A 72,089-nucleotide genomic window follows, 5' to 3' on the forward strand; every position below is an offset into this window, starting at 1 on the left:
GTGTTCAATTTAACACCGTGGGTTTTACAATTCTGATCTAACGTGCTGTGTAGGAGCTACCTACCAACAAGGACTTACTAAATAATACCAAAAAGCTCCCAACCCTGATCAAAATAAAACAAAACTGTCGTCCAAAGGTGAACACCAGAGAGCTCCGTTCCAGTAGCGAAACAATAGCATACAAAGCAGACGCCTAAACTTGTTCAGCTGTCAATTAAACATACAATAGACTAATATAACTTCGAAATAAAACTTGTAAAAGTAACCAATACACCAACCAGTTATCACCAAGGCGACTTCGTCCATTTTGCGCAACTGATCCCATCCATTTTACCCACGCGCATTCTGTACATTCAGGAAATATAATCTCTACCTATGGATTACATTTATGTCTATAAAGAGATTAATCAATGATAGTTTAATGAAAGCCTAATTAAAAACAATTATTTGCGCGATATAAGCTATTATCTATGTTATAACCGCGCCCCGTTGCATTGTCAATGTCTCTCCACTTGGGAGCGCTGTAGCCCACCATTGTGAAAGCTAAGGAGATTTCTAACCAACTAACATCTGCCAGGATAATGGGACGTTAGAACACATAATTAAGCCCCCGCCCACCTTCTGCACTTGACAAGTCAAGCCCTCATCACATAGTTGCATCACAGCTCTGCTCACAGACGCACCTGCAAATAAGACCAGTACAACATTTCCCCTGTATAGAAATATAAAGAAGCAAAGGTGTACAATTTGTAAATGACAAAATGTTACAATTCAGGAGCTTCGATGCCGAAAAACATCAATTACAGGAGCTCAACAACAGACTGGGCCAGTATCTGTCAAGAACGAAGCAGTTGGAGCATGAAAATGCAATCCTGATAACTGAAATAAACAAGAGAAGACAAGATAAAACGGTGGAATGGGACAACAAATGTATGGCCGAAATGCGGGACCTGAGGAGAACGGTGGGGCAACTATCCTTCGAGAAGTCCCGAGCCGAGATGGAACGAGAGAAGTTATGGCAAGAGTTTCAGATGTTACAGTCTATGTGTGGTGAGGAGCAGGTGGTATGCAAAGACATTGATGGAGAGATGAAAGGTTGCGAAAAGCAGCTTCAAAAAGCTCAACAGACTAATGGTGCACTTGAGGAACGTCTGTTCCAGCTTGAGAACGAGTGCAGATTTATTGAGGATGCGCACAGACAAGAAATGACCAAGCTTCAGAACCAGGTCCATTCACGACCTAATGTTACCAAAATGTATCATGGCCCTCCGGGAGTCTCGATGGAAGATATGCAACAGTACGCCCTCAGCCTGGCCGATGGATGGATGGACACCTTCGAAATGTATCGAAGGAAGGTCGAAGAAATGGAGGACTCGATCAAAGCCGACCAGATGAGGCTGCATGATCTCCAAAGGGAAAAGATACATTATGCCGCAGAGTTTGACAAATTACGCAAAGAGGCTGACACGCACGGTCAGATTCAAATACACCTGGAGGAACAGCTCATAGACATGCAGGAGAACTTCCACGGGGACATCACCAAGTATCAGGTGAGAAAATTGGGTTTGCAACCCATGTTACTTTAGACATCACTCTCTGTCGTTCATGCTGTTTTTTTTAGAAGAGTTTAAAAAAAATGCAATACGTGTGTTATTTTTGGATCTGTTCATGGATCATAAAATGTATTTCTTCAACGTGATGGGTGCTGCGCACAGATTGCCCAGCCTTTCCATGAGAGCTGACCACCTCCTCCTCTAGGTGCCACACCCACGATCTGACGAGAAAGAGCAGCTACCCCAACATCCACAGTGTTTTTTTATAGCTCATTATCATATTTTATATCATGATGCATAATTATTATGATGACAGATGGGTCTTTATATAAATTATAGTGTTTGGTAATGTCAAAATTTAAATAAAAAAATCTAAATTAAAATGACTGAACTAATTGATCAGCTATGTCTTCACTTATAATGTTCACAGTATGCTGTATGCTTTCAAAGTTATGTTAAACTACACAAAATATGCATACTTGATTAATTTAGTGAAACAGCAGAGGCCACTCTTGCTCAGGTGCTCGTGCACCTCAATCACCAATCATATTGGCCCACAGGAATTAAAAAGAGGGGCAAAGGTTACTGCAGGAGCTGTGGAATTGATACATGAGCCACACCTCCTTGTGGTTCAGAAGTATCACTATCCAACTTGAAGGGTCATGGTACTACTTTGTGATTCTAAATGTGCACAATTACTGCATATAAACTATCATTCAGTGCATGTTCCCTGACAGGCCAGTTTGGACCACAGTGGGGAGTGCCATTCTGTTGTTTCACACCCACTGCCTTCATTCATCCACTGGGGATCACACTTTTATAGATGATATCAACACACAGTCGCTGGTTTTGAAGCAAATAAATCTAGAGAATAATCTCAGGAGCTTTGATTTATAGCCCATGCCATTAAAAGGACTGCCCAAAACTCCATTCATAACCACAGAGAAAAATGCATTCTGCACCAGTGCAGTGTTCAGGACCGACTAAAAGGATTGCATCAGCCACTTAAACCAATTAGCTGATGCAGAGACTAATCCTTAGTGGCCTACTAATGATAGAGCTATACCAAGCAGGTCAATCATTTTTCTCCCATGCACATTTGCAAGTCAACTGCATTGAATTTAAAGGTACGTTATGTATGATATTGTCGTAAAACTCTCAAGTCAAGTCTAATTGTTAAAAATTATGTTGCAATCCCAAGAAATTAATTGGAAATTGACCCTGACACTCATCCAATGGGATGCCATATTTCACTCTAGGACAGTGAGTGTCAGACTAGACTTAAAGGGACAGTTGTTGAGCTGACTAATTCGTCTGATCTGTTAGAGGGATCACCCATGATTCATCCAGTCCATCCCCCTTCGCCTTTAAATGAGAGGTAACAGTGAACTAGAGCTCACCAGCTTGTAGTCCTAAAAAACTGAAATTAGTTATATCTGGTTCATTCAGCCATTCCTATGGGGGAAATTAATGGGAAAAGAATGGAGTTTTGGGATAAAAGCCAAAAATAAGGTTTGAGGTTAACACAGGCTTACATGTTGACCACACCACTCGCGCTCGTTCATGTTGATTTTGTCCACACCAGACGCGATCAGGACACGCAGGTTGAAATATCAAAACAAACTCTAAACCAACTATATTAATTTTGGGACAGGTTGAAAAGTCAACATTTATGGCAATTTAGCTAGTTAGCTTGCTGTTGCTAGCTAATTCGTCCTGGAATATAAACATTGGGTTGTTATTTTACCTGAAATGCACAAGGTCCTCTACTCCAACAATTAATAAACAGATAAAAGGGTAAGTTTCTAGTAATCTCTCCTCCTTCAGGCTTCTTCTTCTTCTTTGGACTTTATGTGGCGGTCGGCAACCAATTTTAAGGTGCATTACCACCACCAACTGGACTGGAGTGTGGACCTCAGTTCGTCTTTCAATCACCCACGTGGGTAAATGCTCCTAAAAACCAATGAGGAGGTGGGAGAGGAAGGACTTGTAGCATGTTAAGCATCACAAATAGAACCAAGTTCTATTTTAGCACCTGGCTACACAGATGCTCGTTGGCACGTGTGAGCAGTGTGGGTGCAATGATTGAGTAACATGAATGTGTACATTTATTTTGCAAACCTCGCTCGCGCGCGTCAGTTAACATGACCTTTAGGAATTATGAATCCTTTATGTGCTAGTTGTGATTACATAAATGCTTCAAAATTCACAAAAAGTGACATTAGCTGTTGAAGATGATCTACTAGAACAAAACATATAAGGCTCAGACACACCAACAGCGTTTGCTGGCCGAGAGTACTTAGCATCCCTGAACGTAATTTGCAAACCGAGTGCACACCAATTTTACATGTAGAATTGTGTGAAAAAATGGTGTCAGTCAGATGTCTACAGCGGGTGGTCCCTAAAACACAGCACGCTGAACAAACGCTAGATCCACATTCGGTGCAATGTGTTTTAGATCTCTTAAGCCTGTGTTTACCACAGACCTTATTTTTCAGCATTTATTTTTAAAAAAACTACAAAAAATCCATTAATTTCCCCATGGGCTTCGGCCGACAAGCCATGGCGAAGTTAGCCCCCCGTTAGTGCATACAGAAAGACGGCATTACTATTGCTCTCTCTAGGGAAGGTGTCTCAAGGGCCTTGAAACAGGTGCACAACACAACAGCACTGCTAAAGTTCACCCTAACACGCTCAATACAATTGAATCGGTTACCTACTTAGGAATAAACAAGGAGGGTCAGATGGTGAACCAAGTACTATTGAAACTGACAAGTAGTTCAATGTATGACCATATAGGTACTGTAGAGGGACAAACCTGGACAGTAATTTGTGACCTGAAATATGTCTTTATATTCATACTCAGGGCACCATCTCTTATCTTAATTCCCTGTACCTGATATTGCAATGAACAAAATAAATGTAAATGTAGTCTCATAGAAGTATGTTAGAACAGGATAGAAGGGAATGTACAGGATCACAATTCTGTTCCATGGTCTCTTTGCAGGTGATTATTGATGAATTGGAGAGGGAGCGGGAAATGTTGGCCAACACCATGGCAGAAAAGGTCAGAGACCACCAGGAGCTCCTGCAGGTCAAGATGGATCTGGGCATGGAGGTGGCTTACTACAGGTAGGTCTTCTTATGTTCTGGTTAGGCCTTTCTGAGTTCCATAGAGACCACTATGGAGACTTGTAGTAGAAATGACTGTAATGCAACCCATAGGAGCCTTACTTCCCATGTGATCCAAGCATGGTCAAATATTTACTGTGACATTTATTCTGCCTCATGGGTTAGGACCTGTGGAGAGCCCCTTTTTACTATCTTGGGAAATCAGAGGAGCTGGCTGAAAATGCTGATTCTAAGGAATACAACATTGTGTTTTTTAATCAACTGTGAGATGACAGTGCTTGTGTAAAAACAATATGTTTAATATCGCAATTTAATAGTACCGTGGAATTACAAAGCAGCCTTATGTATAATAATACAACTGTTTTGCCTGTTGATGCTAGTTTTGTCATGTTAGGCCCAACACAGATCCTTCAATGCTGCAGTGTTGTTGGTCTTGGAATATATTTATAGTGATTTCACCCTTCACTGTAGCTGCAAAGCAAATGCTCTGCTGCCCTCCCATTTGGCAGGGGCACTTAGCATTCCTCCACACAGCCTTTACTTATATTAACTCCTGATGCTATCCACATTGGGGCGGCAGGGTAGCCTAGTGGTTAGAGCGTTGGACTAGTAACCATTGTAACCGAGCTGACAAGGTATAAATCTGTTGTTCTGTCCCTGAACAGGCAGTTCCTAGGCCGTCATTGAAAATAAGAATTAGTTCTTAACTGACTTGCCTAGTTAAAGAAAGGTAAAAAAAAACATTGTGATATCTGTAGGGATATTTTGGCTTATTTGTTATAGTTTGGTTTTCGGTGAACAGGAAATATATGCTTATCATATCTCTGTTAGAAAAAAGTGTTCAAAAGTGGTTATTACTTGATAGATGTCAACCTGTTGAGCCCTGTAATGACAATGCCAGACTATTACTATGTCACTACAATTCCCATTGGTCACAGTGGATCACTTCAAGAACACTTCAACATTATCATAACAGAGACTACTTTAGTCCCACAGAATAACTATGATCGATGCACGTGGTTATTTATATAAAGCAATGACATTTAATGATATTGTTTTTACCCATTGTCCAGAGTTCTTTCAGAAATGTAATACGAACACTGGTCTCTTTTCGGGTCTGTTCCAGAGTCTCTTTTCATTTCTCCTGGTCTGGGGCTTATTTCAAGGCTCTTTTTGCAGACAATTCCCTGGTCTCCCGAGACTCTGAATTGAGCTCTCTTGTAGTAGGCCTACTTAGGGTGACACATCTGCACTTTGTTTACAATATTTGCAAGAAATGAAATGTCTTCCTTGGAGAGGTAGTGGGAAAGCTGGTATGTATGTTAGCGTACGTGCAGGTTAACACATTAGGATCTATAGTAGAGAGTAGACAGCGGTATTTTGAACCGTTTATTTTTACGTTAGCCTTTTGTGAGGCACACCATGGACTTTCAGAGGGGTTATAGCTTCAGAAAAGTATCCTATGGTAGATTTTGCTATGCTTTGCCGAGGCGTGTGAGCTGGTCAACGTTACTGGTATAGTGTCTTGTCTTGTCTTGTTGTTAATGTCTTTTGGTCTGTTGTAGTAAAGTGTTGTTGTTGACCTGCTCTTTTCTGTATATGGCCAGGTCCATGGGCTGTGTTCATCGTCTGGTAGCTTACCTCTGTGTTTCATTTGAGGTTTGAGATGGCAGAGCAGGATGATCAACATTCTCCTGTGAGGCGATTGTAATTGTATGAAAACAAACCAGTGCTTAATTTTGAAGAAGCAATATTGCTCTAAGAATGCAAATCCAATCATATCATTACCATGTATTTATCCTTGGTTTTCATGCCCTTTTGTTTTTTGTTTTTCTATAGGGCGCTTATTGAAGGAGAGCATCAGCAACAACTGCAGTCAAGAGAAAGAGTCCTAGGTATTGTACATTACTTTCAAATAAGTCACGCTTTTGGCTGGGAAATCTGTGTTACTATACACTTGAGAGTAAATGTACATGTTTCAAATGTTTCAGTAGGTGACATCCTATTGGTAGCAATATTTTTATTTTACTCAATTACCCTAACTATATATACAGTGCATTTGGAAAGTATTCAGACCCCTTGACTTTTTCCACATTTTGTTTTGTTACAGCGTTATTCTAAAATGGATCAAATAAAACATTTTCCTCATAATTTCCCCATAATGACAAAGCGAAAAATAGGTTTTTAGAAAGGTTTGCAAATGTAATAAAAAATATAAAAAACAGACATATGTAATTGACATTAGTATTCAGAACCTTTGATATGAGACTCGAAATTGAGCTCAGGTGCATCCTGTTTCCATTGATCATGTTTCTACAACTTAATTGGTGTCCACCTGTGGTAAATTCAATTGATTGGACATGATTTGGAAAGGCACACACCTGTCTATATAAAGTCCCACATTTGACAGTACATGTCCGAGCAAAAACAAAGCCAGGTTGAAGGAATTGTCCTTCGTGCTCAGAGACAGGATTGTGTCCAAGATCAGATCTGGGAAAGGGTACCCAAACATTTCTGCAGCATTGAAGGTCCCCAAGAACACAGTGGCCTCCATCATTCTTAAATGGAAGAAGTTTGGAACCACCTAGACTCTTCCTAGAGCTTGGCCGCTCGGCCAAACTGAGTAATCGGGGGAGAAGGACCTTGGTCAGGGAGGTGACCAATAACCTGATGGTCACTCTGACAGAGCTCCAGAGTTCCTCTGTGGAAATGGGAGAACCTTCCAGAAGGACAACCCTCTCTGCAGCACTCCACTAAATCAGACCTTTATGGCAGAGTGGCCAGACGGAAGCCACTCCTCAGTAAAAAGCACATGACAGCCCGCTTGGAGTTTTCCAAAAGATACCTAAAGGACTCTCAGACCATGAGAAACAACATTCTCTTCAACATTCTCTTCTCTGAACTTTTTTTGGCGTGAATGCCAAGCATCATGTCTGGAGGAAACCTCAAACCTGGCACAATCCCTACAGTAGAGCATGGTGGTGGCAGCATCATGCTATGGGGATGTTTTTCAGCGGCAGGGACTGGGAGACTAGTCAGAATCGAGGGAAAGATGAACGGAGTAAAGTACAGAGAGATCCTGCTCCAAAGTGCTCAGGACCTCAGACAGGAGCGAAGGTTCACCTTCCAACAGGACAACGACCCTAAGCACACAGCCATTACAAAGCAGGAGTGGCAGAAGTCTCTGAATGTCCTTGAGTGGCCCAGCCAAAGTCCAGGGGCCTCATTTATAAAAATGTTCTTAGATTTATACTTGAACTTAGTCATAAGATAATTTCCGACGGTGTGCTTACGTTTGATTCATAAAAGATACTGAGCATAAAAAACCTTGCTTACACAGGTTCTATGAAGCCCATTTGTAACTTACTGTGATCTATGAATCTCAAATTAACTTAAAATTGACAGCACCTGAAAATGCCTTACAATCAGCGATTTCCCCTCATAGAATGCTAGCACAAATTAGGGTTTAGTCAGGAATAGCCATGGACCAAAAGAGAAAAGCAAACTTTTTGGAAGACAAGATCGCGGCGATGGTAGAGGAGATTGAAGACAGGCAACAAAGTATTATTCTGTGGACTAAATAGTGGGTTGACAAACAAAACCAAGCAGGTAGCTTGGGAGTGTGTCGCCACTGCAGTGAATGAGGTGGGGCAGCAAGACAGAACTGTGGCTGATGTGAAAAATAAATGGTCTGACCTTAAACTGCAAGGGGAAAAAATAATAGCTGTACATAAGTAGTAGGAAAATCACTTACGTCAAGTCTAGACTTTGCATAGAGATAACATAATTTCCAGGTCAAATTAAGGTTTTATAAATAACTACTATACTACTTATCGTTTTCTGCGTAAGTCATACTTAAGATCAAAATTGATCGTAAGTCTGTTTTATAAATGAGGCCCCAGACTTAAACCCGATGGAACATCCCTGGAGAGACCTAAAAATAGCTGTGCAAAATAACTACACTCCCCATCCAACCGGACAGAACTTGAGAGGATCTGCAGAGAAGAATGGGAGAATCTCCCCAAATACAGGTGTGCCAAGCTTGTAGCGTCATACCAAAGAAGACTCAAGGCTGTAATCACTGCCAAAGGTGCTTCAACAAAGTCTTGAGGAAAGGGTCTGAACACTGATGTTAATGTGATATTTCACTTTGTTATTTTTTATAAATGTGCTAAATAAATTTTAAAAAACTGTTTTTGATTTGTCATTATGGGGTATTGTGTGTAGATAGATGAGGGGGAAAAAAACTATTCAATCTATTTTAGAATAAGGCTGTTACGTAAAAAATTCAAGCGGTCTGAATACTTTCCAAATACCCTGTGGGTGGGCCTAAGCCCTCCCAGGCCCACCCATGGCTGTGCCCCTGCCCAGTCATGTGATATCCATAGATTAGGGCCTAATTTATTTATTTCAATTGACTGATTTCTTTATGTGAACTATAACTCAGTAAAGTCAGTAAAATTATTGCATGTTGCGTTTATATTTTTGTTCAGTATATATATATATATATATATATATATATATATATATATATATATATATATACACAGACACACACACACACACACACACACACACACACACATACAGTACCAGTTAAAAGTTTGGACACACCTACTCATTCAAGGGTTTTTCTTTATTTTTACTATCTTCTACATTGTAGAATAATAGTGAATATATCAAACTATGAAATAATACATATGGAATTATGTAGTAACAAAAAAAGTGTTAAATCAAATTATATTTGATTTTAGATTCTTCAAAGTCGCCACCCTTTGCCTTGATGATGCCTTGAACACTCTTGGCATTCTCTCAACCAGCTTTATGAGGTAGTCACCTGATATGCATTTCAATTAACAAGTGTGCCTAGTAAATTTGTGGTATTTCTTTCCTTCTTAATGCGTTTGATCCAATCAGTTGTGTTGTGACAAGTTAGGGGTGGTATACAGAAGATAGCCCTATTTGGTAAACGATCAAGTCCATATTATTATTAGGGCTATCTTCTGTATACCAACCCTGCCTTGTCACAACACAACTGATTGGCTCAAACGCATTTTAAGGAAAGAAATACCACAAATTAACTTTTAACAAGGCATACTTGTAAATTGAAATGCATTCCAGGTGACTACCTCATGAAGCTGGTTGAGAGAAAGCCAAGAGTGTATAAAGAAAGCTGTCATCAAGGCAAAGGGTGGCTACTTTGAAGAATCTCAAATATAAAATATATTTTGATTTGTTTAACACGTTTTTGGTTACTGCATGATCCCATATGAGCTATTTCATAGTTTTGATGTCTTCACTATTATTCTACAATATAGAAAATAGTAAAAATAAAGAAAACCCTTGAAATAGTAGGTGTGTCCAAACTTTTGACATGTACTGTATATATACTATATATACAATAGTATGTGGACATCCATTAAATTTAGTGGATTTGGCTATTTCAGCCACGCCTGTTGAGAAAGCATTCCACAGGGATGCTGGCCCATGTTGACTACAATGCAACCCACAGTTGTGCCATGTTGGCTGGAGGTCCTTTGGGTGGTGGACCATTCTTGATACACACAGGAAACTGTTGAGTGTGAAAAACCCAGCAGCGTTGCAGTTCTTACCATACCCCATTCAAAAGGAACTAAAATATTTTGTTTCGCCCATTAACTCTCTGAATGTTACACATACACAATCCATGTCTCAAATGTTCAAGGCTTAAAAATCCTTCTTTAACCTGTCTCCTCCCCTTCATCTACACTGATTGAAGTGGATTTAACAGGTGACATCAATAAGGGATCATAGATTTCACCTGGATTCACCTGATCATTATTTGTCATGGAAAGAGCAGGTGTTGTTAATGTTTTGTATACTCAGTGTATATATATGCAGTGATAAACATTTCCCAATGTATTTATATAAAGGATTTATAATCATATTAATTTGGTCCTTAACTCTCTACCTCAGATATTAAGATGAGGCCTCCACAACACTACAAACCAAGAGTTTCCACCTCAGCCAGACAGGATGTAAGGAAGCATCTGGATGTGAGATACATGGAACCAACCTCAAGCTTGAGAAAATCACCTGTTCCATCTCAGTATGGTCGCACCAGTCCTTCCAGGGTCATACCTATCTCAGTCACAGGCAGCAGCTACAATAGGAATCAGAGTCCTGCAGCCAGAAGGGACATGGTCTCGTTCACTAAATCCCAGTCTGCATCCTCCAGCTCTTCATCCTCTACTATTAAACCTGTGGCCCAGAGTACCGACAAGAAGAATGTAGATGCTCAGAAAAAAGTTGTGGAGGAGAGGAGTGTGAGAATCAAAGAGGTGTCACAACACTCGGCTAAGGATTCTCTCGGCCATTCTCCAGGCACAGCAAACAAGTCCAGTCCCATTGCCTCACCCACTGCTGACATCAAATCAGTGAGAATAGTGTCACCACCAATGATGAGTCTGAGCAGAAACACGGAGGAAAACAGCAAAAAGAAAGTAGAGAGGCAAGTTGAAAGAGAGGTGAGAGGCGATGTATTTCATCTTCAGAATGTCAAGATGCATGCCAAAGAGGGCAGCGTTGCAGGCACCACAACAAGTGATGAGATGGTCCTAGACTCTGTGTCTATGGAAGAACTTATTGATAAGGTCATGAAACCTGCTGGTTTTGATCGAATGGTCTGCAGCTCTTCTCCAGACTCCAAAATCACTTACCATGTGGAGAAAACGGAGCAGGAGGACGGGTCAACAAAGACACAGATTATCCTGGAGTCCAAGGTCCAGGAGGAGCTGGATATGTCAGAGGACTCTGCACTGGAACAACTGCTCAGCAAGGGAGTGAAACACGTGTCACTGGAGGATATCAAGGGCAGTGAAACAGGAAACATGATTCAGAACCTGCTCAGCCTTGGGCTGCATGGAGGAGAGGACATGGAAAACAAGTCTGTCAATGTGGAGATCATTGAGGAACCAGTGGAGGGTTACAGTGACGAGGAGTACGAGTTTGAGGAGAAGTCCACACCCAAGTTCTCCGAGCCCTCTTCAATGTTCTTCCAGATTGAAGAATTAGAGAATGACCCCCACGGCACCAAATACCATGAGAGTGTTGATGAAGTAATGAAAACCTCCATGACAGATGAAAACTATGGCAGGAATGGTGGATCTGTGAAGGTCCATGAAGACTCCAGAGATAGTGAATCTCCATACTACAGCCACGACCAAGAGTCTCAAGAGTATTTTGTCTCTACACCTGATGCCAATCTGTCAGAGCCTGAGGAGGGTGGTGGTATTGCATCATATGGACATTACGGAGTGGTGGACGACCTTTCAGATGAAAGGTACTACCAGGATGGGGGACTTTCAAGGAACAGAATGTTTGTTGAGGAAAGCGATAGTTGCAGACCTGCATCAGACAGCCTGTACATAAAGGGTGACCACTCCTTGGCGCGAGAGAGTTTCCCTGAGTGCATTATTGAAGAGGAGACCATCCATGTCTCCCCCACAGTACAGGAGTCGATGCTTGGATACCTGAGAGAGGAAACTCTGGACCCCAAAGAGCAGCTGAGGGGAGCCCTAGAGCAGCTCCAAGGAACAATGTCAGGGAGCCTGAAAGAAGAGTTGGCGCTCTTCACAAGAGGCGGCAGTGATAGTCCTCAGAACATATCTGTGGACATCAAGAAAGTACACCAGTCCTCCGATAACGGAACCACGACTATCGTGGCAGAGCTCAAGAGCTCAACAACCCTGGAGGACTCTGGGCTGCTGGAGGAGCAGGGGGATGATGTATCTGAGGAGCAGATCATGGCGGCTCTACGCTCCTCCAACTCCGGCCTTGGAGCAGAGGGAGGATACACCCTGGTCACAAAGGAGATGGGCTGGGCGACTAGCAGTGAGGGACAGGGAGGAGAGTCCACCACTGAAGTCACTGAGAAGCACATCAAGCTGGGGCCATCAGAGAAGTCCTTTTCCTTCCAGATGGATGTGAATAACGGCCAAGGACAGGATCCCCCACTGAAGGTCACTCATGAGAAAAGAGTTGCCACAGTCTATCTTGAATCTAATGAAGATGAGATCTGATTAAAATTAGATCATTGTATTACATTACTCCCCATATTAAGCCACACAATCAGTTGCAACGAACAGTGAGGTGACGTCATTAGTTGCGATTCATAAATTGCGATGCCTACAATCATGGTAAGAATACAAATTATAGCCACTGCCTGTATATCAAAAAGTTAAATAGCATTGGTTTCCCATTTTCACATTGCTCTCTGCTTCCCTTTGAGAATATGTTATATTAATTTCCTGCTAGATACACTCCTCTATTTATTTATTTATACAGTGAAGCTAAAACATTAATGTGGCTCTATACTCCAGCATTTTGGATTTGAGATGAAATGTTTTATATGAGGCGACAGTACAGAATATCACTGCTAATTGAAGCATTTCACTGCAAGGTCTACACCTGTTGTATTCGGCGCATGTGACTAATAACATTTTATTTGACATATCTGTTTTACCATTTAGAAATGAATGCACCTCATTTATCTAGTCCCCCCATTTGAAGGTGTCATAAGTAATTGGACAAATGAACTTATAGTGTATTAAATGAAGTCAAATCTTTAGTATTTGGTCCCATTTTCCTAGCACGCAATGACTACATCAAGCTTGTGACTCTACAAACTTATTGGATGCATTTACAGTTAGTTTTTCGGATTATATGTTGTGCCCAATAGAAATTGATGGTAAATAATGTTTTGTCATTTTTATTGTAAATAAGAATACAATATGTTTCTGAACACTTCTACATGAATGTGGATGCTACCAGGATGTTGGATAATCATGAATGAATCGTGAATTGTGAAACATGCTTTTTTGGGGGGGGGTACGATGTTTATGCCTCTAACTTTCTCACTCATCATTATTGAAGATGCATTCATGATTATCCATAATCATGGTAGCATCCAAATTAATGTAGAGCTGTTCAGAAACATTATATTATTTTTTACCGTAAAAGTGGCCCCAAAATGACTCAATACATTATGTACCAATAATCACAATTAGGCAGAACATAATCCAAAATACGACCAAAACAAACTTCAAAATGCATTAAACAAATTTGTAGTCACAAGCTTGATGGGACCAAATACTAAACTTGCCTGAATTTAATACACTATTAATTACATTTTCCAAATACTTATCACAACTTCAAATGGGGGGACTAATATGTAGGAAAATACCCACAAATAAAATATGACATTCTTTACTGTCACCTCATATAAAACATTTGATCTCAAATCCAAAATGCTGAAGTTTAGAGCCAAATTTTAAAAAAGTAGCTTCACCATTCAAATAAATATGTAGGGAGTGTATATAGTTGTGTACTAACTTATACTACACTGCTTAGGCCTCTCTTCTTTTTTGCCTGAGATACTTTAACCAAATATGGAATGATGCTTATATACATGTATATCCTTCATTGTTATGGTTAAGATTGCAGTCTTAAAACAGGTTCAACATGTATGTAGCTAGAAGAAAAAACGTATACCTATTGTTTCCTGTAATGCCATGTTATTTGGAACCACATGCTAGTGGTTTGTTGCTGAGGGACTTCCTGTGGTTAATAAGTGGAATCATCCAATACAGTGCTTATGATGGATATATTGGAATGTGTTTATGATAGGGCATAAAAGTAAGTGTATCATGTCTTGTCAAATGAAATCTACCCTCTATGAATCATTTGAATTGGAAATACAGACATTTTTTTAACTGCAATTTGTCAAATCAAATGGGGTGTTATCGAGTGATTCTGATCACCACTTTGCATGTTTGACATTACTAATACGTTTAAAATAATTGTCCCTCAAAATAATTTTTATCGTTTATCCTTCCGGTTCCCTCACCATGATCTTTTAATCTGTAAATGGCTTTAGATCGGCGAGAAGTAATCCGGCCATCTTGAATTCCAAAGAGAGGTGTTTTTCTCTGCTTGTAGAGACAGTGGTAGCAAGACAGACAGAGGCTTTAAACTAGGTGGAAAGAACTTGAGGAATGAGGAGAGACACAGAGAGCTAGAGAGAATGAGGAGGTAAGCAGATGGTTAGTGTCTGAGATGACACCTGTATATCTAATTTCAGTAAACCACAGTACATATGAATTGCCTCGGCATGAGCCATGTTGTGTTGGTGACCAGTGTCAGGATTCACCTTGGCTCAGAGGTGAGTTAGTGTGTGTACCACCGTGGCTATTTTAGGACCAGCGCACCAGCTTAGTAGCACTGCCTGTGTGTGTGTGGTGTGTGTCTGCGTGCGTGTGGAAAAACTAAAGCACCTCCAATATGACTTCACCCCACAACCCCGGTCTTCTTCCTCAATAAGCTGCTTTAGAGTTCTTCTCTGCACCAGTGCAGAAACACCGAACACAGATCTTTCACATTATGCTTACTTGGCACGGTCTTGTTATAACAGAGCATAAAGAGTGTGGAAATACAATATAATTGCTTTACAAATTGTTTTGTGACAAAGCTGAACGCAAATGACCTAAAGTAGAACACTTTAGAGTTGAAAGATGTTAGCTATAAACAATGGTTTGTTGTTGTACTTAAGTGCCCAGATACATTAGAAAAAGGGTTTTGCCTTTCACAGTACAAGTCCTTAAACATCTCTTTAGTGTGTGAATATAGCGTGAAAGACTTTTATAAAACACCCCGTTTGGCCAAAACACTTACATACTGTAGGTTCATTTTGTGTTTAAGAACATTATCAAAAAGGCAGTCCTTTTTGATACGCAACATTGTAGGTGAAATTAAATCTCCAAATGACCCAATGTGCCATGTTTAAACACAAAACTGGTGCAGTACACATTGCAGTGCAAAAGAGCGTTTCATGCCTCAATTTTGAATGTTTAAAAAGGGGATGTGCTACCCTCATGACTCATTGGTGTTATTCGCATATTGAAAGTAAGTGCTTCATGCATTAGCCTACTTTATTCTTCTTTTAACAAAGATGGGTGAATTTAGTGAGAATGAGTTTTCAACCATTGTTTGGACACCTCTTCATATTGCAAAAACAATTAAATTACTACTTGAGTGTGTTTCCTGAGTTTGAGTCTTTATTAATACAACATAAACATAACATTGAACGTCTTCGTTGTACACACAGAGAGACAGGGAAGGGACAGTCCTCCGCTGCAGCTCTTCTCCTGAGCTGTAGAACCTTCCCTTCATTCTGAGGAGTTCTGTCTGCGTAGTCCTGCCAACAGCCTGACACTAATTTCTCAGAGAATGCACAATGAAAACAGAAAGGATTGCCAGGGGTCTTCTTGGTTCATTTCCAATTCATAGAATTTCTCCTTGCGACAAAGGGAGAGGCTTTATTTTCTTAGAGGGCCAAGGCTCATTCATCCAGCTCAGCTCTGATGGCATGTTAGGAGTCCGACATGTTGGCGTTTCCTCCTGCCTTGCTATAAGAAGGTAGGACTGCACAGAAAGGAGGCCTTGTTTTCAGGCTACCCTCCCTCCTCTGTCTCCCAGCAACCTCGGGCGCCCTGGAAAAACATACACTACTGTAAATGACAATGTGGGTTTAATATATTTAACAGGGCAGACAGTGTAGGGAATGCCCTTTATCATTTTGCCAACACATTAAAGTCACTATTTTACTTTCTCTCACAACAATGTTCCTATTGATAAATGCATTGGATGTATAATGTGTTGGTATCGATGGTCATTACTGAGGTTGCAGACTTACTGGGCCAGCATGTCCACTGTCTTCTGCGTGGCTCTTGTCTTCTTATGCTGAGGGCCATACAGGATACTCTGAATGTCCAGACACTGAAACAGAAACAACAAGGTTCACTGTGGGGTAAGATATGATTTTAAATAGGAAAGGATATGACATACTTCTGAATTATTTAGCACAAAATCCGAGGTTAAAGTTCATTCAAATTCAAAGCACTTAGTGACTACAGCGCTTTTGTGTGAACGTATGACAAAAAGTAGGGAGGCTGATGGATTGTTTTTGTCTACAAACAATATGAAAAGGTAGAGCTACACTTAGACAGCTGAGGGGTATCAAAACACTTCCTGTCCAATTCTGTAGAGAGCTCTTCCCATCCAGAAATAACCCCTCTAGTAACCAGGGTTCAGATAACACCAGTATATCTGACTCACCCCGGGGAGTAGACACTGACCAGCACATCTCAGGGTATTTCTAGGACCAAACAATAACAAACCTGGTATCTGATCTGGTTTAATAGGTTTATAAGGTAAACTCAAGAAGCAGTGATGATCAAGAATGACTTTCTTTAATCAATGGAAATGAGTGGGGAACGACCACTTTGTTTATCTATGTCAGAGCAGATTTGCTGAATGCACTGTAACCATAGAAAACAGTAATGTTGTTATCACACACACGTGTTTGATAACAACAATGAGAAAGATTATCAAACATTTCCACAATCAACATAAATCACAGGATGTCAACAGAACTTTGTGGAACCAAGGAAAGTGAGTGCTCAATGTTTCCTGCCTGGCGATGGAAGCAGCAGAGTAAAGGGCTCGGGGAAACTCTGGCAGATAGCCATCTGGCCTTGGATGTTTTCGTCAGTTCTCCCTGCTGCACTATGTAATGGAAGGACTTCTATTGCAACAGGAAGATGGAGAAAAACTACAAATGTTTGTGTGAGCCATTGTTTTCCCCTTTCATAAACTCTGAGTGTCATGTCAGAGTCAGGCTTCCTTTATAGTCCCCAAAGAGGAAAAAGTTTAGGATCAGTGCAACTCTCTCACTGTCATGTTTCATGTATTTTTTCCTTTGAGAAATCCTCTTGGATTCTGTCCAGATTTCTAAATCTAACATTATGGCTCCAGAGAGCAGCGGTTGTCATGATAACGGGGGAAAGAACATGATAACACTGCACGTTATCTGTCAGGGGTACTTCAGAAAGGTTACCCATCCCGTCCGGATAAGAAGCAGAGTGTGGGAGCTCTGATTCACTCTGGGATACTTGGACCCACTTTGCACTTAGATACAATAACAAAGCAACATAGCAACAAGGCTCCTTAACTTACAGGCTTGTTATTACTAGTACTCTGAAATCTCCCTGAACTGGACTATTTTAGTGTGTTTCTGGGGATGGAGAGAACGAGCTCAGAAGGCAAGGACGGAGAAAGTGTGTCAAGGTATATGTGTGTCATACTTAGTATATAGCTATTGATGACAGGTATTTGCTATAAGCATTAACTGTCTTTTATAAATCAAACATAATTGGCACAAACACAGTTTAAAAAATAAATTATTATTTATCCGTTATTTTACCAGGTAAGTTGACTGAGAACATGTTCTCATTTGCAGCAACGACCTGGGGAATAGTTACAGGGGAGAGGAGGGGGATGAATGAGCCAATTGTAAACTGGGGATTATTAGGTGACCGTGATGGTTTGAGGGCCAGATTGGGACTTTAGCCAGGACACCGGGGTTAATACCCCTACTCTTACGATAAGTGCCATGGGATCTTTAATGACCTCAGAGAGTCAGGACACCCGTTTAACATCCCATCCGAAAGACGGCACCCATCACAGGGCAGTGTCCCCAATCACTGCCCTGGGCCAATGGGATATTTTTTTTTAGACCTACTGGCCCTCCAAAACCACTTCCAGCAGCATCTGGTCTCCCATCCAGGAACTGATCAGGACCAACCCTGCTTAGCTTCAGAAACAAGCCAGCAGTGGTATGCAGGGTGGTATGCTGTGGTGTTGACAAGGAACTTGTAAGGCAACTTTTTGTTACCTGTTTTCTGAGTGATAGTCTCATATTCCATCCGTATACAGGGACAGATTCAGGAATTTTAGATTTAGAAGGACGTAATGGCCTGACAGTATAATTGGGGTCAGTGGCCCCTTTAATTTGACAGTGGTGAGCAAAGTTCCCCTTTCCGTCCACACTCCCCAGACCTATCTGGCTGTGTTCAAAAAGAGAAAGCAGCACAATTTAATTCTGTGTGACTTTTACACCAGAGAGTGGCTGGCTGAGCACACTGTACAGAGCCTAGATTAGCATGTTATTCTTAAGGCACTGAGCCTGAGAGACCATGGCAGAAATAGCTGCTCTCACAATGACAGGGACTCTTTGTGTGTGTGTGTGTGTGTGTGTGTGTGTGTGTATATATATGAGGGAGCTTCATAAACATACTCTCAGTGGTGTATTAATGTTAGGTTGCCCTGTGACTACTGGACTTTAGCAGAGCCCTCTCAAATAGCTTGGCAATAAGAAAGGGCGATACTCTGTACCTGAGTGTATGTGGGTGAGAGAGCGAGCAGTAACTCCACGTAAACTCAACATACTCATATTTCCCTACGCTTAAAACATACAGGTAACTGCCAAAATAAAGGAAACACTCGAGTAAATGAGGGATACAAAGTATTTTGAAAGCAGGCGCTTCCACACAGATGTGGTTCCTGAGCAATTCACATCCCATCATTCTTAGGATCATGTATAAAAATGCTGGGCAGGCCCAGTTGCCCATTATTTTGTCTACCATGGCTATGCCCATATAGGATGCCAATGCCCCCATTCACAGGGCACCAGTGGTCACTGAATGGTTTGATGAACATGAAAACGATGTGAACCATATGCCATGGCCATCTCAGTCACCAGATCTCACCGATCTTTGAGCGGTTCTGGAATGGTTCCAACTGACATTTTGTTGTACAAAGCTCCCTGTGAATGTCGTAGGGTCCAGTGCCTTATAGTGCCAGAAAGCCTCATCTGCCTGCTCTCCACCTCCACTCTGTCAGTGGAGCTGCCATGAAGTGTCAGGTTTCACACCCCACATTTGCATAGGGAGTGCCATTTTCTGGCTTATCCAAACAAATAATTGATTTGCTCTCCGTCTGAGTGATGGAGCCCAGCCGGGAGACGGCATAATAAAGGGGACAGTCTAGCAAATCCAACAGTTGTAGTTTCATCTCGATGTCATATTCTCAGTCGGATTTAGAGATCTCAACAGGAAAAAATATTAAATGATTTCATAGAATTGAAACACAACCCCTTTCTCTTGGTCACACAAAATCACTTTGTACAAAGCTAAAGTTGTAACGAGTCTGCAGCAATTAGAATGGTGTTTCTTCACCGCTCAGAGGAGGCTTGGCAGAAAATGCTCTGTTGTCAGTTATATGAAATGGTGCCATATTTGTACTGTCACTAAATATGATCATATTTATTTTACAGTTATAAGGTGAAATCGTATAGTAAGTTGTTTCTAATTTTATTGTTACTTTATTTAGAAAGCATATCTGACATTTCAAGCCCTATTGCCCCACTTGTATAATAGGAAGGGTAAAAAAGTATATATATAATGTACTATGTACTTCAGATTGTGTCCTCAAAATGGGAGTACAACTCAGCAATGCATAACAATGAGTTTTTCTCCAGAAAAGGGATTTCCGATCTTTCTAGAAAGGAAAGGTCAGTTGTACATCTGAATGCTTTCAACTGAAATGTTTCTTCTGCATTTAACCGAACCTCTCTGAACCCGTCGGCTCCCGGGGAACAGTGGGCTAACTGCCTTGCTCAGGGGCAGAACGACAGATTTTTACCTAGTCAGTTCGGGGATTCGATCCAGCAACCTTTCGGTTACTGGCCCAGCTCTCCTAACCGCCAGGCTACCTGCAGCATTGCTAGCTATTGTTTATGGCCAATTCATGAAAAATAATTACTTTTGAGTATGTCTACTCAGGGTGGAAATCTACATTTTGCCATATAATTCGACTGGATTTAACATAATATTGCCCAGTGATCCTCAAGCTGCCTTAAAATGTTCAATTCAGCCGTTTTTATCTCAATATCAAATAATTTCTGTTTAACAATTAAGTACCTTACTATTGTTTTCAATAGAATTTTGCTTGGACTGTCTGGGAGTGGTCTGAGTGGGGAGGGAAAAACTGAAAACTAGCTGTTATTGGCAGAGGTTTGGAACTCTCTTTCTTATTGGTCTATTAACTAATTTACAGCCAGGTGATGTCACCAGGCAGGCCAAAACTCCACCCCACCAAAACAGGCAGAAATTTCAAACAACTCTTACACTAAAAAAGCATATTCATAATTTTCAAAATGTCACAGTATTATTCCAACCTCATGATGTGGAAAAATATACAAAACACAGGGAAATCACATTTTTGACTGCATTGGGTCTTTAAAATCAGTGTTGGGCAACAAAAGGGAATGGTGGGTATAATGCCAGTGTTTACCTTGCTCATGGTCCTATGGGCATGCTTCACCTGGCCCTGGGTCATCTGCACCCCTCCAATCAGCTGCAGAGTGTCAGCCACCTCAGGACTCAGGTCACCAAACGTCTCTCTCTTCAAGGCCAGGGACTCCCTCTGGATCTCTACACACCTCTGACATAGTACATACACAACAACATTGGTTAATGACTACTTAGTGACTGCTTAGTGCATTTTATTTGTGTCTTCCCCTCCACTGATTCCGTATGGCCAGTCTTACGGAGCTTCAGGCAATTGAAGCTCACTATGGTGGCTATTCATTTCACAGACTCTCCTGTCTCAAAAACACCTGTCACCCTCTGTTACCCTCAGCTAGCCTGATCCTTAGTAGCAGATTAAACTATCCCTGTAAACATGACATGACTGACTGCAAGGTGGATTCCCACAATGCCATGTGAGAGAGGGAAGTCCCCTTGAGAATGTCAAACCTCTCAGAGCGACAGAACAGAGATGTCTGTGATGCTGTAAACACCTGGAAGGCATGCTATTAGTGCGATTAGACCACTGGTGTTGGTGGTCTATTGGAGTGTGTGTGAGTATGTGTGTGTATGCAGGACTGACCTCTTGCTGCCCAGTGAGGAGGAGGAAGCGACAGTAGTCATCCTGAAGGTTGAGAGTGACAGTAGCCTGTGGGCCTAGGGAGCTCCTGTATGTACTCAGACTCTCCTCATAGTAGTGTGCTGCTGAGTCTAGTCGCAGATGGAAGATCACGTAATCACTTATGATCTTCAACATATTACAGTATGTTATTTGTTTGCTTATTGGTGCTGCCTGCATTGCTTTTTACGTAGTTTGTCCATTCCTCCACAGCTGATCGTTCCTGGTAGTGGTTGCTCATATATTGTTGTTCATGTAATGTAACTATACCGTGAAGTTCCATACATACAGGTCAGATGGGGGTGAACATTGATATGGGGGTGAACTCACACAACATGCTATTTCTGCAAAACTATAATCAGCCTGCCTTCAAATTTATGAACTCAAAGAGCTTGACATAAGAGAGGCAGAAAAGGATTCATGTCCCCAACAACAACCCCCTATATAGCAGAGTTCCCCCATAGTGCACTGCAGCAGTCCTGTGTTGTATGAATAGACTCACCATTGTGGTGGGGCTCTGCTACAGTAGAGTAGGCCAAGGCCAGGCTGTGAGCGATGTGAGCCCCATCCAGACCCCCAGGGCTCTGACTCAGAGCTATGGCATGAGCCTAGCAGAAACCCAAACGAAATATGACAGATCACATATCACACTAAGGACTGAGGAGAACATTACCAAACAACAGGTCTCAGAGGCATTCTAACAGCCCTCAGCTCATCTTAAGATAGTCATATAGTCTGAGTAATATAGTCAGTATGTGTGTAATGTTAATATAGTAACACTGTTTATGCTAAAGTCTATTGATGCCTTCCCACCCTTCCACACTTAAGTTGTATTACCTTCACTGTTATGTGTTGCTGTTTTGTGCCTGTATTCAGGTCTCATATGTCCCTTACCTTAGAGAGGTGCTCTAAAGCTCTGTCGAGGCGGCCCTGGGCCTGTTCGATGGCAGCCATGTCCTTATAGACGGAGCAGGCCTGACCTGGCCTTTCCCAGCCCTCCAGCAGCTGCAAACTACTCTCACACTGACCCAGGGCCTCCTCTGACCTGCCTTGCCGCTGGTACACCCTGCAGGAGAGATGGATAGGGCAGAGAGAGAAAAAAAAGAGAATGAGAGAAAGAGGGAGGGAGGGAGAGTAAAGAAAAGCATTAGTGGTCGGGCTCTTTCTGTAGGCATGTTGCAGTGTTGAAATCTTGGCCCAGAGTGTTGGTCAGAACTGTGCCAAGAGTGGGGCCTGAGGAGGAACGTCGAACTAGGCCTGGCTGGGTCTAGCGGACTGCTGCCTCTGATGTCAGGTGCAGTCAGTGCAGACTATAATAGGAGATTCCTACACAAAGAACTGTTTACTCCGTCTCTGGCTGTGTCCTTTCAGATGGTCTCTAATGGTCTCTCCTCTGGGAAGACTGAGGAGTGTGTTGCTCTCAGAGCCACATTATAAATAAAGACTTACTGACACTGCCTAACAAGTCCAGCACCTCACTGAGCAACCACACAAGAGCTCCACACCAGGATGTCTAAATTAGGTTTGTCCTGGTAGTCACAACACAGTGGAGATCCTCTGCACCAGTAAAGAATGCAGACAGTTCCTTACATAGGCTGTGAACAGATATCTGATGAGACGAAAACAAAAACTGCACTAAAATGGTCAAATCACCCCTGTTGTAAGACACTGTTGTAAAAACATGTATATTTGCTGTTGATATGAGGCAGCATGTAGGCAGTTAATAATGTGCCACTCCGAGGACAACACCAGCTCTGGATCTCTGTACAATAGGCCTTCAGTCTGTGGTCTAACACCCTCAGTCACCACATAGGGGGGTGGGTGATGGGATGCTAGCAGGAGGCTGCAGCACAGCAGAGACTTGCATCATCCTCAGCAAGGACACTAGTCAGACATCAATCCATCTAGCCTGCTAATAGCCTCAACACCCCACAGGATTCTAATACCTAGTACCTATTTTTTACTTAAGAATTGCACTGTTGGTTAGGCCCTGTAGGTAAGCATGTCGGCGCACGTGACAAATAAACTTTGATTCAGACACTAATGGAGTCTAAATTCAATTCAGCTCTGCTGTTCGTAGGTGGCCTTCCTCAGAGGGAATATTGTTTGCATCAATACCACAGTACAGGACTACAACTGCAGCAGGAAAACACCCCATCATTAATGAATCCCTCTACATGGACAGTAACGGTAAAGCAGGTGATTTTTTTGCTGACAGTCATTTTCTATTATTTACCCCATTAAATAATAGTATAAATGACTACAAATCAAAACATCAGTGTGTATAGTTAGTGCAGTGAAATTTTGGTTGTGGAGGGTAGCACTAAATTAATATCTCTGAGATTTCCCATCAATCCCTGATTATCAAAGCAAGCCTTGATGGGAGCTGGCCTGCCTGGGAATGGGACGACTTCCCCCTTCAGGCATCAGAAATTCCAGAGAACAGCACAGCCTTTTAGGGCAGCTGGGATGGCTGGCTGCATTAGCAGAAACTCTGTGTGCCCATTGCCCAGGCCAGCGTACTGCCTTCTTGTCCACAGACAGACCTGTGGACAATGCCACTGCATCCCCTCATTCACCAGCTGATGCCACCCTCCCAAGCTTCCTGTTCCTGGCACAGGAGGCAGTATGTCATCTGCAGCTGACATCTAATTCACTGTCCACAGAGCAGAGCAATAATGTAATTAGTGATTTTCACATGAACTGCCAAGCAGCCCACACGGCCCTCTGTTTAGTAATGCTTACCAGACCAATACTGACGCACGTAGGGGCCCTCGAAGGTTTGCTCTTTATACAGGGAAAATTATACAGTGTTCACAAAGCCAGGAAAGGAACTATTGGAGGTGGAAATATACAGCAAAATGAATGTTAAACTGTGATGTTTTGTTGGGCTGTGGGTGCCCTGTTGGAACAAAAGACAATCCTTCATTATCATTTCCTTTCCTGTGCCTCAGGCAGCATCAAGTAAATCCACTGTGACAACACCTAGATTTGAGACCAGAATATGACATGTAGCCATAGGAATGCAAGTCAGTGGGGGATGAGAGCCATAACAGCCGGCTCAACTGAGAACCTCTAATGTCAACAGCAACTCGCATGCAAAGCCCACCTCAGGACTTGTCTTTTCAACCATCTATGTAAAATCTACTTGTCACTTAAATATCGCTGGATTGATTGCTTTCATTTTACTCCTGCGATTCTTTCATACTCCTACTTGTGCCAGACGTTTTTTCCGTTAACGTTACGACCAAGGAAATGTTCGTAATGACCTGTAAAACACACCCTGGTAATGGCTGAAATGAGCTCAATGGAATAAAGTACATTGTTTTACCATTGAATCTATTAGAACGCTAGCTTCGTCAGGGATTTAACACACCTTCTCGTACTGTTGAATATATTAGAACGCTAGCTTCATCAGGGATTTAACACACCCAGTCGTACTGTTGAATCTATTCGAACGCTAGCTTCATCAGGGATTTAACACACCCAGTCGTACTGTTGAATCTATTAGAACGCTAGCTTCGTCAGGGATTTAACACACCCAGTCGTACTGTTGAATCTATTAGAACGCTAGCTTCATCAGGGATTTAACACACCCAGTCGTACTGTTGAATCTATTAGAACGCTAGCTTCATCAGGGATTTAACACACCCAGTCGTACTGTTGAATCTATTAGAACGCTAGCTTCATCAGGGATTTAACACACCTTCTCGTACTGTTGAATCTATTAGAACGCTAGCTTAATCAGGGATTTAACACACCCAGTCGTACTGTTGAATCTATTAGAACGCTAGCTTCATCAGGGATTTAACACACCCAGTCGTACTGTTGAATCTATTCGAACGCTAGCTTCATCAGGGATTTAACACACCTTGTCGTACTGTTGAATCTATTAGAACGCTAGCTTCATCAGGGATTTAACACACCCAGTCGTACTGTTGAATCTATTAGAACGCTAGCTTCATCAGGGATTTAACACACCCAGTCGACACTTGATGGTTGTTCATTTGTGGAATTTAAAAAAGTTATAATTTAATACAAATTAGATGTGCTGATACGAAAGCAACTTTTGAAAATGAACACTGATTAAAGTGATATGATGTCTGATCTCGCAAACAATGTAAAGTATGTTTAGATAGGTGTAATCTAGAGCCAAACGTGTTGATTTGTAATCTGAAGGTATCCTGCTATTAACACACTTGTTGAATTTTGCAAGAGAGCGTGACAACAACAGTAATTAATGAGGCAGTCTAGACAGCGCAGGAGAATGCAGGTAGGGTAGACAGAGAAGGTAGGGTGGACAGAGCAGGAGAATGCAGGTAGGGTAGATAGCGCAGGAGAATGCAGGTAGGGTAGACAGAGCAGGAGAATGCAGGTAGGGTAGACAGCGCAGGAGAATGCAGGTAGGGTAGACAGAGCAGGAGAATGTAGGTAGGGTAAACAGAGCAGGTAGGGTAGACAGAGCAGGAGAATGCAGGTAGGGTAGACAGAGCAGGAGAATGCAGGTAGGGTAGACAGCGCAGGAGAATGCAGGTAGGGTAAACAGAGCAGGTAGGGTAGACAGAGCAGGAGAATGCAGGTAGGGTAGACAGAGCAGGTAGGGTAGACAGCGCAGGAGAATGCAGGTAGGGTAGACAGAGCAGGTAGGGTAGACAGCACAGGAGAATGCAGGTAGGGTAAACAGAGCAGGTAGGGTAGACAGAGCAGGAGAATGCAGGTAGGGTAGACAGAGCAGGAGAATGCAGGTAGGGTAGACAGCGCAGGAGAATGCAGGTAGGGTAAACAGAGCAGGTAGGGTAGACAGAGCAGGAGAATGCAGGTAGGGTAGACAGAGCAGGTAGGGTAGACAGCGCAGGAGAATGCAGGTAGGGTAAACAGAGCAGGTAGGGTAGACAGAGCAGGAGAATGCAGGTAGGGTAGACAGAGCAGGAGAATGCAGGTAGGGTAGACAGAGCAGGTAGGGTAGACAGCGCAGGAGAATGCAGGTAGGGTAGACAGAGCAGGTAGGGTAGACAGTGCAGGAGAATGCGGGTAGGGTAGACAGCGCAGGACAATGCAGGTAGGGTAGACAGAGCAAGGAGGGTGGACAGCCCAGGGAGGGTAGACAGAGCAGGGAGGGTAGACAGAGCAGAGAGGGTAGACAGAGCAGGGAGGGTAGACAGAGCAGGGAGGGTAGACAGAGCAGGTAGGGTAGACAGAGCAGGGAGGGTAGACAGTGCAGGAGAATGCGGGTAGGGTAGACAGCGCAGGACAATGCAGGTAGGGTAGACAGACCAGGGAGGGTAGACAGAGCAGGTAGGGTAGACAGAGCAGGGAGGGTAGACAGAGCATGTAGGGTAGACAGAGCAGGTAGGGTGGACAGAGCAGGTAGGGTTGACAGAGCAGGTCTTTGGTGGTTGCAGCCCTGTTCCACCCCTTTATGTTAATTTATATGAGTATCTTCATTCATTGTCCAACTGTTGCATTTGTTAGAATTGTTTTCAAAACCTTTTAACAATAACTTAGTACAGGTGGCAAAATAAACTACAATACTGTGATCAGTATTTCATATTGTGCTCATTACACTGGCACCTTGCATATACTGTACCTCTACAATGAGTTGAATGGAAAATCTCCAACTAGACCTGAAACTGTGTGAAAGCTTGTTTTATTGTTCCAGGCTTTTGTGGGGACATTCACACTGGTCACAACATTACAATCCTGTTGACTGGGGTGCTTACAGAAGCCAGCCAAGTTCAGTCATCCTCCAACAAAAGAGCTTTAGCAAGCTTACACACCAGCGAGCGTCCGCACATTTTTCCAATTTCACAAATTGCGTAAACAAACAGTCAGTCATAAAAACTTAAAAGGATGACCTCACTACCAAGTACTTTTTACCTCAGCTCCCTTCAAGTTGAAACATCTCTAATGCCACTAATATTCCACACTGAGTATCTGGGTATATTGGTACCACATTTGCCTCAGCCATGTCTTGTAATCAATATTGACTTGTACAGCAAATATTGTGTATTCATGAATTACTCAAATTATGTTTTGACAAATCCATAACAGTGAAGTTAATACAACTTAAGTGTGGAAGGGTGGGAAGGCATCAATAGACTTTAGCAAAAACAGTGTTACCCTACAACTGAACAAAATGATCAATGCCGTTTAGTGCAAAAAGCCTCCTCAGTACACAATAATTAGCTATTACAGGCAGAGCAGTGAAGGCAATCATGAAATATGAATGCAGCGCTGGGGATGTGTTATCCTCCCTGCCCCTGCTCCACTGATCCAGCAGACACTGAACAAGTGGGAAGTGCAATAACCCCAGTCACAGTCACCCCAGTCACCGGTCTGCAGCTGCGCATGCTCACACCCCATGGGCTTGACAACAGTCCTGGGAGAACAGCTTGATGTTTACATCGGAAAAACAACAACTTTGAGGGTACTTTAGGCACTTCTACTGTGAGGACCAGGTTAAGATAAGTCAGAGACTTTCCATGTCACTACTAGTCTAAACTAGAGCAGAAAAGACCACATTGTTTGAGTGAAATGAACCATTAAAATGTATCTCAATAGATGGATTTGCTCAGTGGACATGTTAGACATTGTCTCCATCTTGTGGCCAAAACCAAATGTCTTTCTCAGTGGATATACTCAGATAAACAGTATTAATAACAGGCTGTTATTGTGACTTCAAGGTAACAGGCTGTATGTTGACATCTGAACATATAGGTGTATTTGATACAACAGTCTTATCTGAATCTACAATGACACTTCACATGAACATTAACTTGTTTTTGTTGGAGAAGTGCGAAGGCATTCAGACTTCAACCTGAATATGATACTGAAGGAGGAGTCTGTGGAAATAAATAGAGTAGCATAGCGTATGATACCTAAAGAGGAATCCAGTGAATATCAAAGAGCTCTCTGCTGTCACAGCGGACATTGTAGTAAAGGCCACATTGGTCAGATAGACACAATGCTCCAATCTAGTTTCTTTTGAAAGTGATTTGACGCAAAATATTTCTGCAGATCAGTTTAGTTCTCTCTATAATACCTGGACAGAGACGTGGATATCTCAAACTCAGTCTCCATTTTCTCCTCCTTGCTCATGCCTCCTAGCTGATGAAGTTCGACCACAATCCTCTCTGCTTTTTGATGATTATACTCTGCTTCCTCGAGAGTTGGTATGGTTAAAGAGTATTGCATAATCAACATTAAAGCAGTACTACATTAATTTACCCTTGGACATTTAACCATGCAATTGTTTGAATTCACATTTAGACAATCATTCTCCTAATGTTTTTGGGGCTTCCATTACAAATATCTAATCATTCTCCTAATGATTCTCCTAACGCTCAGGCCTATTTCCTTGAGCCAGAGCTTTCTCCAGACAGATTATCAGGATGCGTGCTCAGAGCATGGAACTGACCAGCTGGCATGTGTCTTTAATAAAAAATGTAACCTTTCCTGACCTAGTCTGTAATACCTACAGTCGTGGCCAAAAGTTTTGAGAATGACACAAATATTAATTTTCACAAAGTCTGCTGCCTCAGTTTGTATGATGGCAATTTGCATATACTCCAGAATGTTATGAAGAGTGATCAGATTAATTGCAATTAATTGCAAAGTCCCTCTTTGCCATGCAAATGAACTGAAGAGAGAGAGGGGAGCGGTTCAATTGTTGTGAAGAAGGCTTCAGGGCGCCCAAGAAAGTCCAGCAAGCGCCAGGACCGTCTCCTAAAGTTGATTCAGCTGTGGGATCGGGGCACCACCAGTACAGAGCTTGCTCAGGAATGGCAGCAGGCAGGTGTGAGTGCATCTGCACGCACAGTGAGGCGAAGACTTTTGGAGGATGGCCTGGTGTCAAGAAGGGAAGCAAAGAAGCCCCTTCTCTCCAGGAAAAACATCAGGGACAGGCTGATATTCTGCAAAAGGTACAGGACTGCTGAGGACTGGGGAAAAGTAATTTTTTCTGATGAATCCCCTTTCCGATTGTTTGAGGCATCCGGAAAAAAGCTTGTTCAGAGAAGACAAGGTGAGCACTACCATCAGTCCTGTGTCATACCAACAGTAAAGCATTCTGAGACCATTCATGTGTGGGGTTGCTTCTCAGCCAAGGGAGTGGGCTTACTCACAATTTTGCCTAAGAACACAGCCATGAATAAAGAATGGTACCAACACATCCTCCGAGAGCAACTTCTCCCAACCATCCAGGAACAGTTTGGTGACGAACAATGCCTTTTCCAGCATTGCCATAAGGCAAAAGTGATAACGAAGTGGCTCGGGGAAGAAAACATTTATATTTTGGGTCCATGGCCAGGAAAATCCCCAGACCTTAATCCCATTGAGAATTTTGTGGTCAATCCTCAAGAGGCGGGTGGACAAACAAAAACCCACAAATTCTGACAAACTCCAAGCATTGATTAAGCAAGAATGGGCTGCCATCAGTCAGAATGTGGCCCAGAAGTTAATTGACAGCATGCCAGGGCAGATTGCAGAGGTCTTGAAAAAGAAGGGTCAACAATGCAAATATTGACTCTTCGCATCAACTTCATGTAATTGTCAATAAAAGCCTTTGACACGTATGAAATGCTTGTAATTATACTTCAGTATTCCATAGTAACATCTGACAAAAACATCTAAAGACACTGAAGCAGCAAACTTTGTGGAAATTAATATGTGTCATTCTCAAAACTTTTGGCCACAACTGTACATGTTTCAACCACACCACCAAACCCTGCACCCAAGAATGACTACCGCCCCATAGCACTCACATCTGTAGCCATGAAATGCTTTGAAAGAATGGTTATGGCTCACATCAACACCATCATCACAGATACTCTGGACCCACTTCAATTCGCATACCGCCCCAACAGATCCACAGATGAAGCCATCTCTATCGCACGCCACCACTGCCCTTTCCCACCTGGACAAATGGAACAACTAAGTGAGAATGCTGGTCATTGACTACAGCTCAGCATTCAACACCATAGTGCCCTCCAAGTTCATTACTAAGCTAAGGACCCTGGGACTGAACACCTCCCTCTGCAACTGGATCCTGGACTTCCAGACGGGCCACCTCCAGGTGGTGAGGGTAGGTAGCAACACATCTGCCACGCTCACCCTCAACACGGGGGCCCCTCAGTCCCCCCCTGTCCAACCACAACTACGTGGCAGCGCACGACTCCAACACCAACATTAAGTTTGCTGACGACACAACAGTAGTTGAACACCGACAACGATGAGACAGCCTACAGGGAGGAGGTCAGAGACCTGGCAGTGTGGTGCCAAGACAACAACCTCTTCCTCAACGTGGGCAAGACAAATTAGCTTATCATGGACTACTGGAAATGGAGGGCCAAACAAGCCCCCATTCACATCGACAAGGCTGTAGCGGAGTGGGTCGAGAGCTTCAAATTCTTTGGTGTCCACATCACTAAAGACCTATCATGGTCCAAACACACCGACACAGTCGTGAAGAGGGCGCGACAACACCTCTTCCCCCTGAGTAGGCTGAAAAGATTTGCAGATGTTCAAAACGTTCTACAGCTGCACCATTGAGAACATCTTGACTGACTGCATTACAGCTTGGTATGGCAACTGCTCGGCATCCAACCACAAGACGCAACAGAGGTTGGTGCGTATGGCCCAGTACATCACTGGGGCTGAACTCCCTACCATCCAGGACCAGGCAGTGTCATTGGAAGGTCCTAAAAGACTCCAGCCACCCAAGTCATGGGCTGCTCTCTCCGGTAACGCACGGCAAGCAGTACCAGTGTGCCAAGTCTGGGATCAAAAGGCTTCTGAACAGCTTCTACCCCAAAGCCATAAGAAAGCCAAACAATTAATCAAATGTCTACCCGGACAATTTACATTGACCCCCTTTATTGTATCTTAATTTTTCTGCACTGACTCTCTTGCACTGGCTCTACCCACACACACACTACACCAACACTCATACACAAAGCACACACGCTGCTGCTACTTTGTTTATTATATATCCTGATTGCCTAGTCACTTTTACCCTCACCCACATGTACAGTTGAAGTCGGAAGTTTACATACACCTTAGCCAAAACCATTTAAACTCAGTTACACAATTCCTGCCATTTAATCCTAGTACAATTCCCTGTCTTAGGTCAGTTAGGATCACCACTTTATTTTAAGAACGTGAAATGTCAGAATAATAGCACAGAGAATGATTAATTTCAGCTTTTATTTCATTCATCACATTCCCAGTGGGTCAGAAGTTTACATACCATACACTCAATTAGTATTTGGTAGCATTGCCTTTAAATTGTTTAACTTGGGTCAAACGTTTTGGGTAGCCTTTCACAAGCTTCCCACAATAAGTTAGGTGCATTTTGGCCCATTCCTCCTGACAGAGCTGGTGTAACTGAGTCAGGTTTGTAGGCCTCCTTGCTTGCACACGCTTTTTCAGTTCTGCGCACACATTTTCTATAGGATTGAGGTCAGGTGTTTGTGATGGCCCCTCCAATACCTTGACTTTGTTGCCACAACTTTGGAAGTATGCTTGGGGTGATTGTCCATTTGGAAGACCCATTTGCAAACAAGCTTTAACTTCCTGATGTCTTGAGATGTTGCTTCAATATATCCACATAATTGTCCTGCCTCATGATGCCATATATTTTGTGAAGTGCACCAGTCCCTCCTGCAGAAAAGCACCCCCACAACATGATGCTGACACCCCCGTGCTTCACGGTTGGGATGGTGTTCTTCGGCTTGCAAGCCTCCCCCTTTTTCTTCCAAACATAACGATGGTCATTATGGCAAACAAAAATAGAACTGTTTGATCAGACCAGAGGACATTTCTCCAAAAAGTATCATCTTTGTCCCCATGTGCAGTTGCAAACCGTGGTCTGGCTTTTTTATGGTGGTTTTGGAGCAGAGGCATCTTCCTTGCTTAGCGGCCTTTCAGGTTGTCGATATAGGACTCGTTTCACTGTGGATATAGATACTTCTGTACCTGTTTCCTCCAGCATCTTAACAAGGTCCTTTGCTGTTGTTCTGGGACTGATTTGCACTTTTCGCACCAAAGTACATTCATCTCTAGGAGACAGAACGTGTCTCCTTCTTGTGCGGTATGACGGCTACGTGGTCCCATGGTGTTTATACTTGCGTTCTATTGTTTGTACAGACGAACATGGTACCTTCAGGCCTTTGGAAATTGCTCCCAAGGATGAACCAGATATGTAGAGGCCTACACATTTTTTTCTGAGGCCTTGGCTGATTTCTTTTGATTTTCCCATGATGTCAAGCAAAGAGGCACTGAGTTTGAAGGTAGGCCTTGAAATACATCCACAGGTACACCTCCAATTGACTCAAAGATGTCAGTTAGCCTATCAGAAGCTTCTAAAGTCATGACATCATTTTATGGAAATTTCCAAGCTGTTTAGAGGCACAGTCAATTTAGTGTATGTAAACTTCTGACGTACTGGAATTGTGATAAAGTGAATTATAAGTGAAATAATCTGTCTGTAAACAATTGTTGGAAAAATGACTTGTGTCATGCACAAAGTAATGTCCTAACTGACTTGCCAAAACTATTGTTTGTTAACAAGACATTTGTGGAGTGGTTGAAAAACGAGTTTTAATGGCTCCAACCTAACTGTATGTAAACTTCCGACTTCAACTGTACATACTGTATTACCTCAATCCCGTACCCCTGCACATTGATTAGGTACCGGTACTCCTTGTATATACCCTCGTTATTGTTATTTTATTGTGTTTTATTGTGTACTATTTCCTTTATTATTTAGCAAATATTTTTCATACTTTTTAACTCTGCATTGTTGAGAATGGGCTCGTAAGTAGTCATTTAATGGTAAAGTCTACACTTGTTGTATTCACCGATGAAATGTAATTTATCACAGAAATAATGTGGGTAAAGGATATTTTGCCAGCAGCAGAGTGGCGCCTCCCTGTGTTAGGTATATGTTGAGGAGACAGGTGAGAATGTGGACCCTGTCCTCCCGGCTGGTGGAGTTGGGGGTGCAGAAGGGGAGCAGGTCACTGGCTCTGGCTGAGTGCTCCTGGGCCTGCACTGCCCAGCCTGTGGGAATCAGGTACAACACATAGGTAATTCCAAGATTTGGTAAGGTATAAATATATACAATTTTAACCGTTATAAACTCTTTATAAATGGTACCTCATTGTAAAGGCTAATCACAACATAATTCACCTTTAAACTGTAGGTATGCTTTAGCCAGTCTGACATGGGCTTGGGCTAGTTTCAATTGCCCATCTCCATATACCAGTCTTGTAAGAGCCACACAGCGGACAAGGTCCTGGATACAAGCATCAAACTGTCCGGACAAACATTTCATTATTGTTGACATTCATGACCAACATGATGCTGTACTGAAAAAAGCCTGTATGCTGAGTGGTACTGTACATGTATTATACCTTTGATAAGAGAATGATACAATTCCTGAACATGACAGGGTGACTATGACATCTACAGAAGGTTAAGACAACCTTCACAAACTTTGCAGGTACCTCTGGTTATAGTACTTTCCACCTCACCCCATTGCATGCAGGTGTCAGAATGGAAAGCAACTTAAAACCTCTATAGGTCTACCTGTTGAGTGTCTGCAAAGGCTTGGGCCCTGCTATCATACTGGGTAAGTTTTTCCTCAGGAGTCATCATCATCGACTCTCCCGTGTCATCCATTCCTCTCTGAGAGACACTTGCCAGTCCTTTATCACTATGAGGATAAAGGTGCATTCAAATGATCTACCTGGGTAACACAATCATCATCAGCAGCATTTTTCTAATAATAGACATGCACAATCCACATTGACTCGAATACGCAGAATTGATCTCTTCGAAATTATTTTTTTTCTTCCAACATCAGTTTTACAGCAATGCATGCATGCACAAGCACAATGTATAACTTACGATTCTCCACCGTCAACTAATCCAAGTCCTGGTTTGGAGCGTGTGTTTGTCATTGGATAATTATAATTCATTTTTCGGTAAAAAAAAAAAAATAGAAACCTTTGCAGAATAATTTTATGCCATGTTTGTTTCTTTTTTACATCCGTTGTCGTGGATACGGCAGTATGCGTCATAATCAGCAAAGATTCATCATAAATCAATGCGCGACATTTAACTTTTATTTTGTTGGTTGTATTCATCATATAACCACAAACAGTTCGCTCGGGGTGTTCATACAAGCAAGCATCCACTAATATAAAACTTAAAAATCAAAAAGCGCTAAATGTATCTTCCTGATAAAATGTCACGTGACCGACGAATGTTCTACAGCACCAGACCAACTTTATGCACGTGCAAATATTTGTGCAGACAAATTGTTTTATGTTAAATCAGGCTTTGTTTTTTTTTTAGCTCGAATTAATAAAAATATGAATATGTGAAATAAGGCCTACTTCTCAGACACGGGTGTGTCTGACAACAGCTGATAAGGTGGCAGGATGTAGCTGAAAATAAATGATGGGGAACATGCCGTGTTGATTATTGTACGCTAGCCTTTTAGGCTATTGCTGAATTTTTACTAAATTATTGGCCTACCCTTATTTTGTGTATTTTGTTATCGGTGGTGATAGTGATGGTTTGTCGGGACTGGGGCTTTCGAGTGACGCAGCGGTCTAAGGGACTGAAACTCAGAGTCACTACAGACCCTGATTCGATCCCCGACTGTATCACAACCGATCGGGAGTCCCATAGGGCGGCGCACAATTGACCCAGCGTCGTCCGGGTTAGGGGAGGGTTTTGCCGAGGTAGGCCGTCATTGTAAATAAGAATTTGTTCTGCACTGACTTGCCTAGTTAAATAAATACAAATACAAAATAAAGCTAAAACGCTGTGGTTGTCAATAACTGTTGTCCCCGACGTGATAACTGTATAGAGCTTTACTCCATCTAGACACAACATTCTGTCCCGACATACCATCAGCCTACCTCATCCCCATACTGGTATTTATTTAGCTCCTTTGCACCCCAGTATCTCTACCTGCACATCTATCTTCTGCCGATCTACCATTCCAGTGTTTAATTGCTATATTGTAATTACTTCGCCACCATGGCCTATTTATTTCATTAACTTACCTCATTTGCACTCACTGTATATATAATTTTTGTTTTCTTTTGTTCTACTGTATTATTGACTGTATGTTTTGTTTATTCCATGTGTAACTCTTGTGTTGTTGTGTGTCGAATTGCTACGCTTTATCTTGGCCAGGTCGCAGTTGCAAATGAGAACTTGTTCTCAACTAGCCTACCTGGTTAAATAAATAAATAAAATAAAAATAGATTCGGTTTGCTCCTAGCATAACTCAGCTAGGCGAAGGGACCGCCTGTACTCTTAAACACACCAAAGACCTTCGCTTGAAAAATGAGATGAAATAAGCAACAATTATTGTTGTTTTCCCCTCTTGAGACACCTTAGCAACAACATGGCCAGAAACACTTCCTCAAAATAGTCAGAATTCATCTAAAATAAATCAATGTTGACGTTTTTGCCGAGTAGTGCAATTTTAGATTTAGCTAAGATGTTTGGTGCAGTATTTATCAAATAAAAAAATTGCATGTAAACTAGTCGCACAGATAGAACAATGAGACAGATATTTCACCGGATGTATAAATGTAAAACATCCGCTTGGCGTTTCCACTCACTACCAAAAAGTGGTAGCCCAGTAGGAGAAGTTGGAAGAGATGGATTTTGGACGACATTCTGCACATTTTCTCAACGATGAAGCATTTGATCTCAATATAGTTTTCTGTTCCCAAAACTAGAATATGTTATGAACAGAGTGGATTACGTTTCGTAAACTTTAACCTTTGCCAAAGTTGTTTAGGAGTGTAAAGGGGAATTGAGTTTTTGCACACGCGCACTTCAAAGTAGGCGTTCCCTAAAGGAAATATGCAGACGTTTGCTAGAACGGGCTAATAGGATCTCACTAGCTCGTGCTTGGCTCTGCCCCCTCCTTGCTTGTTCTGCCCACTATGATTAATTTGTTCCCATTGGAAAAGACAGGCTGTGGGCTATCTTGGTCTAGTTATTCAAATCTTGGCTAGTCGTCTCTCAGTTGAATGACAACAAACACTTACTGTTCCCACTCCTAAATCAAATGTAATTGTATTTGTCCCACACACATGGTTAGCAGATGTTAATGCGAGTGTAACCGATGTGAAATGGCTAGCTAGTTAGCAGGATGTGCGCTAACGGCGTTTCAATCGGAAACGTCGCTCGCTTTGAGACCTTGAAGTAGTTGTTCCCCTTGCTCTGTGAGCGCCGCGGCTTTTGTGGAGCGATGGGTAACGATGCTTCGAGGGTGGCTGTTGTCGATGTGTCCAGAGGGTCCTTGGTTCGAGCCCAGGAGAGAGACGGGAGCTATACTATTTTGTTACACGAGTGTAGCGAAATGCTAATGCAGTAATATCTAACAAGTAATATAACAATTTCACAACAACTACCTTATACACACAAGTGTAAGGAATTAATAAGATGATGTACATATAAATATATGGATGAGCGATAGGCAAGATGCAGTAGATGGTATAGGGTACAGTATATAAATATGAGATGAGTAATGTAGGGTATGTAAGCATGATATAAAGTGGCTAGTGATACATTTACTACATCCAATTTTTAATTATTAAAGTGGCTAGAGATTTGAGTCAGTGTGTTGGCAGCAGCCACTCAATGTTAGTGATGGCTGTTTAACAGTCTGATGGCCTTGAGATAGAAGCTGTTTTTCAGTCTCTCGGTCCCAGCTTTGATGCACCTGTACTGACCTCGCCTTCTGGATGATAGCGGGGTGAACAGGCAGTGGCTCAGGTGGTTGTTGTCCTTGATGATCTTTTTGGCCTTCCTGTGACATCGGGTGGTGTAGGTGTCCTGGAGGGCAGGTACAGCTGTTTCAGTTAATGATTGTGTTTCAACCTAGATATTGAATTGATGATCATTAGCACCTGTTTGGCATAATGTTTAATCATACACCTGACTATATGCCTACAAAATCCCAGACTTTGTGCAAGTGTACCTACACCAAATATAGATTTGATTTTTCTTCTGATCACTCACTTTGCATTTAGTTAATTTATAAATATAATCTATTAACATGTCTATTTTTGAAATCATTCTTACTTTATAGCATTTTTTCACACCTGCCTAAAACTTTTGTGCTGTACTGTACTTTTTAAAGTTTTGCTATCATTCATACAATAAACTGTGAAGGTTATTGTACCCCCATTCATGTCAATGGTGGGATGCAGGCTTCAACATTCTAAACTGAAATGCCACAGAACTTTCAGAATTTAAAACTAAAATATAAAAACACATTCTGAAGGAACGCATTCAAAGGAAATGGAATTTTCTAATAATTTGTATTATTGTTTTGCCACTTCTTGGAGCTTCCAAGTGTGGACAGTGTGCCGATTGTGAAATGTGTCCCTGTGTCGATTATGATATGTGGCCCATGTACCAAATGTGAAATATGGCCTCTGTAGCCTATGCCAATTGTCTGACAAAGAGGGACAAAATACCACAAACAATCACAAAATATTGGGTTTCAGAAAGACTAACAGTATGGGTTTCAGGCCTCAGGACTCTGAAGATATGGCGTTAACCCAAAAAATCTGCCAAAGTATAGACATGAATGCTGGTTAGCCAATGAGCGATAAAACCCCACCTTTGATTTACAGTGCAATCTGAGGCAGGCACAGTCCATTTAATGACAAATCAAATAAATAAATAAATATTCTGTGTGTTGCCACCTTGTCTTGGTAGAGGAGCTTGTTAGTCCCAAAGATCCCAAGAGGGGGAGGTTCCAGACTAAGAGTGATCCTAAACAAATTTCCAGAATGGAATACATTGCCATCAGTTTGTCAAAACCACTCTTACTGCAACACACAGTCCTTTAACGCTTAAGTTACACCTAATGTAAGCAGGCAATGCAAAAACAAAGTACCTGGATCTGAAGACAAATATGACTGTTTGATGTGCTATGTTGTTGCATCATTCCCATGCTCAAATCCTTAATGTCAAGAACATGTGCTTTTTGGTGCTAGCTCTAAGGACCTCCCCTCATGATACAAAAGGTGGCGTAATACAGCTCTATAGGATGTGTCTACTTATTGTTAAATCCAGAGCAGGCTGGTAGGAGGAGCTATAAGAGGAAATGCTCATTGTAATGGCTGGAATGGAATTAATGGAGTGGTTCCAAACACATGGAAACAACATGTTTGACTCCATTCCATTCCAGCCATTACAAGCTTGAGCTTGTCCTCCTAAAGCTCCCCGCACCAGCCACCTGTGGTTAAATCCTTTATGAAAAATGTAGCATTTCTAGTTTTCTTGAGAACTGACTTTACAATAGGCATATTGTCATAATTGCAGCAATAAATAATATGCTTTCTTATTGTTTGATTCAACAGCTCATAAAATTCCTTATTTTGGCGAGGATCTTTAAAGGGCACTAGGGAAGGAGGAAATTGCTCCTATTACTACTCCATTCGTTTCTAATATGGGTGATCTTTATGGGTTTATTGGTTTATAGTCAACTGTCCTGGAGTGTGAGGATATACAGACCACCTTGGTGCGGTCCCACATGGGACGGTGTAATCATTTTCCAATGGAGACATTTAATAAAAGCTTTCTCCAGCCAAGTGGAAATCCAGTTAGAGGAATCCCTATCCATCATCATTACCTAGTTTCTTTGGGTCTGTGTATTTGTCCCTTTTCAATGGGCTATGCCAAATCCCTTCTTTTGCTGAAGATGTCAATAAGGTAATATACTTAGACTGCATTAAATAACGTGTTCACTTCATTAGGTTAACTAGCAGTAAATAATCCAGGCTGTATCACAACCGGCCGTGATTGGGAGTCCCATAGGACGGCACACAATTGGCCCAGCCCAGGGTTTGGCCTGTGTAGGCCATCATTGTAAATAAGAATTTGTTCTTAATTGACTTGCCTAGATAAATACATTTTAAATTAAAATAAATAACAATACACACAAAATAGTGCCAAAATATCAGTATTTTGAGTAGACCTATTAATTAGGATTTAACACAACTAGAGCTGGGATTTCAAACTCTGTAATACAAGTGACTCCTGATAAGTGCACTTCAGATAAGTGCTATAAAGTTTCATTCCGATAACATGTGTTTTAGTGCATGCTGTCACAACAGCCTCAATTTATTGCATTTATTTGGAGTTGATTAAACTGTATCAAGACAGATGTGACCATGATCTCAATTGCCATGCCTGTAATAATGTATACACGCAGCATGCTATAATCTAGTGGTTAGAGCGTTGGGCCAGTAATCTGTCGTTCTGCCCCTAAGCAAAGGAAGTTAACCCACTTTTCCCCGGGAGCCGAAGATGTGGATATTGATTATGGCAGCCACCCGCACCTCTCTGATTCAGAGGGGTTGGGTGAAATGGGGCAGACACATTTCAGTTGAATGCATTCAGTTGTACAACTGACCTTCCCCTTCCTGCTTTATTCTTTCCCTGATGATGGGGCTGCTGGACCATAGACTGTATTGCCCTTCTGGAGAAGTAAAGTTTTCTAATGATCCAATAGATGTCAGTAAAGTACCAGACATCCATCCCTTTCACGCCCTGTGGCCTTCTTGAATATGGTGTGTGTTGGTGATACATTGACACATTTTGAAGGGAGACATTTGTGCTGCTGGCAATATACTGACTTTTATTTTACCTTGGGGGTTGAGTCAATACTTTAAGTATACTTTTTATTTCTAGAAGTTATTACAAATATTATTTAAGGTTACTAAAGAAGACAAGACAGATTTCACAAATACGCCTGGATGTTCATGAAATCTCTGTACTGGACAAGCCCCCCAAATGTAAACTGTATCAAGTTCCATCTGAGAATGTCCTGCAGGTTAGATATAGTGTATCAAGTTCCATCTGAGAATGTCCTGCAGGTTAGATATTCTGCTTCAACTCTATGATCTCTAGGGTGGCATTTTATCCATGTCCTAATCAGCACTTAAACAGCATACATAATGCCAACTGCATGAGAAATTAGAAAATGTAAATGTACTTTTATAAATATCAATCTAAACATCCCTGTCTTAAAACCATGCTAAACTAACACGAATTGATGTCTCTGTGGCTGCTTTAAGAAATTGGTCTCTAGAGCGAGTTTGTAGGTTAATTTATTCTCTATCAGGTTGGCAGTGTGTGTGTGCTGTCACCAGTTTTAAACCTGCGGCAGTGCTCACCTTGTTTGCAGAACTGCCCAAGATAACTTATAATAGCTCCTTAGGGTGGCTGCTGCCGGTTGACTCTGGCAGTGCATAAGAAAGCAGTTTATTTGTTTGTTTGTCCCGTGAGTTTTTGGCCGGGCTGTCCTGGGTCCTGTTTGGCTTGGGTCCCTGTTGGGCTTCTATTTCTGAAACCCAAGTGGCTCTTAATGAACCTGGCAGGGCTGGCACGGGCCCTCAGCAAACCCAGGCCTGAGCAGACCCTTCTTCTTCTGCCTTGGCAGACACCCTCCGTTTGCTCTCTCTGGCTTCCTAATTTAGTAACGGCGGATAAAAATATGTGCTAACGAACAAGGTCTGGTATGTCAGGCTGGCGTCCAGGGGAGAGAGCGAGGGGGAGCAAGAGGGGGAGAAAAGGGGGGTGTTGTTTTCACAGCAGGCACCCAGTGACAGAGGAGTGAAGCCACGGCACAGACTTCTCCTACATCTGTGTGTGCTCTGAATTTCTTCCCCCAGCCAAACACTCTCTCCCCTTTACCTTTAAATCCCACTGTTAGTAGCTTATGTAAGAAACCTCCACAGTGAGTGCTGTTATAGTGAGTCTGCAGTGAGTTTGGGCTCCTGGCTATATTTGTAAAAATGTCTTGTGTGAAAATGCTGGACTCTCTGTGACACCCGGCTTCTCGGCATCTTTCCTGGGCATCATAGGGCATTCTAAAGGGGAGCTGCTGTTTGATTATTATTTGAAAACGTTTATATTTTCATGTATGTCAATGATCAATTAGGCTTATATGAAGAGTTGTCTAACCTCCCTAGTGTTTTTCTGCTTGTAATTGCATCCTCACCTTTATACATTGTCATGACAATCTCCCCATCCTGTTCACAGTTCAAGGGGCTCATGTCAACCTTGTTGACTTCACTTGCATGTCCCACAGCTACAAATTAAATCAACCCCCCCCCCCAGCATGTGGTTAAAGGAGGCAATAGCACACAGACAGTCAGTATTTTACTATGTAGCATTTTTAGGCAGTGTGATTATAGTTTAGCATTCAGTTCTTGGAAACATAGCTAAATGAGTGACTCAATAAGATATTATTAGTGTCATAGACCAACCTGTGCGATACCTCTGTGAAAAATAGAGGGGTGAACAGGGACTACAGGTGATTTCCCCTGGGCTGCACTGTAGGTACAAGGCAGCGCCTCTGTGTTTGTGATCATGAGCTGTTTTCATGTTGACAAACCGCTCTGTCTGCTTCTCAGCACCCACCTTTCCACCCCCCACCTGGTGTGGTGCACTGTGCTCTCTGCCACACAGACGCCAAGCCACAGGACCTTATTTGAGTCACGTAACGGAGACAGGTTTCACAATAACATTATCTTTATTGAGTTGAAGATGAAAATAACTTATTTACACACCATCAATAGTTGTATTTTGTAATTAATATAATTGCAATGCATCATTTACAGCTTTGAACCCATTTATATCTCATCAAGGACAGTAATTTGTTTTTGATTTACCCTCAGATATCTCTAATTGTTTCAGGATTCCAGCATGGCATTCAGGTTGTACATGTTTTCCTTTTGAATTGTTACAAGCATAACCTTTTATACACAGGTCTTATGTTTATGAGTGAAAACATAACAACTGGAAAGGAGCATGACAGACTAATTGACATATTTCAGGAATTTGTCTAATCCTTTTCGATATCATACTCATGTTTGCTAGGGACGTCACGGTTATTTGTCTGAGCCACAAACTAACACTTCACTTTCAGTCATACAGATGTCCCCACTTCCTGTCTTAGTTTACCAACAAACATTCATCCCTCGGCCATATGATCCCCTGCATTGTTCAACCCACGTTCTCTAAGGTGTTTCCAATCACAAAACTTAAAATGTGCTCTTTGAATATGATACATAACTTGGAGTAGTACCGTGGAAACATTAGAGACACCCTTCCAAAAAAGGCGATAGTTTAACATATAATTGAACATATGATCTAAAGTTGTATTTGTTGAGTGCTTAGTCTATGTGTTTGTACTGTTACATGATACTATACCGTCATTTTGCTAGGATAGCCAAGGCTTTGAAATGCAGGTCACTACCAGGTAAAAACTCATCCGAGGAGCCACATCTATTCCTAACTTTGAGGTAAAACAACGTTGAAGTTAAACAACACAATGCTGTCTGCCAGAGAGGAGGAAAGATTTCCAACTTGCTCCGAATTTATCTCCATCTTATGATTATTTATAATGAACTGAAACCAAATTTTGGGAAAAAGCTGGAGCACATTCTTGGCTGTAAAATTGCATAAGTGGTTTAACACTTCAACAAAGGTGTCTTATTCTGACTCACAGCACATATGCTAATAGCTTCACAGCTGCTGCACTTCAGATAAAGGCCGCTTTTCACACGCAGAGTGAGTAATGTGTCCCAGTACTTTAATCAAATCGTTTGTGCAAGTAATGCAGCAGTTAAGAAGAAGAAACAAAGCCAAACACTTAAGCCAGGCGCCCCTAGCTTTGAATCAGAGCGAGACTGTCCATGGCAGTAGCATGATACAGTTATGATAAGATAAGCTGTGTTTCCATCCAACAGAAGTTCATTCCATGCCTGCATTTGGGTTTTAAAATAGCTTCACATTCACATTTGAATTGTTCTATACTATGGAAAGTCTTAGAATGGCTTAGACTGCTGTTTTATCCTCTCAAACCTTGGCCTAAATGTAGGCGTATGCCGAGAACAAATATCCCATTGTTTCAGAGCTAAAGCCTCCACTCACACTCCTTTTTGGTGTCAAAATCTATGATTCTGGAAAGCTTTGGAGGTGATATTGTCTGCCTTTTGTTTTAGACAATGGCACAGTAAACCAATAACCATGTTTTGTTTGTTGACAGTGTGTAAATTCCTTTGTAATTGCAGTTTTAGCAGCGTTGTGACAGGGAGATACATGTGTTGGAGAGTTTTGTCAGCGAGCGATGGCTGTGTAGCGTATCCAGGCTTAGCTTTGCTCAGACACAGTCTGTTTTGTAAACATACAGCAGGCTGCTCCAGGAGTGTGCTCAGGTGTTTGTCTGCTTGGTGAGGCTTCCCCTGAACTGTGTAGCAGAGGGCAGTGCTCCAGGTAAAGAGGGGGTCTAGTAGCCCTGTGTCCCTGGAACACCCTCCTGCTCATGCTAAAACCACTGCCCTCTGTCATCCTGGTGTTAACCAATGGAAAATGTGAGAGATGCTATTTCGCTCACTCAGGGAGCAGAAATTCATGGTTTATTGTGCTAATGCCATTGAGAGGTCCAGCGTCAACACACCATGAGGCAACCTCATTTCACCTATTTGTTTAGCCAGAGTTGTGCAAATGGATATCCAGGTGAAAACTAACAATCTTTGCCTCCAGCTTTTTGCAGCTTATAGGGTTTTTGTCCTTACTCAGTTTATTTAACAGCATCTGAGATGTTAGATCTCCGATGTCTCACAAGCTGCATGGCTACAGGCACTGTTGCCAAGAAAATAAGACTTTCCCCTGTGCTTAGATAGAGGCTCTTTTGAGAAAACTCACACATGTTCTTGTACATCAATAAACAAGTGCACTTTGATGATACTGGACACAAAAAGCAACTGTACTTTTTACAGTTCCTGTTATTTTGAGCTTGCGTTAACTAATTACACTAGTTATGTAAAACATTTTTTGAAGTAAAATTCATGCCATGAAGTTTCTGTCAGATCCTTATATGGCCTGCTGTGTATTGAAACCATAAACAGTCCTAGTGATCTCATAGGGAGTTTTGTCACCTACTTTGTGACTGTGAGTGAGAGGCTAAATGTCTGCCCATGGTCCTCTGACCTTTGTGGCTTCTCTGCTGTGTTGGTTGAGAAAAGTGGGCGTCGTGATGCAGTGGTATCAATAATGGGGTAAAGGCACTCCCTTTGCCATTGGCTGCCATGTGGGTTAGAAGAGGCTCTCGGCGGACAGGGGAAATTGATGAAGAGCACCGGGGAGAGATTCTAAACGCCACCTCAGTGCCGAGCTACCCCAGACTCTCCCCCTGCACTCGCTCACAGCCCCCCTCCTGAGTAAACACAGCCTGACGCTCTTCAAACAACCTTTAAATTAGCCTTGTTTTTCAGAGCTCCAAATCCGTTAGGCCTTTCCTGGAAAGATGCTTGTTACCTTTTTTCACTCTCTCTTTTGTTTCCCCCCCATCGTAAATGGATGCATGATACATTTATTGGGAGTCTGGAGTGTAGTGGATGGTAGGGGGCTGTGTGGCAGACTGTCGACCAGTCTCCAGAGAGACTTGAGGAGACTTGAGACTTTACATTTACATCTACTGTACGAAATGTACTGTGCAAGTAACCACACGCGGAAGTGCACCAGAATTGAAGCTAAATTCTGTCAATATTGTATTGTGCCTCAATATCTGTGCGACAATGCTCCATTACACATATGTCTGACCATCTGTGTCCGAGTTTGACCATGGAGATGAGTGTGTGATGGGGTAGATTTGAAATCTCCTAAGCTGAATCACACAGCAACAGTCTTACACACAGACCATCCATCACTCCTCCAGTAGTTTATGTTCACACAGCAGGTCTTGTTTGTCTGCTGTCCAAGCCATGTGTGTTACAAGTCTTGATCAGTACTTTTAAGAGGAACACCTCTCCCATGCTGGAAATAATATGTGCCCCTATTGAGAAATGCTTCATTCTGTAGAATAGTCTTCTGCAGAAAATAGTTACAAATGACATATAAATCATTGCCTCACCGAAGGATATTTTGAATGAAGAAGCAAAATATATCTTTAAAGTTATACTTTCAAGTTCCTCCAACTTCACTTGACGAACAGTGTGGTAATATTGTTTTCCTTAAAAATCAGGTTCAACTCTCTGTGCATGGCTAGCTCTACGGGATGGCAAAGCCAGGCATCAAATCAAATATTATTTGTCACATGCGCCAAATACAGTATATGTAGACCTTACCGTGAAATGCTTACTTACAAGCCCTTAACCAACAATGCAGTTAAAGAAGTAGAGACTAAATAAATGAAAAGAAAACATTTAATAAAAGTAACACAATAAAATAACAGTACCGAGGCTATATACAGGGGGTACCGGTACCGAGTCAATGTGCTGGGGTACAGGTTAGTCGAGGTCATTTAAACGTGTTTGCGCTCGCAAGGCGGCCGGCGCAGATGGCATCCCTAGCCACGTCCAAGAAGGCAAAGGTAACTACACTAAATGACTATCGCCCCGTAGCACTCACTTCTGTCATCATGAAGTGTTTTGAGAGGCTAATCAAGGATCATATCACCTCTACTTTAGCTGTCACCCTAGACCCACTTCAATTTGCTTACCGCTCCAATAGATCCACAGACAATGCAATCGCCTTAACACTAAACACTGCCCTATCCCATCTGGACAATAGGAATACCAAAAATAATGTCTACAGTTCAGCATTCAACACCATAGTACCCTCCAAACTCATCGTTAAGCCGGAGGCCTTGGGTCCTAACCCCGCCCTATGCAATTGGGTCCTGGACTTCCTGACGGTCCGCCCCCAGGTGGTGAAGGTGGGAAACAACATCACCACTTTTCTGATCCTCAACACTGGGGCCCCACAAGGGTGCGTGCTCAACCCCCTCCTGTACTCCCTGTTCACCCATGACTACGTGGCCATGCACGCCTCTAACTCAGTCATCAAGTTTGCAGATGACACAACAGTAGCAGGCTTGATTATCAACAACGACGAGACAGCCTACAGGGAGGAGGTGAGGGCAGCAAAACATCCTCTCACTCAACGTCAACAAAACAAAGGAGATGATCGTGGACTTCAGGAAACAAAAGAAGGAGCACCCCCCCGGATGGGACAGCAGTGGAGAAGGTGGAAAGTTTTAAGTTCTTCGGCATACACATCATAGACAAACTGAAATGGTCCTCCCACACAGACAGTGTGGTGAAGAAGGCGCAACAGCGCCTCTTCAACATCAGGAGGCTGAAGAAATTTGGCTTGTCACCTAAAACCGTCACAAACTTTTACAGATTATTTTACAGACTGTATCACAGCCTGCAACTGCACCGCCCACAACCACAAGGCTCTCCAGAGGGTGGTGCGGTCTGCACAACGCATCACCGGGGGCAAACTACCTGACCTCCAGGACACCTACAGCACTCGATGTCACAGGAAGGCAAAAAAGATAATCAAGGAGAATAACCACCCGAGCCACTGCCTGTTCACCCAGATACCATCAAGAAGGCGAGGTCAGTACAGGTGCATCAAAGCTGGGACCGAGAGACTAAAAAACAGGCCATCAGACTGTTCACTGTTTAGACCATCACCAACACAGAGAGGCTGCTGCCTACATACAGACTTGAAATCATTGGCCTCTTTAATAAATGGATCACTAGTCACTTTAATAATGCCACTTTAATAATGTTTACATATCTAGCATTACTCATCTCATATGTATATACTGTATTTTATTACTTATATTGCATCTTGCCTATGCCGCTCTGTCATTGCTCATCCATATATTTATAGATATATATCCTTATTCCATTCCTTTACTTAGATGTGTGTATTAGGTAGTTGTCGTGGAATTGTTAAATTACATGTTAGATACTGCTGCATTGTCAGAACTAGAAGCACAAGCATTTTGCTACACTCGCAATAACATCTGCTAACCATGTGTATGTGACCAATACAATTGGATTTGATTGGATGTAGGTAGGGGTAAAGTAGATAATAAACAGTGAGTAGCAGCAGTGTAAAATCAAGGGGGGCGGGGCCCTTTTGGGCCTTCCTCTGACACCGCCAAGTTTATAGGTCCTGGATGGCAGGAAGCTTGGCCCCAGTGATGTACTGGGCCATACGCACTACCCTCTGTAGCGCCTTATGGTCGGATGCCGAGCAGTTGCCATGTCAGGCGGTGATGCAAGCGGTCAGGATGCTCTTGATGGTGCAGCTGAAGAACCTTTTGAGGATCTGGGGACCTATGCCAAATCTTGTCAGTCTCCTGAGGGGAAAAGGTGTCGTAGTGCCCTGTTCACGACTGTCTTGGTGTGTTTGGACCATGATAGTTTATTGGTGATGTGGACACCAAGGAACTTGAAACTCCCAGTTTTGTTTCCACGTAAACATAACCGATGGTATATGAGTTACACTGCCCAGTTTTAACCAATGTAGCGCTGACGGGCTGCCAGCCTGGTCTCATAGACTAAATCTGGAACACTCAAATTAGTATGATATGTTAGGTTTGGTATCGTTACATAAGACAGATCGTTATTTAAGGCAAAAAACTAAATTTTGTTGGTTGGCCTGGGTGGATAGATGGGCGTAACCTTAACCTTAACCCTTCCCCTAAACTTAACCCTTTAACCTAACTCATAAACGTAACCCTAACCTTAACCCTAACCCCTAACCCTAACCACTAACCTAGACAATGCTAGCTAGCTAGCTAACCTTAGCAACCTAGCTAGAATTCATAACATATCAGACATTGTGCAAATTCTGAACAAAAAGTACATTTTGGACATTTGTAACATAGTCTACATTTTGCAAATTCATAACATATAATACGAATTGTAATTCGTAACATATCATAGGAAATTGGTGATGGACACACAAATGAATAGATACCATACGAAATATAAAACATACCAATACTAAATGCAGTGTCATGGATTTACAAACAGAATAATACGAAATGCTATGAGACCAGGTTGGGCCTGCCAGTTGTGCAGACCGGGACAGAGGTGATATGCTGGGTATGCACATAATCTGAAGAGGGATGTGGGAGGGGGAATGTACACTGAACAAAAATAAGAACGCAGCATATAAAGTGTTGGTCCCATGTTCCATGAGCTGAAATAAAAGATCCCAGACATTTTCCATATGCACTAAAAGCCTATTTCTCTCAAATTTTTGACAAACATTTGTTTAGATCCCCATTAGTGAGCATTTCTTCTTTGCCAAGATAATCCACCCATAGGTGCACCTTGTGCTGGGGAAAATAAAAAGGCAATCTAAAATGTGCAGTTTCGTCACACAACACAATGCCACAGATGTTTTGAGGGAGCGTGCAATTGGCATGCTGACTGCAGGAATGTTCACCAGAGCAGTTGCCAGATAATTGAATGTTCATTTCTCTACCATAAGCCACCTCCAATGTCGTTTTAGAGAATTTGGCAGTATGCCCAACTGGCCTCACAACCACAGACCACGTGTAACCACACCAGCCCAGGACCTCCACATCAGGCTTCTTCACCTGCAGGATTGTCGGACAGCTGATGAAAATGTGGGTTTGCACAACCAAAGAATTTCTGTGCAAACTGTCAGAAACCGTCTCAGGGAAGCTCATCTGCTTGCCCGTCATCCTCACTAGGGTCTTGACCTGACTGCAGTTGACCTGACTGCAACTTCAGTGGGGCAAATGCTCACCTTCGAAGGCCACTGGCACACTGGAAAAGTGTGCTTTTCACGGATGAACCTGTACCTGGCAGATGGCTGACAGTGTGCATGGCGTCATGTGGGCAAGCTGTTTGCTGATGTCAATATTGTGAACAGAGTGCCCCAATGGTGATGGTGGAGTTATGGTATGGGCAATCATAACCTACGGACAATGAATACAATTGCATTTTATCAATGGCAATTAGAATGCACAGAGATACTGTGACATGCTCCTGAGGCCCATTGTTATGCATTCATGCGCCGCCATCACCTCATGTTTCAGCGTGATAATGCACAGCCCCATGTCACAAGGATCTGTACACAATTCCTGGAAACTGAAAATGTTCTTCCATGGCCTGCATACTCACCAGACTTGTCACATGTTTGGGATGCTCTGGATCAATGTGTAAGACAGCATGTTCCAGTTCCCGCCAATATCCAGCAACTTCGCACAGCCATTGAAGAGGAGTGGGACAACATTCCACCGGCCTCAATCAACAGCCTGATCAACTCTATGCGAAGAGATGTCGTGCAACATGGGGACACCAGATACTGATTGGTTTTCTGATTCACGCCCCTGTGACCAACAGATCTGTATTCATAGTCATGAAATCTATAGATTAGGGCCTAATGAATTTATTTAAATTGACTGATTTTCTTAATATTCACTGTAACTCAGTAAAATCTTTGAAATTGTTGAACGCTGCTTTTGTATTTTTGTTTAATGTGATAATGTAATATTTAATAGTTCAAATCCCAAAATGCATTCTGATTGGTCACTTAGCCATGCATTGTCATAAGATATGACCTTCATTGCCTTTTTTAGGAAGCTCATTGGATCCCAGTTGGTTGGGATCTAATTGAGAGGGGAAAAAGTTGTTCACTTTTGCAGTAGCTACTAGGTTCGTTAAGTTTTGGTAGCAGCGTGCTGAATAATTATAACAAGGTGGCTAAGCTTTGATCAGCATGGATATCCGAAAATGGCTGGCTGGGCAAAAACCACCATGTCGAGGGCGAAGTCAAGCTCACCGACCAGCTTGCAGGCCCAACCACCGAGGTTGAGGAGCATAGCAGTAAATGTAATACCCGCCCATCCTCCACGCCGCCTGCTGACCAACAAGATCGAGAAGAGCCACGGCCTAGCACAAACAGCACAAGGTTAACATCACAACAAGCACCTGCACTTCCGTTACCTCAGCCACTAGCATCTGAGGACCTGTTCAATCTAATGAAAACTGAAGCATAGTTTATTGTGGCTCACACATTTTTGCAAAGTGAAATCGCAACCACAGCCAGCAACAACAAATGGACTCCACTCAGCGTTCTTCAAAGATACTGCGGGTCTTTATCAGCAATGCCAACTGTTGGCACTGAAACACAAGAAAAGATTTTGGGGCATATACAACAATGTGAGAAAATGTGTTCTCCACACTGAAGAACGTATTCAGTGAACAGAGACTCTGAACACAGAGCATGTTACATCAGTGAAAAACCCAACTTGTCCTGCTGGCATTTGAGAGGGACCTGACAAGTACGTTTTTCCAGGAAGGATAATGGAATCAGAAACTTTTCACCAGGTTCGACACAACATGAATGAGGCTGCAACTCTTCTAAATGGTAAGCTACAACCTTTATGGCCCTGGCCGCCGTGCCAGAATTCCTCATGTATCGGTAAACCTACTGGATGTTTGGCTCATTTTTGGATGTAATGTATAGTTTAGGCCTTTGCGTTTTACTGCAATGCATCTTTTAGATTTATCTGTGATTCTTGATGTCATTACTTGCTTTTGCCAGTCTAATTGATAGATATACAGCTTTGTATTATTTGATGGGTATAGGGACAATGACCAATGTAGCCTAGTTGGTTGTGTTCTGAGGTGAGCCTTGTCCTAGCGGTCCACATTGTTGGTGCTGAAATCCGCAGAGCATCTAAAGTTATCCTTTCATCATGCTGACTGGCGGTAGCCTTCTGTCCATGGTCCTGAATCGATGGTTACGGTGTGTGTTGTTTTAATGAGCGCATCATGGGCTACCAGTCTTCATGGGCCTTCTCTTCAACATCACATGCTTTCAGTTGTATACAGTTGTGCATATGGCTGCCTTTCAGACAGGCCTACATTTTTGTACATTTTGTATGTCACAGTAGTAGGACAAATATAATGTGTAGCCTACTTAAAGAAGTTCATTCTGTTATCATCTATTTGCATTACACAGTCATTGTGTGATAAGCTACTGTAAAACGAATGTCAATACTATGAAAACGACTCATAGCCTACTTTTTTTGCCACGTCCCTAATCTCTTGCTATAGCATGTGTGTTTGTGTGAAACTCTCCCACACAGAAAATATTGCGCACCTGGAGAAGTGGCGACTTGGTTATGCTCATTGCATAGTGTCACAAATTCGAGAGCAATGAGGCTCATAATTGTAATTATAGAAGTTTAAGCTATGAAGCCTGTAAGAATCTTTGATAGGGGTGCTCATTCTGTCGAGCTGATCTGTGCATGTTGGTAGGCACTAATTGTGTGTAGGCGTACGGCAGCTATGGCTGCTATGGCTGCATATCTTTCTTGTGTTAGATACACTTGTATATTGTAGTGGGGCGCATATCTTTCTTGTGTTATTCTACAAAACAGCGGTTGTTGACATGAATGGCTACATTTCAGATACATTTTTGTATATTTGAACAGTAGTGCGACCAATCTACCCTGTTTTATTAGGGATCTAAAGCAATACTAGTTGTCCCCCCATGGATTCAAAATTCTCCCTCATGTCACACCCTAATCTGTTTCACCTGTCTTTGTGCTTGTCCCCCCACCCCTCCAGGTGTTTCCCATCTTCCCCATTATCCCCAGTGCATTTATACCTGTATTCTCTGTGTCTGTTGCCAGTTCATTTTATTTTGTGAAACCTATCAGCGGTTTTCCCCTTGCTCCCGTCTGTCCTAGTTCTTGTTTTCTAGTTTTTCCCGGTTTTGACCATTCTGCCTGCCCTGACCCTGACCCTGAGACTGCCTGCCGTTCTGTACCTTGCCACAACACACTGGATTATTGACCCCTGCCTGCTCTGACCCTGAGACCGCCTGCCGTTCTGGACCTTTTGTATCTTATCTGGATTACTGACCTCTGTCTGCCTTTGACCTGTTGTTTTGCCTGCCCCTGTACTAGTAATACACTTTTGTTACTTCGACACTGTCTGCATCTGGGTCTTACCTGAAACGTGAAATCTCAGGCATGTCATCCTGGAGCCGGGCCTGTATCTGCGACACAATTTTTTGTTGTTGTAAAGGACAAATTACAGAGAATGAACTACGGTTGGCAATTAATTCCTTTCAGACTGGGAAAACCCCTGGCCTTGGTGGCATTCCAATAGACATACACTACGTGACCAAAAGTATGTGGGCACCTTCTCATCGAATATCTCATTCCAAATCATGGGCATTAGTATGGACTTGGTCCCCTTTTTGCTGCTATAACAGCCTCCACTCTTCTGGGAAGGCTTTCCACTAGATGTTGGAACATTGGTGCAGGGACTTGTTTCCATTCAACCACAAGCATTAGTGAGGTTGTGCACTGATGTTGGGCAATTAGGCCTGGCCCGCAGTCGGTGTTCTAATTCATCCCAAAGGTGTTCAATGGGGTTGAGGTCAGGGCTCTGTGCAGGCCATTCAAATTATTCCACACCAATCTCGACAAACCATTTCTGTATGGACCTCGCTTTGTTCATGGGGGCTTTGTCATGCTGAAACAGGAAAGGGACTTCTCCAAACTGTTGCCACAAAGTTGGAAGCACACAATGTATTGTATGCTGTAGAGTTAAGATTTCCCTTTTAGTGGAACTAAGGGGCCTAGCCTGAACCGTGAAAAACAGCCACACACCATTATTCCTCCTCCACCAAACTTTACAGTTGCCACTATGCATTGGGACAGGTAGCGTTCTCCTCACATCTGCCAAACCCAGATTCCTCTGTTGGACTACCAGATGGTGAAGCATGATCCATCACTCCAGAGAAGGCATTTCCACTGCTGCAGAGTCCAATAGCAGCTTGCTTTACCCCACTCTAGCTGACGCTTGGCATTGCACATGGTTGATCTTAGGCTTGTGTGTTGCTGCTCGGCCATGGAAACCCCTTTCATTTAAGCTCCCGACAAACAGTTATTGTGCTGACGTTGCTTCCAGAGGCAGTTTGGAAGTCGGTAGTGAGTGTTGCAAACGAGGACAAACTATTTTTACGTGCTACGAATGTCAGCACTTGGCGCTACCGTTCTATGAGCTTGTGGCCTACCACTTCGCGGCTGAGTCATTGTTGCTCCTAGACGTTTCCCCTTCACAGTATTAGCACTTACAGTTCACCGGGGCAGTTCTAGCAGGGCAGAAATTTGGCGAACTGACTTGTTGGAAAGGCATCCTATAACAGTGCCACATTGAAAGTCACTGAGCTCTTCAGTAAGGCAATTCTAGTTACAATGTTTGTCTATGGAGATTGCATGGCAGTGTGCTCAATTGTATACACCTGTCAGCAACGGGTTTGGCTGAAAAGCCAAATCCACTCATTTGAAGGAGTGTCATCATACTTTTGTGTACATACTGTATATAGTGTATATCAAACATTTGATGAATTACTGAAAGATACACTACTAGCATGTTTTAAATATTCATATACTTTATCATATGGTAAACTGTCTGACACACAAAAAGAGGCACTGATTTATCTCTTACTGAAGTAGGAGCCTGGGGACAGACCCAATCTCCCCAAAATTGGAGGCCCCTCACACTTCAATTTTAAAAATATTGGCAAAATGTATAGCTCATAGAATTAAAAATGTCTTACAGGATATTATTCTTCTCCGATCAGACAGGATTTTTAAAAGGAAGATGTATTGGAGATAGCATTAGACCATTTCTTTGAAATAATTGAAAACTGTGAGAATTCAGGGAAACCAGGAATAATCTTTATAGCAGATTTTTCTGAAGACTTCGATAAAGTACAGCTAGAATTTATTTATAAGTGCCTGGATTATTTCAATTTTGGAGAATCTCTCATAAAATGGATAAAAGTCATGTATAACGTCATGTATAACGTATGTAAAATGATAAATAATGGTTATTTCTCTGAGAATTCTCAATTGTCTAGAGGTGTAAAACAAGGTTTCCCTCTATCACCATACATGTTTGTTATGAACATTGAATGGTTATCTATCAAAATCAGATCCAATGATAAAATTAAAGGGTTAGAAATTAATGAGTTAGAAACAAAGGTATCAATGTATGCTGATGATTCAAGTTTTCTCTTGAGTCCACAATCTTTAATCCTGAAGGGTCTCATTGAGGACCTGGATAATTGATCCAGTTTATCTGGATTAAAACCCAACTATGAAAATTGTCCTATATTACGGATTGGGTTTCTAAAAGACACAAACTTTAAATTGCTATTTGGTCTCCCGATTATTTGGCAGATGGTGCAGTTGATGTGCTTGGTATCCCGGAAATGTTTAATGATCTTACAGCAATCAATTTTGATAGAAAACTTAGCAAAATAGATAGGATCTTGAAAGCATGGAAAGGGAGACACCTGTCCATCTATGATAAAATTACCCTGATTAATTCTCTAGTGATATCGCAGTTTACATATCTATTCATGGCTCTACCGACTCCAGGATAATCTGTTTTCAAGTCATTCATTTTATTTGGAATGGCAAACCAGAATAATTAAACAGGTGTATTTATATAAAGCATATGAGTTTGGAGGGCTAAAACTATTAAATATAAAGACATTAAACTTCTCTCTTAAAGCCTCTATTATACTGAAACTGTATCTAAATCCAGTTTTTCCAGAGAGGCACATCTGATGTTTTAAAGGTGTCTCTTTGCTGTTTTAACAGATTAAAACAATCAGTTTCCGGTGGATTGACAATGGAATCCCGTGTAAAATATCCTCCTTTTTAAACAAAGCCATACAGAATTGGTTTCAATTCCAATTTTATCCTCCAGAAGAGGCAGAACATGTATTACAGCAAATAATGTGGCTATACTCCAATGTACTGATAGAGGATAAACCAATTTTCTTGAAGAGAATGTATAAGGAAGGTAAGTATTATGTTTATGAATGACATTGTAAAATGATGTCACTCAAGTAATTAATCAATGTGTATGGAGATGTATGCTCAATATAAAATTATAACCAACTCATCACTGCACTGCCACAAAAATGGAAGAGGCAATTGCTTAAAAGAGAAAGGAATTAATTAGTTTGTCTGCCGCCAATTAAAAATGATAAATGGCTTAAAATGACCAATATAAATCGTAAAATATATCAGTTTTACTTACGGTCAAGAGGGTTGACAACTATGCTGCACAAATCTGGGAACAGATTTTTGAAGTTACCACAGCATCGGGTTTATGAACTGATATACAAAACTCATCATTCCGTTCTTTTCAATTTAAGCTATTATGTAAAATTCTCGCTTCAAAAAGAATGCTCACTATGTGGCATTGAACAGTTAGCCCTGTGCAGGCTTTGCCACGTAGAAACAGAATCAATATAGCATCTCTGTCTATCAGTGGCTGGTTTTTGGAGTCAGGTCCAGGAATGGTTATTATGTCATAGTATCAGGGCGCTGTTGCACCTGCAAATGGTATTGTTGGGGGATTTGAAGGACCACAATCTTTGAATAGGAAATACCAATGTACTCTTGGGTAAAATGTTTATTTTTGGGTCAATTTCAGCAGAAATGTTGCAGATGGGGAGGTTCAAGTCCCTATTGAGACACCAAGGAAGAATGAAGGGATGTATTGCAAGAGGAAATAGTAGAATGATGATTTACTGGGAAAGATGGGTGGATCTGTGGCTGTCTGAAGGTGGAATTAATGAGTTTTGGGTTAAATACATACACATGCACAGTATAAAGGTTTGAGGTCCTCCAATCAGGGGTTGGGAAATGATTACTGTATGTTTTGCGATTAGTTATTTATGTTTTCTGTTTTGGTTTCATGCTGTGAGCGGTGGGTGTGCTCGCTTCCATGCCCTCCCGGGCGTCGGGCGGGGCTTGGTCCTTCCCTCCCTTGGAAAATCCCTTTGGGCTGGGGGAGTGGGCAACCCACTGCCGGGGTCTCAGGGCAGGTGTGGGCGAGCGCACCCACTGACCAGAACACCCACTGATGGGGGCAGCCATTCGTATTGTCTCGGTATTGTGTTGTGTATATATATACAGTATATATACAGTATAATAAACAATGCGTTGTTCAGTGATATTCAAGACATGTCCTGTAATACAAGCCCACACAACAATGTTAGAAACACGTAGAAACATCTTGTTTTTCTATATTCCTCAACAATCTATAAAAGTCAGAGTGCTAACAACGATGTAGGTGTTGATTTGTATGTAAGCTAACACAGAGGCTAATTGCCACAATGACAGACAGTTGTATCATCCTGAGGCATTTAGAGTAGTCAACACAGAATTGTTGAATACACAAGTTAGTCTGTATGTTTTGGCAGAGGCTGGAGCACAGCAACCTTAAAAGTGACCTTTTGCGACTCAGCAGGGTGAACAATGAGCTTTTCACAGGCACATGTATCACACTTTTGGGAAAAGCTGTAACTTGTCTTATTTATGTTACAACAGGATGAGGCATTACATTTAGGAAGACAATTTCTTCCCTCCAATACCACCATCATAAATTTGATTCATGCAAGTGGTTATTTGTCTTTCATGCAGTGGTGTCCTTGTGCTGCTGTCCTTGGAGTTAGTATGGAATCGTTTTACCTCGCAATTGACCTGACTCAAAGGTTTTCTTTTTCTAGTTTTTACATTTATACTGGTATTCATCTTCATCTTCCATTGAGAATGGTGATACATGTACGTAAATATTGTGAAGATTATTCAGGCTCAGTTGACACAGGGCTTGTTTGTCTGTGAGGTCAGGGGTATCTCCTTTACCTTGCTGCTGTTTTGGATCCATATATCAATAGGAAGCTGGAGCACAAAGGGATTTGACATCTATTTTCTCCCCAGGTTGCTGGCTGAATTCTGTTGAGTTTTCTGCCTAACTGTCTGTGCAGCCTTTACTGTACGCCGGTCATCCCAATCATAGGTGGGCTGTGGATCAGAGTGGGGGACTATTCTCCAGTAAGCACCTGTGTTTTGCTGATGTATGAGGTGATAAAAAGTAAACACTGACTGTGGCTGAGGGATTGGACCTGGTGCATTATTACTAATGGCATTAGGGACATACAGGTTTCGGATCTTAATTTGGCCCACAGCAAAATCATCCTGCAGCAACAGGATTTCAACATTTAGTCCATCATTTTGCTTGATCATGGTAAGGCTATTAGCAGGCCAAAAAGAGGCTACTTGAAAAGTGCAAAATAGTTCATATGTGTATGTGTGTTAGTGTGGGTTTTCAGTGAATTTATGTAAATCATGAGGTTCATTTGCATTTCCTGAAGTTCTCAATTCTCAGCAACTAAAGAGTGATAAAATTACGATCCTACACCTGTAATGGTGCTGACTGTTGAATGATATGTTGTCTCATGATGTGTTGCATATGATATGATTGAAGGAACAGACAGTGATTATCTGGGAACACAAACAGGGATGAGAAGCTTGAGTAATGGCCACTGGCCACATACTGACCAGCTGTCAGAGATTCACAGTGGGAAAAGGAATGAATGTAATGTGTCTTTCTGTAGAGAAGGTGCAAAGATTTTACGCTCCCCTGGCCCTGTTAAAATCAGAATAGGCTCTTTGCACTCCTCTCCCTTCTCATGTGTTTTAAGGGGAAAGATGTGTATTTTTTGGTAAGATGAATATTATTCCCGGAGTTCTACTGAAGGAGAATTACCCCTCAAAGCTAGTAATCTTTCCCTGAGGTTTTCCCAGCTTGCTGACTGACACCCTGCCAGACATTTGGAGCTAATTCTCCACCTATTGAGATGGAAAATTGGGGAAGGGGATCGTAACTCACAGGCAGAGAAGTGAGAAGGGAGTGTGAGTGCAAACAACGTTGGGAATCAAGTTGGTGGAAAACATAATAACTCATCATGTTAGCTGTGTGGAATGAGAGAAATGGTGTGAAAACAGGAGAGAGGACAACCAGAGGTAGGACATGACTGATGACTGGATGTGATATGAGCTTGTTGCTCCAGAAGGGCAAACCAAGCTGATTGATTGGCTAGTGTTTCACAGGGGCCCCAGGCCCATTTGCCTATTCTTCTTTTCTGGAGTGAGAGACTTTTCCAAAGTGACAGAAAGATAATGACAGAGTGCTGAAGTTGATGAGTCCGCTAGTGAGAGAACAAACACCCCCTCCCAAAAGAGGAAGATTCAGACTAAGAGGAAGAGATCAGCATAATCCCCTAATGTTTGTATTTATATGATTTAGATCAGACAAAATGTGTATAATCTGAATGCTTCCATTTTAACACTCTCCTACTCCATAGCGGCCCCTTAGTTAATACGATACAGGGAGTCACATGCAATATCACACCAAAGGGCTCTGACCTAAAATGATCTTATCATACAATATGCTCTGCATTATAAAGTTTTAAAAAACACCACCTGATATTTCAGCATGTGACCAATACACATTAATAGGTACACACTAACCCACTCATATGCACTTGCAGGTCATGTTGAGAATCCGACTTCATACAATTTACAGACTACTGACTGTCCATGACTTAGAGCACTGAAATAGCTCTCCCCACTGGGAACAGACTACATACAATACAACATCTATTCCACATTGTTTTAACGTAATTTCATTAAACTGACATGGGAAACAATGTTGATTCAACCAGTGTGTGCCCAGTGGGAAGAAAAAAATAAAAAAAATAAAAGTGGGTCTTTACTGTGTATTTATTTACCCCATGTCGCTCCTCTGTATGCTCTCCTGGGAATGCTTTCTATCTGATTCATGGAGGTGTACCATTACAAAGTGTATTGAAATGTATTACAGGACCCCATACATTTACATCAAATGTTTTTTCCTTGCTGACATTTCTCCCCCACCTTTTATTCCTGTAGAATAATTATTCATAAAGGTCCTAGAAAAGTATTTACCCTGGAATAGGGGTGACATGAAAGAAATCTGAAAGTCGTAGTGGTTTGGGTATGTTAGAGTAGTTCAGATCTGATCTGATGTCCCAAATCTCTCCTGATTAGTGTATGGCAGTTATTTTAGAGTGGGCTGCAGCGTGCCAGTTCTGCCTCAGCTGGCCACGGAAACATTGCTTCACTGTTGGAAACACAATGGCTTTTCTTCATTTAGTTAAGTGGGATTTGCTGTTTCCAAAACGATTGTCCTACATCCATCAGGTGGGTTATTGATAGATTGAAAACAAAGCAGGTGACCCTCTTTTACATTGCACATTAATCACATCAATGCACTGAGGAAAATATAACATTTCCTCATACTAGTGTATTTATTTAAATCTTTTTTTTCAGGGGACGTGGTTGTTGGCTGGACAGTTGGCAGATAGCAGGGCTTTTTTTAAAGGAGGAGACCTATTCATGAGTTGCTTCCACATTGCACTTTGTCTCTCACTGTGTTCCTATGAACCTGCTTCAAACAATAGCCAATGCGGACTGCCGACTACAGTGTGAGCTTTGATCCATGCCAGCCATGTGGATGGCATATGCCAGGGATGGTCAAAAATCGGAACTCATCATGAGGGGCCGCAGTTCAGCGTGGGTCTGCGTACAACTGCTGATAGACAACATTTGAAATTCCACCATGTGTATTCTACTATTCTAACTCGCAACAATAGCTTGAGACCCCGACTGAGTAAGAAAAACATAATTATTATTCATTATTATTACTATATATCCATTCATCCGAGGACCTTCAAAAAAGCCCTGTTATCTGCCAACTGTCCAAATTCCGCCAGGTGCCCATCCCAGGCATATGCTAACATTATGATGTAAAGAAGCTGAGTGGACGTTTCCATAAGGGGACCAGTAGCTCCTGGTCATTTCCCCACACTAGGGCTTTGATCTGAGGGTGGTGGTGGTGGTGGGGGGGGACAAAGGGGAGAATGGAAACATTTCAGAGGCAAGCAGTGTTGTTGACAGTAACCACATGAAAAGAGGCTTTGTAGATGGACACCTACCCTCAGCCATTAAAGAATAACAGTAAATCCTCCTCCAGACGAGATGTGGTGAATCATGGTCACTCTCTGGCTGATCACAACTAGGTTTATTTTCCTCCATTGAGTGGACTTTACTAACCCCAATCCTCTCCAGTCTGCCATCCTGCAATGGCCTGTCACTTGTTTAAAGAGCCTATAATCGAAGTCAGCCATTCATGAGCAATCATACCCATACTCACCGCAACCAAAATGAAACACTTTCCAAGCATTTAAGTAAAGAATAAATAGTACTGCCTTGCTATTATTATGTGACTGTGCTTTTTCCTTTGAAAGAAAAACACATTGACTAATCCTCCTCCCTGTTTGTGTATGAAAAGGTTATTTGAACAAATATGTTGAACAAGACATTTTGATTACAGACCCATCAAAGCTCCGTCTGTGGGTGGCCATGGGTCGCTTGAAAGCATCACACTTACAGTATTTGTACTCTCTGACCCTGCACAGAGGTAACACATGTAAGAGCAGCAGCAGCAGCAGGGAGGTCGGCCTGACATCTTTATCATAATAGCCCTAAATACCCCCATTAGAGCAGCGACCCAGTATCTTCAATAACACTAGTCATCTCTGGTTGCACCGCTGCATCTAATTGCCTGCCCCTTTATTTTGAAAGATTGCCTGGCTTGAACACGGCTCCCCCGGCTGGCCCTCTCCATTCCCTGCCCAGCAAAGCATATCGTCATCACAGCCTGCACAGAGCCCCTGCCTCCATGGTCCTGGATAATTAACTGTGTAGCTTAACAGCTTAATGGAAACAGAAATTGGTGAGGTGCGGTATAGTTACTCAGGCAGGACTCTTTAGAGTGGTGCTGTGAGCTGGACTGGGGTCGTCCCACTCTCTGCTCTGGCCTGACTGAGTGGGGAGAGTGATACAATGATAGGGAGTAGAATGGCAAGCAGAGAGAGAGCTTTTATGGGGGATTGGTTCCATATGATAATGAGCCCCATATGCTGATAGTGGAGGAGTTTTGCTGAATTCTCCCAGATCTCCATTCTCCCAGTGATGGGCTGGCATTCCCATCAGCTGTCCCCAATGTCCTCATCTTCAAAGGGCTCCTCCATCCTTACATCTGCATGGGATTTACACTCCAGGCTATACACAGCCATGTCGGTGCCTGAGTGGGACGGGACACCCAAACAAACACAACAACAACAAACTACTGCCTGTGTTATGGATATGCTGTGTTTGACATTTAAGTCTTTTAGTGTTTTGCATGATGCATATGCTCCTCTATTTAATTAGAGCAGTGCAGGATGGGAGGTATTGTTTTTGTGTCTTTGTGTTGTGTACCATGGTGGGAGGCATCAAGGACAATTGCATTAATGAACACCTGGAGGAAAGAGAACAGCTTGTGTGTCTCCTGGTTAGGGTGACCTCCAGCAGGGCACAGACTCCTTCACTGAGCCAGATGACGTGACTGATGGAGGGGGAAAGTGTTGTCAGATCTGGGGCACTCCCAGGAGCTGCAGTTTGTCTCCGCTGACAACAGCTAGCACCCACCAAAGGGCCCTGCATCCCATCCAACACAGCAGCTCTAGTGGGGAAAGAGGATGTTCACTCCTGTCCTGTCCTATTCTCCTGCTCTCTCGGTTTCTTCTTTCCTTTTCTCTGCTCTTTTCTTCCCCCTCTCAAAAATGGCAAAGCAATCAGTCCAACTCTGAGGGATGTAAGGTACGTACAGACATGGAAATATGTGAGTTGTGGGTGTAACGTAATGGTTGCGTCTGTGATGAGTTTTGTTCGGATAGTGTCCAATACTTAGATACGTACGATCATTATCTGACATAATGAGGAATCTGTACAGTAGGGGGGGGGGGGGGGGGGGGGGGTAGCCATTTCCTTGTGCCGTGATGAAATGTCTTGTCAATTGAACTTGAATCATAAATGGCTGTTTTGTGAATGGCAGAGGAACAAATAGAGAAATATAAAGAGAGATGCTGTGAGATGCTGCTCCTCTGTGACATATGGATTCAACAGGATGCACATGGACCCACTGAGAGTTGGACTGATGGAGTTGGATTTTGGCCAAGTCTGGCATGCTTGGAATCTATGTCTATGATCCACAACAACAATGGAGTGATGCAATGGACGAAGGAGTTGTGCCACTGGAGGGCAGACCTGTAATAACGGTGGACTCTGTGTTGTTCTGTGTCCTTTGTCCTTTTAGTATTCCTGTCCCCAAATATGGTCAAGTTATCTCACTTTGCCTGTGGCCCACATATCTGCACAGAATATTACTTTTAAATGCAAAAGCTTCAGAGAATACTTTAACATCAACAGAAGAATTGATCAAAAGTCTGAAATCTCAGTCCAACTCTGAGTTCTGGACTGAATACAGTGCCATACAAGTAGTGTTAGCCTGTTGATTTGAAATCTGGTACAATGGTCCTCTATGGAGGCTCCAAGCACACAGGACTCATTACACTGGAACATTTCTGCTTTTGCTTTCTGCTGGAGAAAAACGAACATGCTTGGAAAAGTAATTGGAGCAGCATACCTAAGCATCCCCGTGATTTAAAAAAAAATATATTCTGGCTTAGTTCGACCCATAAAGGTGAAATCAAATTTGGCCACAGCGAGCCAAACACAGTCTGGAATGGAGCAGGACGAATGAACTGTAGGTGTTGAGACTGAGACAAGTGTTCTGCATTGAATTATGCTGAGCTTTCAAGTAAGCCCCAAGTTCTCCTGACACTCTTGTGGAGGCACAGCCAGACATTCACCTCAAACTATCTGCTGGTAACCATGAAGTTGTTTGAATTAGACATGCCTTGAGTTTACAGGCTTTGCATATTGTGAAAATGATTTCCAAGGAGATAAGACGATTACTATGTGGGCGGAAGATGTCTTTCATTCTGCAATACATTTCTTTCTTCTCCTTCGTGTACTCTGATTGAATGTTAATGTAAACATACGTGGGGGAATAGTTGCTGAACGTCCCCCTGTCCATGTCCCTGCTCAAGGCCCCCAGCAGTGCCTGGTGGGACAGTTTTGCCACTGTTGCAGCTGCCATGTTTACCACCATCCACCTCAGGCTCTTTCCACTGAGAGGGAGAGGGAGAGGCAGAGGGAGGGGGAGAGGGAGAGGGAGATGAGGAGAAAGGTAGGGGAAGTGGGAGAGAGGAGAAAGGTAGGGGAAGAGGGAGAGGGTGAGGGAGGGAGAGAGGGAGAGGGACAGGGAGAGAGGGAGAGAGGGAGAGGGAGAGAGGGAGAGAGGGAGAGAGGGAGGGAGGGAGAGGGAGAGGGAGGGAGAGAGGGAGAGAGGGAAGGAGAGAGCTGGCTGGCTGGCTGGGGTGCAGCAGTGGTAATCCCACCTGGATGTGGCATTTGTAACAAACAACCTACAGGCGTTGCTGTATGGCTGCCATCCTCCACCATCTCACTCTCTGTCTTCCCCCTGAAGCCCCCTCCCCACATAAGTCTCTTTACAAGCTCACTGAACAGCCCCCTGATTTGTCCATTGAGGATTAAGGCCATACATGTTGTGGTTTCTGGTCTCACTCCATTGGTAACATGTGAGATGGGTGTTTTCACTGGAACGCCTCACAGTGCTGCAGCCCTGCTTCATGGTCTCGGTCTTTCCTCCCTCTCAGTCACAGGGAGTGCATGAGCAGTTCCAGATATTCAGGGAATTAAATGGCTCATTGCTGCCGTTTCTCATCACATGTTTTAGTGCCAAACGGCTGCGTTTCCATAGCGCTGGGCTGTGTTTACTGTGACGTGCTATGGCGGGGTCTATTTGGTATGGAGGGTCTTAGTGTGCAGCAGTGGAGGGTATTTCAGTCCCCGTCTGGAGTTTTGGAGCTTATTTCTCTATCTCTCCTCATCTCTCCTCCCACCTGCTCTCATTGCTGTTCTGTTCCTTGGCTGGGCTGGGTGCCTGCCTGTGCTCCGGTGCTCCTGGCCCTCCTCTCAGACAGATGAGGGCTAATTGAAGGGGAAGGCTGCTCTCCGATGATCTGCTCTGACAGCAGTGTCTTGCCAGAGGTGGGTGTGCCACCCCATGCTGGGAGTTTTCACAGTGAAATAACAAAAAACACAGGCAGTCAGCCAAAGAAGCCAGATGAGTTTTGGAGAGGGAGGGAGGGAGGGAGGGAGGGAGGGAGGGAGGGAGGGGGAAAACCCCCTTCTGTCTGTCTTATTACTCTGGGAAGGAGAACTGTATCAGTGTTACGTGGCAGTCAAAGAGGCCCATGTACGTACCCATTCCATTAAAGGTTAGAGTTCAACAAAACAGCATATTCCCTTCAAGGTGCACAGGAGCTTTAATCACATGGATCTCCATCAGTCCCAAATATTTCCCATGCTGACCCGTTCCCACTGCTGATGTAATAGGCCCTAAGCATATACAGTAGGTTAATCAGTTTCATGAGCTCTTAGTCCCGGACGGGGTGCAGTCTCTCTTTGGAGCTGGGTGCTGTTTGCTTGGCCCACATGCAGGCCCAGGCCCGGCTCGATGCCCGTGTCAGTGGTGTCAGGAAAGTGTGAATGGATGCACCCAGACAAGCTGGGACCCCTCAGCGGTGCCCCAGTGGACAGCTGTGATTACTGCTGACAATAATTGATGGTCCCCCCCGAATTAAAACATGAGAGCGCAGGAGATAGGGTGTCGGGTGGAATAGGCACCACCTTAAGATATAAGCTGGGGCCACAGCTGCTGTTGGGAGCAGAACTCCTGCCAAGCGCTGCATGCCTTCTGCCCCTCCAGTCAGAGGGGCTTTCACTCTCTCCTCTTTCTTCCCCTCTCCTCTCTTTCCTTTCCTTCTCCATGGCTTGTTTTCCTTTGACCCCGTTATCACTGATATTCTTCAGTGCTTCTGCATAGTCTCACCATCTACCAGTCATCCCTGTAGTGCTGTGTGTTTTGTGTTTGGTTCCGGTTAAATGTGTGCTGTGAACAACATCTTTGGTTGCACCACACAGCAGCCCAGCTACCTGGTGTGAGGGCACACTCATGACATTTGGATCAATGTCTCAGTTGGTAGAAATATGCGGCTCATGTTTTTGCTGACTGCAACAGCCATGGAGTTAGTGGAACAATGACTTATCCACCTAGACTAATCATGTGTCTTTATGATGATTACTTTCAGTGTTACCTTGTGCTGAGCTCCTCATCCAAATCCCAACCTGTGAACATTCGTGCCGCTGGTTTGAACAAGAATCGGCACCATTGTTTACATTGTCATCCCCTCTGGGTCTGCCTCACAGGGGAAATCATTTTAGTGGATTTGTACGCACAATACCATGTAAATGGTATAACCAGGAATGAAAACATCCTTTGAAACAAGGTTCATTGTGTAGCCCACGGTGTAGCCTACAGCTTAAGAGGATTTGTAACGCATTTGACTATCATCTTAATAGAAAAGGGGACAGCAAAGTTCTAAAGATCTATTCAACTGTTTGAAAAAATATTATCTGTACTAGTACAATTTGCCGTTCAAACCACCATCGCAGTGTATCACTGGGGTTATATTACCTAGAAGCTTCAGTCCTCCCCTCTCATGGGTAATATTTAGTCCTTACGGACCTTGCAATAGAGGCACCGTTACTGTCTTCCGAGTCTGGGGGATTTCTTCTTCTTAATCTACTGTGATTACCCTTTGCCACTGGGTTGTGGTCATTAATCCCATCCCCTACAGTGACTGACAATAATCCCTGCACTGTGCGAGGGACAACATAGCCATTTGTCATTCTGTCATCTACTGGCTCTCACGTGGGACAGTGCACTGTCCATTTATCTATGTGAGGAGGGAATCGCTGGGCATGCAAACTGAAACCACAGTCTCTATGACTACAAGTTTGGGATATGTTTCACTGCAAAAATTCAACAGTGTATAAATCATGTTCACAAGTTGTTATATTTAGAAAGCTGACAATGAATCATAATAATAGAGTGGAGTGAAACATATGGCCAACGTATGGGCAACGTATGGGCAACGTATGGGCAACGTATGGGCAACGTAAGGTCATGGGCAACGTAAGGTCATGGGCAACGTAAGGTCATGGGCAACGTAAGGTCATGGGCAACGTAAAGTCATGGGCAACGTAAGGTCAAACAGTGCAGTATTTCCATGGTGCTTGTTCTCTGTGTCTCTTGATTGTTCTGTGTGTTGTTGCCCTCTGATGCCCTGTTTTCCTCCCATCAGGCCTCCCATCGCTCTCCTCTTTCTCTGCCACCTGCAGACACAACCAGGAATGCTGCTTGTTGATGAATACATTCGTATATTTTAAAGTGTACCCCCATTTCTGTGACTACTCTCCAGGGAACCATCTATTCTTCTAGACTCCTCTCTCTTAAGCTCCCTTCCAACCCAGTGGAGTCATTAGTCCCCCAGCAGTGTTGAACTCTTTAATCATCTGTGTGTGTTATATAAAAAGAGGACTATTCCTCTGTGAAACGCACATGGAGCCACCCACAGTTAGGGCTTTGCTTTGATGTACTTACTGTACACAGGCTTTTGGGTTGTGTCTTACTATTACTCCTCTTGGGTTGATCTCAGTGGCAGTCCTGGTGCAGTCCTGGTGCTGTTGCAACAGAGAGAGCAGTGTCAGTGTTCCCAGATGTGGGCTTGTGTAGGCTTGCACCTTCTCACAGTGTACCGTAGGGCTGGTCCCAGATGCCCCTGATCTGGTCCGCTGGTAATAATGGTTTGTCTACAGATCCATCCCCCAAAGTGTGCTGGTAGGGAGTTAATGTAAACCCCAGTATATCTCCCCTATCCGAATCTAGCGAGGATCCAACAATCACACAATAAATTAACATCCCTCAGATGATACCAATGTCTCCATGCATCTTATTTAACACCCCCCTCGTCATCTCTTTCCACATTAGTATTGTTGATAGTGAGCTCTACCCCCAACCGATGCATAAACTCATATATCCTTATTCAATCACCCAGCTCCTCAGCTCTACAGCGCATGCACATCACCACACACACACACACACGCACACACACGCACACACACTCCGCATCACTCGTCCACTGGAGGGAGGCAGGCGCCTGCTGCCATGGTATCAGGTTGCAGGTCTGTCAGACACAATGGTGAGGTGTGTCCTGTGGTGGGGCTTGAGCGGGCAGAACAATGGGTCCGCAGTGCAGGAGGAGAAGCAGAGGCCATGGAAGGACAATCTGTCAGCCTGGCTGGGGCATTGGGCTGGCTCCTGGCTCCTCTGGCTCCTCTGGCCTCAAACCCCTTACTCGTTCATACAATGGGAGGTGGGAGGTCAAGAGCATGGGAAATGGTGGGGAATTCCCAGCAGGCTGTCATAAAACTGGGACTTCTATTTTAGTGATTGAAGTAATGTCATTGGGCTACACCCAATATATACATCACTGCAGGAAATGTGCAAAATGCAACCATTTTCTATGGGTTAGTCTGTAGCCATTGATAATTTATTCATTCGTGAGCTAGTGTGTCACGTTCGCTTGAATAAATATCGGACCAAGGCGCAGCGGATGTTGAGTTCCACATAATTTAATGATAAAGTGAAACTTAGCAAAGACAAAAACAAATAAACAATAAACTAACAATGAATCATGACTACTGAGGTGCTACGTGCACTAACTCAAAACAATATCCCATAAAACACAGGTGGAAAAAATGCTACTTAAATATGATCCCCAATTAGAGACAACAATTACCAGCTGCCTCTAATTGGGAATCATACAAAATCACCAACATAGAAAAACAAAACTAGAACCCCACATAGAAATAATAAACTAGACTAACCCCCAGTCACGCCCTGACCTACTCTACCATAGAAAATAAGGGCTCTCTATGGTCAGGACGTGACATGGTGGTTCAAATGCTAATCATTGACTGAAACATTTCATGTTTGATCTGTAATCTCTAACTGCTAAAGCGGGGAGGGGGGGCATGGAGTGTGGGGGCCCCCAACCCCTAGAGGTCGCCCTCCTCCCCAGATAGCATATGAACATGTCATAAGCCATGCCAAAATGGTTAGAATTACTGAAAATGAGCTGTAAAACTGCAACATTTTCTCTTAGCCCCATTGCAAAATGTGTAGAATAGCATGATATTAGCTATAAAACTGCACATTTGTCTCTATACCCCATGGCAATATTATGGGTGTCCTTGCTCAGACTGTGAAACTGTGCTATGCCACTGAGTAAAATAAGTCACTGTCGTGTGAGCAGAATGAATGAAATATCCTCTATGTTCCCTCCATGGCGGTCAAAATAGAGCTTGTCATTGATTGCATGACTACTGCATTAAGGAAAATTTGAGGTTTCAGAGAGAAAAAACGATTGTCCGTTGGTTTGCGCTCTCTGAATTCTAAGTAGCATTTGTAGTAAATACGAATATATTCGGCTCAATATAAATGCTTTTATGATGTAAAATTTAATCACGTAAAAGCATGACATTCCCTAAAGATGAGGGGTTATTGTGTTTGTGGATGCGGAGACCTCAGCCCTGTCTCTCTCCAAGCAGTCTGCACCAATCGTGTTTCTTCCCTACAGTACGTGTCTGATCCCTCTCTTCTTATTACAGATACTCAGGGAGAGGGGATGGAAAGCACAGGGCCAAAGACGCATACAGAGAGAGAGGGTTATCAGTTTGGACCACTTCTGTCCTGAGCTCATTGAGCTGAACCATGACTTCTCCATTCTTCCCCTCAAATATGTGTCTTTTTATCTATCGCAGAAAATGTACTCTTCCAATCTATTTGGGGATACTAGTGGGAATTAAGGCAGAGTAGTGTAAAAATGTACTTCCTGCCTACCTGCCTGTGAATAAAGGGGGGGATGGGTGTTAGTGAAAGCCAGATTTTTTAAAAGCTCTTAATAAGGAAGGCACAGTGTGATCTATTAGCCTGGAGACGGCACAGCTCTCCGTGGGCAAACACTTTAGCTGCTCCTGCGATAGGTCCGTCTCTGTGTGGAGCAGTACACGGCTCTAACATTTGGCCTCCCTGATATCCTTCATTTTGTGGGGGGTATTTGATATGGTGCTGCAAATATTTGCTTAGGCACACATTAAAACGGTTCGCTCTGGATGTTTAGATAAACAAACCACGATGGTGTACTGAATGAAATAAATGTCAAACAGTGTATGGAATTGTAGACTTCACATATCTGGCCCTCCACACTGAAAGAATGCCTTTGTATGCTGACGTTCTATTCTGACAGACCGTTATTCCTCTTCCTGAGCTGCTACTATTACATCCAAAGATGAACGGTTTATTAGCTGTGATTAAACACTCGTGGTGCATGATCAATTGAAATCGAAATCTTCGCCAGGAAAACATATTTTGATATTAAAATGTTGACGATATCATAGAATTCTATGGCGACTGATCAAGTAATGTTTAGACTTGATGGCTGCATTCTGAATACACAGTAAAAGGTCTGTTTGATATTGGATTTTAGGCTAATGCTATTACAGTCTGGGCTAGCTGTTACCTGCTAGCTCTATGAGCTTCCTGTCATTGTCTTAGCCTTCCTTCCTGCACACACATTAGTTTATTCCCTTTCGTTGGTCTTGCTTTCCACAGTCCTCTTCCTTTTTTAAAACCTTTCTATGCTGCCTCACGTCTATGTCTGCCATCACTGTTCTGGAGCTGGGAACAGGAACAATCGCCTTCTCCCAATGTCCTGACTGGACCATCGTGCTGTGATGAACGAAGGCTGCTGGATACAATAGATCTAGGCCTTGGGTAACCATCGCAATCTCAGAGCCTATTTTTTGTCAGTATTGCAACCATTCTTTCTTTTTAAGACTATACAATGACATTGTCACATATTGCCCATAAGTGGCATCACTACAAAGAGATCTCAGATTGTATAAGGGAGGACGCTGTAACAAGCCCAGAACATTTTTTTCTGATATACATATCAACTTTCTTTTAAACCAACACTCTTGAGTGCCACTACTTGATTGTTTGGTCACCTGATTGTTCAAATACAGTACACGCCTATCAATACTGAAGGTAGGCTTAACAAGTACACTAACGCTAGTTAGGACCTTACTTCAGACAGCACGCAGAGGCATACAAATGGTATCCACGAGTTCATCTGATTCATGGGGAAGTAGAAGGCTTCATTGCCCAAATCCTGAAGTATCCCTAAACAAAGTCAAACACTGGCTGCCTCCTTTATGTACAATGTCAGCTTCAAGGACACCCTTGCAACAGCAGATACAACTGAATAAATCTGGGAGCAGTTTAACCCGCTGAGTTCTGCCAGGATACTGCACTGTAAATTCAGTTCTGGATTCCGGGACTTGCGAACTGATAAAAGCAGAGTATCCGCAGCCAATCGTATTTGGTTTGTAATTTGAGGCGCCTGTAGACTTTATTATTATTTTTATTTTTTAAAAGTAATTTTACCCCTTTTTCTCCCCAATTTCGTGGTATCCAATTGTTGTAGTAGCTACTATCTTGTCTCATTGCTACAACTCCCGTACGGGCTCGGGAGAGACGAAGGCTGAATGTCATGCGTCCTCCGATACACAACCCAACCAGCCGTACTGCTTCTTAACACAGCACGCATCCAACCCGGAAGCCAGCCGCACCAATGTGTCGGAGGCTACACCGTGCACCTGGCAACCTTGGCTAGCGCGCACTGCGCCCGGCCCGCCACAGGAGTCGCTGGTGCGCGATGAGACAAGGAGATCCCTACCGACCAATCCCTCCCTAACCCGGACGACGCTAGGCCAATTGTGCGTCGCCCCACGGACCTCCCGGTCGCGGCCGGTTACGACAGAGCCTGGGCGCGAACCCAGGGACTCTGATGGCACAGCTGGCACTGCAGTACAGCGCCCTTAACCACTGCGCCACCCGGGAGGCCGAGGCGCATGTAGACTTAGCTCTTCCTTTGCAATGCTAGTGTACGATCTAAATCTTGTGTATCCAGGAAACCTTTTCTGATGTAGGATGGATATGAGACAGAGAGACTCAGTGCTTTGTCACAACAATACATTGAGGAAGCCCCTCTGTACCAGACAGAAAAAATGAAACATGGTTATAAGGCCCAGTTTTGATTGGATTGAAAGCCGTGGTGTACCACGGGTATGACAAAACATGTATTTGTACTGTTATAATTACGTTGGTAAACAGTTTATAATGGCAATAAGGGGGTTGTGATATATGACCAATATACCACGACTAAGGGCTGTATCCAGGCACTCCGCGTTGTGTTGTGCGTAAGAACAGCCCTATGCCATGGTATATTGGCCATATACCACACCTCATCGGGCCTTATTGCTTAATTATACTTTTTCCAGGTATCCAAGAGCTTGACAAATATTGGCTGATTTTCATGCTGTAGTTATAGAGAGATGGCCTGAGAGCTGGAATAGAGTTAGGGACTCTCCCTACATCTGCCTGCTTTTACACGGGTAGTACAGTGCTATGCACTGTGTATGTCCCAGTGGTCTCTGTGTCTAAGGAAGCTCAGTCGAAGTCTGTTAATGGCCTGGAGCTGCTGTGAAGGGCTTGGTGAGACTTGGTTTCCCCAGCCTCCTGGCATCATGCAACACAGAGGAAAGCAGGGGAAGACAACGCTCACAGCACTCTGAGGCTCCATGTGATTAATGGCAGTGTTGTGTGTTGTAGTGAGCATCCTCAGAGCAGGTACAGATCAGTCTTCCTGTAAGACAAATCTGACACTGCCCCCCCCCCCCCCCCAACCTCTCCCAACTGCTCTTTCACCACTATCAAACCCTCAGCTAGTCACAGCCAAGTGCACCCAGGCATCAGAGCTATAAATCATTGCTAA

The 72,089-nt window shown here is 42.9% G+C and overlaps 2 protein-coding genes across 4 annotated transcripts; one reads left to right on the forward strand and one right to left on the reverse strand.

Annotated features, from left to right (window-relative positions):
* The first annotated feature begins 625 nt into the window (after positions 1-625).
* On the forward strand, positions 626-15,760 carry LOC110495425 (synemin, intermediate filament protein). Its single transcript, XM_021570668.3, has 4 exons — positions 626-1,550; positions 4,561-4,685; positions 6,525-6,580; positions 10,641-15,760. Exons 1-4 carry the CDS (start codon positions 762-764, stop codon positions 12,743-12,745), a joined length of 3,075 nt encoding a protein of 1,024 aa, XP_021426343.3. The 5' UTR covers positions 626-761; the 3' UTR covers positions 12,746-15,760.
* ttc23 (tetratricopeptide repeat domain 23) lies at positions 15,757-41,207 on the reverse strand. Of its 3 annotated transcripts, XM_021570677.3 has the most exons (11): positions 34,458-36,134; positions 34,137-34,263; positions 33,738-33,861; positions 33,452-33,608; positions 28,591-28,716; positions 22,443-22,614; positions 22,051-22,156; positions 21,513-21,640; positions 20,916-21,065; positions 16,417-16,499; positions 15,757-16,213 (listed from the first exon to the last, which is right to left on the reverse strand). In XM_021570677.3, exons 1-11 carry the CDS (start codon positions 34,697-34,699, stop codon positions 16,093-16,095), a joined length of 1,536 nt encoding a protein of 511 aa, XP_021426352.3. In that variant the 5' UTR covers positions 34,700-36,134; the 3' UTR covers positions 15,757-16,092. The 3 variants fall into 3 exon arrangements, with proteins under 3 accessions (XP_021426352.3, XP_090062745.1, XP_090062743.1); XM_090206619.1 differs by lacking the exons at positions 28,591-28,716; positions 33,452-33,608; positions 33,738-33,861; positions 34,137-34,263; positions 34,458-36,134 and adding exons at positions 37,316-37,418; positions 40,775-41,207; XM_090206617.1 differs by lacking the exons at positions 28,591-28,716; positions 33,452-33,608; positions 33,738-33,861; positions 34,137-34,263 and having other exon boundaries at positions 34,458-35,996.
* Between the last annotated feature and the right edge of the window lie 30,882 nt (positions 41,208-72,089).

Source organism: Oncorhynchus mykiss, chromosome 2 (genome assembly GCF_057628025.1).
Source record: "Oncorhynchus mykiss isolate SJ-2025 chromosome 2, ASM5762802v1, whole genome shotgun sequence".
NCBI lineage: Eukaryota > Metazoa > Chordata > Actinopteri > Salmoniformes > Salmonidae > Oncorhynchus > Oncorhynchus mykiss.

Coding starts and splice junctions, on each gene's coding strand:
- ttc23 (XM_021570677.3), bottom strand. CDS start 34,699: ATGATGAATACAACCAACAAAATAAAAGTTAAATGTCGCGCATTGATT. Junction 22,157..22,442: donor CTTTAGAGCACCTCTCTAAG/GTAAGGGACATA, acceptor GGTTTCTGCTAG/GCTCATGCCATAGCTCTGAG. Junction 21,641..22,050: donor AGCAGAGCCCCACCACAATG/GTGAGTCTATTC, acceptor ATCTGCGACTAG/ACTCAGCAGCACACTACTAT.
- LOC110495425 (XM_021570668.3), top strand. CDS start 762: ATGTTACAATTCAGGAGCTTCGATGCCGAAAAACATCAATTACAGGAG. Junction 1,551..4,560: donor GGGACATCACCAAGTATCAG/GTGAGAAAATTG, acceptor GTCTCTTTGCAG/GTGATTATTGATGAATTGGA. Junction 6,581..10,640: donor GTCAAGAGAAAGAGTCCTAG/GTATTGTACATT, acceptor TCTCTACCTCAG/ATATTAAGATGAGGCCTCCA.